The sequence below is a fragment of the Lepus europaeus genome, chromosome 14 (genome assembly GCF_033115175.1).
Source record: "Lepus europaeus isolate LE1 chromosome 14, mLepTim1.pri, whole genome shotgun sequence".
Taxonomy (NCBI): Eukaryota; Metazoa; Chordata; class Mammalia; order Lagomorpha; family Leporidae; genus Lepus; species Lepus europaeus.
The window spans coordinates 27,291,636-27,363,724 of record NC_084840.1 but is presented as its reverse complement, the minus strand read 5'-3'; the positions used below and the strand labels follow the sequence as shown (position 1 = coordinate 27,363,724).

The 72,089-nt window shown below is 46.0% G+C and overlaps 1 pseudogene; it reads left to right on the top strand.

Moving 5' to 3' along the window:
* The first annotated feature begins 28,132 nt into the window (after positions 1-28,132).
* On the top strand, positions 28,133-66,247 carry LOC133773392 (5-azacytidine-induced protein 2-like; annotated as a pseudogene).
* Positions 66,248-72,089: the final 5,842 nt, after the last annotated feature.

Sequence of the window (72,089 nt, the reverse complement as noted above, 5' to 3'; positions counted from 1 at the left end):
GTCAGAAGAGGGTCCCCCACCATGACCCCCACTGTCCATTTCTTCCACATCCTTGCTCCCCTCCCCTCCCCTCCTGCGGCACACTGCTGGCACCTTCACCCTGTTGGCCACCTGTTCTTATGGAAGAGAAGAGGCGAGTCAAGACAGTCGAGACATTCCCCAAAAAAGCCCCCTCCCAAGACTCCCTGACGAGCCTCACTGCCGCCCGTTCTCCTCTAACACTCATCCGAGAGAACCAGATTGCTGCTGCTACTGCTGCTGCTGAAATTAATGGAATCTGGCAGGAGAACCTTTTGTTTTTCCAATCCTGGATTTTGCCAAGCAAACACAGGAATCTTGTTGAAAATGGCTGTTGTTGTGGAGTTGATTTCGGGGCAATACAGAAGCTGCCACCACACCTCCCTCAAACCATGCACACTGCACTCTCACCGCAGTGAATCCTCTCCCAGTCAGAGATGCCAGGGTTTTCTTTTTTAATACGAATAAAACGTGAAGCAGGGATCTTCTTAGGATCCCTGCCATAGGCAACAGCCCAGTGCCAACTTCCCTTCTCTCCAAGGGCAGCAGCTCCAATCCGACATTTTGTGACTTAGAGATGCGGATGACAGGTTCAGAGGACTGGAGCCAGAGAACCTGGAGAAAATCCCATGGTTAAAGAAGGAGCTTTGTCCTCATATCGCCATGCCTATCAATCTGAGGTTCTACTGCCCAAACGGGCAGCCCTACAGGCAGTAGGGATACATGGATAGAGACAAACATGGGTTGCATCAAAAGTACACACTTATTTCCCAGGTGAAGAAAGAATCCTTTCTCCACACGCCTTGAATAGGTCAAAACTGTCACAATCTCCTCCCCTCGCTTTCTCCCTGGTTTCATCCCTCCAACTGAGCTGAAAGGGGGATTGGGTTACAATCACAGACTTGAAAGGCAGCGTTTGTGCCTCCAGCTCACTCCGCCACAATCTGTCCCCACCCCATTGTTTTAGGGCAGAACAAGTGGGAATCTGCAGCGTTCGCCCCTACAGAGGCTTTTGTTGAAACAGAAACTTTGGCCTAAAAGGGACTGAATTAAGTAGGAATGTGAACTGAACACCGCATTTGTTTTCCACTGGTATCATTCGAGAAGAAAGGAAGAAGGCAGAGAAGGGGAAACGGGAAACCCTGGGTGCCACTTTTGACACCAATCAGCTCACAAGTGGCTTTGGGCATGTGTTTTCACTTTGGATCCTCTAAGATGAACCTAGCCCTCACTGAGCTCTGCTTTCTCTAAATTCCTAAGTACAGCCACACAAGTTAATAGTCCATTAAACACTGCTCCACGCACTGCCTCATGTGGCAACCCAGAGCATCCCAATGAGACAGTAAGAGCCCCCAAGGAGACCATCTCTTCTATTTCTCTTGAACATCCCACTGGTCCTTACTTTGCAGGGATTCCCTAAATGTTGATGGAAGGAAGAAAGCAAAGCAGAGAGAAGGAGGAGTTAAGAGAGGGATGAAAAAGACAGGAGTATTTGTTGACTAGTAAAATGAAAACAATGGTAATTATCCACTCCCTGAGCAAGGCCAAGATTATAGTCCGCACTATCAGAGTCCTATCCAGGTTCTCCTTACTAGGTCTGTCCCAGCCCCTAGCTGCTGTGAATACTGGCCCTCAGTTTCCCTCCTGTTCAAGAGACTGCTTTCAATAGAACAGCAACCACCTCACCCCCAGTGTATACTCCTACCCCAAAGGCAGGCCACAGTCACTAACATAAGTCTACAGAAGGAAGCCCCCTGTGGGGCCAACACTATAGCACAATTTATGCTCCAGAGCTCACTGTGGGCAAAGGCTGAGGCCAACTCAACAACAGCTAAGACCACATCTTTGCTTAGCATCTTCCAAGCTCTACCTGCCTCTTTGCTCCTTGTCTCCTAGGGAGACATAAGCATGTGCTATAATCGGGATGTCAGTTAGGTTGACCCTCTCAGCCAAAGGTCCAAGTGTTGAAGTCTTGGTTCCCTAGGGAGACACTATTGGGAGGTGGTGGACTCTCTAGGAGGTGGGACCTTGTGGGAGGTCCTCAGGTCACTGGGAGTGTGCCCTCAAAATGTGGTTCTCAAAAAACAGTAGTTATAAAAGCCCAAGTTTGGACCCAACACTATTTCCTTGTTCACCATGTAATCTTTTCTTCACATGCTCTCTGCCACTGCCATCTGCCACCCTTGCCAAATGCCAGGTTAATGGGGCTGCCCAATCTTGACTTGAACCTCCGAAAGTTTTGAACCTCCAAAATAAACCTTTTCTGTGTCTTAAGTGAGTTGCTTCAGGCACTTTGTTGTAGTAACAGAAACCTAATATTTCATGTGTACTCAAATCTTTGCTGCAAATTCTGCTTCAAGGGAATTTAAGACATGGAGGTTCTATTAGGAGAGAATGGAAGAGATCACTCTTCTATAGTTTAGTTTTGTCTTGAGAGGAAGAGTAGGACTACCTCATACCAATTCATTCCTAAATTAAGTCACTTTGTGTGCAATGGTATCTGTCAGAATGATACAACAGCTCCTTTTTTCCCCACACTGTAATTTAGATATCTTTTTTTTTTTATTTGACAGGTAGAGTTATAGACAGAGAGAGACAGAAAGAAAGGTCTTCCTTCCACTGGTTCACTCCCCTATTGGCCGCTACGGCCTGAGTTACACCGATCCGAAGCCAGGAGCCAGGTGCTTCCTCCCAGTCTCCCATGCGGGTGCAGGGACCCAAGCACTTGGGCCATCCTCCACTCCCGGGCCACAGCAGAGAGCTGGACTGGAAGAGGAGCAACCAGGACTAGTACCCAGCACCCCAACCGAGACTAGAACCCGGGGTGCCGGCACCGCAGGCAGAGGATTAGCCAAGTGAGCCATGGCACCAGCCATAATTTAGATATCTTATAAAAGTAGGCTGGCATCTCCATCGTGATTGATGTGTTTATGGAACCAACTAGAGAACATATTATTAAGAAAAGGGAGGAAGACACAACCAAGGATTAACTAGGATAAACCTTAAGTGGGTTTTCAGGTTATGAGGACCTATACCTATCTTATCAAGGTTGTATGCAAAAAAAGGATGGCACACTCAAATTAGGATAATTTTATGAAGATCTAACTTACAAACTATTTAAAAATTATCAGCAAGACCCAAGAAAACCACAAGATATCAGTATAATCCCCAGGGTTTTTTTTTTATCTTTTATTTAATGAATATAAATTTCCAAAGTACAGCTTATGGATTACAATGGCTTCCCTCCCATAACTTCCCTCCCACCCGCAACCCTCCCCTTTCCCGCTCCCTCTCCCCTTTCATTCACATCAAGATTCATTTTCAATTCTCTTTATATACAGAAAATCAGTTTAGTATATATAAAGATTTCAACAGTTTGCCCTCACATAGCAACACAAAGTGAAAAAATACTGTTGGAGTACTAGTTATAGCATTAAATATCAGTGTACAGCACATTAATGACAGAGATCCTACATGATATTTTTTTAAAAAATTGATTAATTTTCTATGTAATTTCCAATTTAACACCAAGTTTTTTTTTTCATTTTCAATTATCTTTATATACAGAAGATCGATTCAGTATATACTAAGTAAAGATTTCATCAGTTTGCACCCACACGTAAACACAAAGTGTAAAAATACTGTTTTAGTACTAGTTATAGCATCACTTCACATTGGACAACACATTAAGGACAGATCCCACATGGGACGTAAGTACACAGTGACTCTTGATGTTGATTTAACAATTTGACACTCTTGTTTATGGCGTCAGTAATCTCCCTAGGCTCTAGTCATGGTTTGCCGAGGCTATGGAAGCCTTTAGGGTTCGCCGACTTCGATCTTATTCCGACAGGGTCATAGTCAAAGTGGAAGTTCTCTCCTCCCTTCAGAGAAAGGTACCTCCTACCTTGATGGCCCCATTCTTTCCACTGGGATCACACTCACTGAGATCCTTCATTTAGATCTTCTTCTTCTTCTTTTTTTTTTTTCCAGAGTGTCTTGGCTTTCCATGCCTAAAATACTCTCCTAGGCTCTTCAGCCAGACCCAAATGCCTTAAGGGCATCCAAATGCCCCAGGGTTATTAACAGAGGGACTGTAGCTATCTGTAGGCCTGAAGGGACAAGAAGAGAGAGTGGCTATGATGACAAAGGAGATTCATACATACAGTCAGACTGAGACACCTCTTCAGGGGCACAGTCGGGGGGGAAAGTATCCAGACCTCACTCTCTTCCCCAGAATATCCAAATCTTACTCACTTGCGTCCCTCTGTTTCCTACCAGTACTCCCCAGTGAGAAACCAAGACCAAAAGATAACTCTCCTGCAGGAGAGAGCAGAACATCTCTGGAGGAACAAACAGAAAATGGCCAGCCTTTTTTATTTAATTTATATTTTTGAAAAATTTTTATGATCTGTTCTCAAATGCAGAGTGATTTCAAGTCCATTTCATTCTTTTTCTAATAGGTAAATGTTTTTTTTTTAAAGATTTTATCATTTATTTGAAAGGCAAGATGATGGAAAAGACTCACAGAGAGAAAGAGAGAGAGAGAGAGAGAGAGAGAGAGAGAGAGAATCTTGTATCTACTGGTTCACTCCTCAAATGGCCACAACAACCAGGCCTGGGCCAGGAAAAACCCAGGAGCTAGGAACTCCATCCTGATCTCCCAAGGGTAGCAGGTATCCCGGCATCTGGACCATCTTCTTTTTTTTTTTTTTTTTTTTGACAGGCAGAGTGGATAGTGTGAGAGAGAGAGAGACAGAGAGAAAGGTCTTCCTTTTTGCCGTTGGTTCACCCTCCAATGGCGCTGGACCATCTTCTACTGCCTTCCCAAGTATATTAGCAGGGAGCTGTATTAGAAGCAGAGTAGCGAGGCCTTAAACAGCACTCCATATGGAATGCTGGCATCAAAGTAGCAGATTAACCCATTGCACCACAATGCCAATTTTTAACTCTTTAGACAACTATAGAGAGTCTTATGAATTTATTGGGAAGAAATTATTTAATAAATTTAGTCTCATGCATTCACTAGTTCATTCAACATCATATGTATTTGCCATGTACAATACTAGGAGCTGAGGATATAAAAATAAGCAATACAGGCCGGCGCCATGGCTCAATAGGCTAATCATCTGCCTGTGGCGCTGGCACCCCGGGTTCTAGTCCCAGTCGGGGCGCCAGATTCTGTCCCGGTTGCCCCTCTTCCAGGTCAGCTCTCTGCTATGGCCCGGGAGTGCAGTGGAGGATGGCCCAAGTGCTTGGGCCCTGCACCCGCATGGGAGACCAGGAGAAGCACCTGGCTCCTGGCTTCAGATCAGCGCAATGCGCCAGCTGCAGCACGCCGGCCGCAGCGGCCATTGCAGGGTGAACCAACGGCAAAGGAAGACCTTTCTCTCTGTCTCTCTGTCTCTACTGTCCACTCTGCCTGTCAAAAAAAAAAAAAATAGCAATACAGATGCCTCTCTTAACTTATTGTAACTTAGAGTTTTCCTCCTCCCATCAGCCTACAACGTCAGTATCTGAGAAAAATTTGATCCTCAGTTCTCACTAGTCCCACTGCCATTTTAGGACTTTGAGTATCCATTAGTATTCTAGACAGGATGTCGTAATCTTTGCAAAATGGGTAAACTAAAGGTGCTGGATACAGCCTAATGCAGCACCTATTTTATCAAAACAGGGCAAGGAGGAGATCTAGGAGTTATCTCCTGGGAGGGATATAGAGGAACCACCAGGTTGTGGTGAGGCTGAGAACACCAAGTAACCAATGTGAGTGTTAGCTCCTGGCACCCACAAGCTGGTGATGCCTGGGATGCCTGGGTAACCATGGGTACTTCATCTATATCCCCTGCTAAACTCTTAGCACCTTAAGGCTGCCTGGCATATGTGTGTTACAAGAGTAAATAGTGGCCCTGGGCCCAATCCCATCACAGGATTTAAGGTACAGAGCAATGTGTGTGACCCAGCTCCTGGTTCCTTGAGAGGCATTCCATCAACACTCATTCAATTTACAAAACCCACTATCTTAGTTTGCTGTTACTATAATTAAATGCCTGAGGCTGGGTACCGTATCTATAAAAGAAGTATATCTGACTCGGCCGGCACTGCGGCTTACTAGGCTAATCCTCCACCTGCAGCACCGGCACCCCGGGTTCTAGTCCCAGTTGGGGCACCGGATTCTGTCCCAGTTGCTCCTCTTCCAGTCCAGCTCTCTGCTGTGGCCCAGGAAGGCAGTGGAGGATGGCCCAGGTCCTTGGGCCCTGCACCCATATGGAGATCAGGAGGAAGCACCTGGCTGCTGGCTTCAGATTGGCGCAGCGCACGGGTCGCAACGCGCCAGCCGTAGCGGCCACTTAGGGGGTGAACCAACAGAAGGGAGACCTTTCTCTGTCTCTCTCTCTGTCTAACTCTGCTTGTCAAAAAAAAAAAAAAAGTATATCTCACTCATAGTTCTGGAGGTTCAAGGCCATGGCGCCAGCACTGCCTCAGCTCTAGTGAGGATCTCATAGCAGGTGGCAGGACCTTCCACAGAGGAGTGCAAGAGGGGGAGGTTACCTGGTGACATAGGAAGCCAGAATGAGACACTAGACTCATTGGGGTCCCCTAAGAAATATGTGAATCTCTCCTAGGGGAATGCCACCAGTGACCTAAAGACCTCCCACTTGGTCCAAGTCTCAAAGTTCCCCTCACCTCTTAACAATGCTACTCTGTTGGGGAGTGAACCAATGGAAGGAAGACCTTTCTCTCTGTCTCTCTCTCTCTCACTGTCTATAACTCTACCTGTTAAACACACACACACAAAAAAAATTGCTACTCTGAGAACCAAGCTTCAAGCATGAACCCTTAGAAACACTTGGGAGACTGGCCGGCGCCGCGGCTCACTAGGCTAATCCTCCGCCTTGTGGCGCCAGCACACCGGGTTCTAGTCCCGGTCGGGGCGCCGGTTCTGTCCCGGCTGCCCCTCTTCCAGGCCAGCTCTCTGCTGTGGCTAGGGAGTGCAGTGGAGGATGGCCCAAGTGCTTGGGCCCTGCACCCCATGGGAGACCAGGAGAAGCACCTGGCTCCTGGCTTCAGATCAGCGCGGTGCGCTGGCCGCAACGCGCTACCGTGGCGGCCATTGGAGGGTGAACCAACGGTAAAAGGAAGACCTTTCTCTCTGTCTCTCTCTCACTGTCCACTTTGCCTGTCAAAAATTTTAAAAAAAATAAAAAATAAATAAATAAAAGAAACACTTGGGAGACATACTCAAGCCACATCCAAATATGGTTTAAGCAACACCTCCTCAGGAAACAAAACAGACAGGAAAAAAAAAAAAAGCTCTGGGACAGAGAAAAGAGACCAAGCTGCTCTACAACAAAGGCAAGGACCCAGGGAAGCAGAGGATCTGAACAGCAGGTGGTGCTGAACAGCAAATGGGACGTTCCTCGGAGCTGACTCAGCACAACACAGCTCCGACTAGATTGGGAAAACAGCTATGGTCACTGGAAGGGGTCGTGGTCTTTGTGGCAGATAGACCTGTCTTGCAGGGCTTGCAGGGCTGGCTCTGCCTCATGGCAGGCATTGGATGCTGGGTAAAACCACTTAACCCCTCAGGGCCTCAGTCTTCAGATTTGAAAAGATGAGTCCAACACTACTCACTAAACAGTCCGTGTGAATGTACCTGGCCCAGTGCCTTCTGTGTCACAGGTGCTCAGTACATAGGAGCTCCCATAAGCAGAAGGCAACAAAAAACAGCCAAGAAGGAAGTCTGGAAAATTCTCACAGTTGCAAGACCAGATACCAGGCTCTGGACCCAACCCTCAGCCCAGCCCCTACTTCAAGCAGTCTTTTCGGTTCTTATTTTAATTTGTTCATTAGAATAATAATTAAAAGTAAGAAACATAGATGTTGGCCAGTGCTGTGGTGCAGTGTGTTAAAGCCCCAGCCTGCAGTGCTAGCATCCCATACAGGTACTGGTTCTAGTCCCACCTGCTCTTCTTCTGATCCAGCTCTCTGCTGTGGCCTGGGAAAGCAGTACAAGATGGTCCAAGTCCTTGGGCCCCTGCATCCATGTGGGAGACTCAGAAGAAGCTCCTGGCTCCTGGCTTCGGATCGGCGCAGCTCCAGCTGTTGTTGCCATTTGGGGAGTGAACCAGTGGAATGGAAGACACCCCCCCCCCCCCGGCTCTGCCTCTCTCTGTAGCTCTGCCTTTCAAATAAATAAAATAATTCTTAAAAAAAAAAAAAGAAACATAGATGTTTCCAACAATATAAACATCAAAAAAACAAGGCATTTGGTGTCAAGACACCTGAGTTCCAGTTCCAAAGCTGATGCTGATGAGTATGATCTTGGGTGAGTCACTTAACCACTCTGTGCTTCAGTTTTCTCATCTCTGAAATGGGTGGGGAGGGGTGTGTTAGGTAAGGAAGAGAAGTAAGGGAATCAATAAAGGGAAATGACCCATAGATCTCTGAGACCAAAAATTATATGTCACCACAGCATCAGTGAATAAAGAGATGGGCAAACATTTGTGCATTCAGTCCTTCCTTTGAAGTAATCAAAAAATCACTATGAACTGACTTAAAGCTCAGGAGAGGTTTACATTTTTCATTTCACTGCCATCTGCTGCCTATGGGCAGACCCAATACATGTGGTCGCTGTGGTTCAGTAGCTTCTTTTTGGTATTTCTTCTACCTCAAGGCAGTCTCCCTCCCACCCTCCCTTGTTCCTGCGGCTGACCTCCAGTGCCCTGGAGTAGCCAGCCTCTGCAGAGGAACGAGAAGACATAAGGATTTAAACACCAGCACCACCACAGACCGGAGGGTTCTGGTTACACGTCCCAGCTCCTCTGTTTTCTATGAATTTCTCAGCTGAGCCTGCTGATCCCCTAAGTACTTCAGTGCCCAGCCCTCCCTGGCCATGCCTGTAATTGGAAGAACACAATGCACATGCCTAAACTACAATCTCTTCGCTAAAAATACCCTGCATTCCTGAGTGACAACAAAAGCTCTCTCTTCAAATCCATGGACAGCCAAGCTAAAAACAGTAACCAGCAGCTTCAAATGGCACAGGCAGCAAAGGCAGAGGGGCCTGAGACAGCAGGCCATGCTACGCCATCTGCCATCTTGGCCCGCCCTGGCTCCCCTCTTCCCAGCAGCCACGGACACCTTAGTGCCATGCAGAGTCAGGCTCCTCTGGCCATGAGCACAGGACAGTCAGCTCCTTGCATTAAAAGAGCAGGATTGTCTGAGGGGGAGGTGAGGGCTGACCGCCTCGTGCATCTATGGGTCCGCAACACTGTCTGGCTCCAGGTCCCTGATGTCTTCTGGGGAAGAGATAACAGGGAGAGGGGGAAGCTGTCAGAGCAGCTGGGGACAGCCAGGCAGCCCAGAGCCAGAGCCATTGGGAAGTTTAAGAAGTTGTGGAGGTGAACGTTTGTCTTCTTCGCCAAAGCGTGACCCATCTAGGCGAGGAAAAAATGCTGGATTTACCCAAAGTGCAACAGCTGAGCCTCGCATCTTCCAGGGAGATGTGCAGGATCAGCTCCACTGGACTCCTGTCCTCCTAGCGCAGCCTCCCAGGTCAGCTCCTCCAGGAAGTCCCCCAGCCCAGCCCTTCCCCATGACGGAGTACCTCGCCTGTGTGGACACACAGCCTGACCACAGTGTATTATAATTGCCTTCTTGCTTTTTGCCCCTATGAAGTGGGATTTCTTGAAGGCAGGGACAATAACTTTCACAAAATTTTCTACAGAAAACAACCAGCACTCCGTGCATGCTCAATACTCAGTAACGTTTCTTGAAATGATAAAGCACTAGTCAAACTTGTCCTTGCACATGCAAGGATCTTCAAAAACCTCATAGAAAATGTGTATTATGAGCAAAATATGATGGATTTGAAATTTTTCACCAAAATAAACTCATCTTTTAATTCCATGTCCCATTAATTTTTTTGAAGCACCCTCATCTTGGTAGCTAAACGGTTCTATTAACTTGAATTGTTTTGTCTGTGCCTTGGACTAGAATTTCACTGAGGACAGGCATCTGTCTTTTCTTTAATTCAGAGCCATATAGAGCCTTAAAGGACTCGATCATTTTGGTTAAGATTCCATGCACTGATTTGTAAATTATCCTAGAGATGCTCCATGTTTATTAACTTAATGTAGAGGTAGAATAGTACAGGGATCACTCATTTCATGTGAAGGCTAGTTTGTCAAAGAATTGGAATGGATTATACACACACAGAGTTTCACAAAAATAATTTAAAAATGTGAATGAACAAAATAGGATGAAGTCAAGGATGCATTATAATAAAATGGTACCCTACCATGTATACTTTTAGAAACGGATTGTAATTTGATTCTGGTTTTTTTTCCCCCAAGGAAAAAAAGAAAACATGAATAATTCCACAAACTACAACGTCCAAAGGAAGTCCTTGAAATCCAGGGCCACACACCTGCATCTTGGGTCACCATCCAGCTGGGGAAGAAATGCGAGTGTCTCAGCACAAGCCACTCCCACTAATGAATGCACAGGTCCAAGTGCATGTCCTTGTCAACGTGAGATAGGCGGTGCCATGCTTCTGTTTGAAGCATAGCAGGTTACTACAAAAAAAAGTTCAGTCACCCACTGACCTGAAGAGAGAGCCAGAAATGAAAGTGAGAGCTGATGAAAGTTGCTGGGCACTCCCGTCCATTTTGTCATTGTAGCCCATCCGTACATGCCCTCTGGCCCAGCACTGCCCATGCCTTGCTTCCCCGTGGCCTGAGCAGATTCCCTCCAGCAGAAACACAGAGGAAGCTCTGTTGGGGTGAGAACTGGCCTGGTGTAAAAGCTTCTTCCCCAGAGTCTGTGTTCCAAGACAGGAGAGCCTTTCCAGCCCTGGCCCTGCCCCTTTGACTCCTAGCTTCCCGTGAGCAGCCCCTGCCTAGCTCTGTGAAGTTCAAGTGGTTCTGAAATGCTTTTCTGGTTTCTTCTCTGCTGCTCTGGCCTCCAGAATTTCAGATCGTCTGCTGGCCTGCCTGGATTCTGATTGCCCTTACTCAGTGAGTGGGTGAGCGTTCCTGACTCCTGAGTCGGCCTCAGCACCTCTCAGCCCCAGATGTCCTGTCCTCCCAGGACTATCGTTGGTGCCAACAGGCTGCCTCAGTGGCAAACTAGAAATAACACTGTTCTACAGGCTGAAATGCAGCACAGAAACTTTACCCAAGGTTGAGCAATTTCTTCAGTCCTCAGAACCACTGGGGATTGAACAGTTCCTATGAGAGTCCTTTGGAGATTTGGAGGGAGAAGAATTTTGAAAAGAAAGACAAGTAGGAGCTGGTATTTGGAGCATCCTGCTGTACCTGCATCCTATTTGGGAGTGCCTGGTTTGCCTCCCTCCCAACTTCCTACTGATGCATACCCTGCAAAGTAGATGATGATTCGAGTACTTGTGTCCCTGCTACACACATGGGAGATCTGGGTTGAGTTCTTTAGCATAGCCCAGCCCTTGCCATTGCAGGCATTTGGGAAGTGAACCAGCAGATGCAAGATCTCTGTCTCTTGGTGTCTCTCTGCCTTTCAAATAAATTAAAAATTTAAAAATATTTTTTAAAATGAAAGGCGAATAGGAAAAAACAACAAAAAAAGAGAGTGAGAAAGAGGGAAAAGGAGGACAAAGAGTAAGGGTACTGTCTTCTGCCAAACACTAAGTAATGTCAGAATGGGATCAGCAATGGGCTGCCTGGGGCACTGTACCCACAGTCCACTCCTGTTATCTCTTTCTCTCCTCACAACATTACCAAAAGTTAGATGGCATCTCCATTTTATGGCTAGAGAAAAGGACCAGAGAGGCCAGAAACTCCCTAGATGCTAGTGGTAGAAGCAGGATTCAAAACTGCCTTTCTCAGACTACAGAGTTCAAGATCAGAGTGCCCACCTCCCTAGGGTCCTTTTGCATGCTCTTCCCATCCCACCCAGGGCCTGGCTCTTTAGATCCTTCCTCCAAGCCCTGGCCAATGCAACCTGCCCACTATGAAAGATCTCCCACCACCCACCTCCATGGAGTCTTGTCTCCTCTGGAATGCCAGTCCTGAATGGGCTCGAACCTCCCTCCTATGTAATTCTCACAACTGTAAATGGAGCCTCTTCACTGCCTTGCAAGGGTTTCTTTGTTCCTACTCTGCAATATTTTTTTACTGCTTGTTGCTATTGTTGCCATGTGGCATGTGTGTCCCCGAAGCCCACGGTGCAAGCCCAGTCTGCAAGCTCCCTAGGGACAAGGGTCCTTTCCAGAGAACTGCTGGGTCCACTCATGCTTGTGCTGATGATTCGATCTTTAGGAAGTCTGCAGGCCGGGTATGCAACCAGAGCTAGCTTGAAATCAGCCATGCCAAGGCAGCATTTACACCGCAGAAATTGGCAACAGCTACAAAGCAAGACAATCCCCCTGCAAGGCTGGCTGTTACACACTCAGCAGCATAGCCCTGCTTCTCTTGTTCCCTAGCTCATACCCTGCCACTTTCTTGCACCATAATATGTGTTTCTCTGTGAATGCCCTCATGCAATGTAAGCAGGCAGGCGTGGGGCACTATCAGAAGTGTTAGTGATTAGTGAAACTTTGGAAATCCTGGCATGTACTAAAATCTCTACCAATCTGATCACATTTAATTCTCTACAGTGTATAACTTTGAGGCTGGGTAATGTAATACCCTGCCCAAAGATACTGGGAAATCACCTATCAGAGGCCAAACTCAACCCCACATCTGTAAGGCTCCAAAGCTGGAGTTCTCTCTACTTCACCATATTTCCTAGACTACAGACATGAATCATTTCATGTTCTGAGTTCCAGATTCCCCAACATTCATCCCTGGTCAATAGCAGCCAGGGCAAGAGCAGCTGTAACTGTGGCAGGAGATGAGTGGGAAGACAGGCACAGCTGCTCGGCTGGTGGGCTGGGAGGAAGACCGCCATTTCTAGAAGCCCCCACTAGGCCCTCTGTTGAGTGCCACTACGCTGACAGTGTCCTGACATCAGCCAGACAGGCAGCTGCATGGCTTGCTTCTGTGTGTGTGTGTGTTCTAGAACTGGGAGGACCGGGGGAAAACCCCTCTTCTGCCAACACACAGGCACAGGAATAAATAATTAAAACCAAAATGTGCCAGATTCACTAATGGGTAGAGAAAGTAGCAACAAACCACAGAGGAAACTGCTTATAGAAGAGCACCCATGAGCACCCAGCACAGCCACCTCTAGGGTAGTTGCCCATGCCGCTTAGGAACCACAGTCTTCTCCAGACATGTCCCATCTCCAGCTGGCCCTGCAGGCTGCAAATTTGTGCAGACAAAGGAGGAAGCTGAGGCCCAGGACAGCAAAGCCATCACACATATCTAGGAGTAGGGCAACGCACCAGAAGAGAGCAGACAAGAGAGTGTCTTAGTATCCTTTTCATGAAACAAGTTTTTCTTGGTGCTTCTCAAATTCCACCCATCCCCTTCCCTTTCACAAGCAAACTTCCTGAAGCCACAGAGCACCAGGCAGAGTGAGCCAGGGAGCAAGACAGGCAGCATTCTGAAGGCAGCATTGTGGCACAGTGAATTATGCCACCATCTGTGACACTGGCATCCCATATTGGAGCACTGGTTTGAGTCCACTCTGATCTGCTTCTGATCAACTTCCTGATGATGCACCTGGGAAAGCAACAGAAGATGACTCAAGTATCTGGGTCCCTGCCACCCATGTGGGAGGCCAGGATGGAGTTCCAGGCTCCAGGCTTTGGTCTGGCCCAGGCCTGGTCACTGTGGCCATTTAGAGAGTGAATCAGCAGACGAAAGGTCTCTCCATATCTCAATCTCTTTCTCTCTCCCAGTCCCCCTTCAAATTAAGAAATCTAGAAAGAAGAAAGAAAAAGAAAGAAAGAGAAAAAGAAAAAGGAAGGAAGGAGAAGAGAATAAAGAAAAGAAAAAAGAAGAGAAGAGAAAAGAAAAGAGAAAAAAAAAACCCAGCCAGAATTCCAGGAGGACATGGTCCTCACATTGCCAATTCCTGTGGTGTAAATCCTATCATGGCTGATTTCAAACTACCAAGGGTCCCATCCCTGGCTGACAACCTTTCCAAAGGTCTAACTCAACAGCATCAGCAGGAGCCAGGTCCAGCAGACCACTGGAAAGACACTTGTCCCCACAGAGCTTACAGACTGGGTTTGTAGCTGGGCTTTGGGAGCACACATGATAAGTGGCATCAACAACAACCAACAAAGTAGCCCCTACCTGGTCAGGGCTTCAGACTCTGCATTTGGTGAGCTTTCCAGGAGGTGACCATCCACCCAGCCGACCCTACACCCCCTTCACCATCCTCAGCCTCACAGCCCCATGCCCATCTCCATCATCTCTGTTTTCTGCCGTGCTCTGCACTGCAGGCCCTCTCACTTTCTCAGAGACCGATCAACCTCCCCCTCTCTGCAAACTGCTTCCCATCAGCATCAGAGCAGGTCTCGCTCTCTTCCTTTTTTATTAGCCAAGTTTCTCGACTCTTTGTCTCATATCCAAAATCCCATCTGCCTCCTCGCTGTTACACGCAAACTTCCTGAAGCCATTATCTGTTGTGTGTCTTCCTCATCTCCCATTAACTCCTGCTTTCCCTACCTTCTGGCTCTTGCCCCTACCATTCCTCTGAAAGCTCAGGGGAAAGGTTAGCAAGACTTTGTGCAGATCTGACCATCTCATAGACCTTAGCCTCATCCCAGGATCCAATAGCAAAAAGTATAAACAAATGCTTATGTAATCAGAGTGGAAAGTGGCAATTATCCAAACCCTTCCAGAAGGGATACCAGTCAAGTCACAAAGGATGGTTGACCTTTTCATGCCTGTAAGCAGCAGCATGCAGGATGTTGATAAATCGAGAATGAAATGGAAAAGTGCATAAAAGCCAGGGGAGGAATTTGGGGTTGGGAATAGGGAGAGGAAAGAGTGCAGGGTTAAAATCTATTGGTCTAGGTAAGTGGAGAAAGAAAGAAAGAGATTCACGGTGGAGGGGCCATGAAAATGCCTTTAGAAAACTGGTTTTGGCCCTCAAGAGATATTTAAGGGGGTGACTGTGAAGTATGCAGTGTCAGCCCCCATGAAACCTTCAGTTTACTGAATGCATTAGTATGAGTGGGTTGAGGGAGGGGAAGCTCCAAGAGAAAAATAAGGGGACAGCTGACATCTGGGTTACACCAGCTACAGCAGGGAGGAATGACAAGTGAATTCAGCAAAAATGTTTTATTTCCACATCTATTGTCAAGTCTAATTATTGGTTGAAATTAGAGGTTCTGCCCTGATCATGGCCATGAATAAATAAAAATATGTTCAAATTTCAGCAGATGTCGTTGAATTTCACATATCTTTCCCTGCCCAGAAATGGAAAGAAAGATCCAGCCAGTCCTTTCAAGCACTGACATCGACACTTAAGGTGCAGAGACTTGCTCTAGGAATGATCCATCTGAACAAATACACGTAAGGCCGATTAGAACTCCTGAATTCTCCTCCGGGCTGTGGAAGACGCACACACTGGTATTGCAGCTACACCTGGAGAGATCGTGTCAGTTTATTTTATTTATTTATTTTTTTTTTTTTTGACAGGCAGAGTGGACAGTGAGAGAGAGACAGAGAGAAAGGTCTTCTTTTTGCCGTTGGTTCACTCTCCAATGGCCGCTGCGGCCGGCGCATCATGCTGATCCGAAGCCAGGAGCCAGGTGCTTCTCCTGGTCTCCCATGGGGTGCAGGGCCCAAGCACTTGGGCCATCCTCCACTGCACTCCCTAGCCACAGCAGAGAGCTGGCCTGGAAGAGGGGCAACCGGGACAGGATCGGTGCCCCGACCGGGACTAGAACCCGGTGTGCCGGCGCCGCAAGGCGGAGGATTAGCCTAGTGAGCCAGGGCGCCGGCAGTTTATTTAAGCAGTTTTATACATGTGCAATACTCACACAGTCAAACATTTAATCACAGATAGCAAGAGCCAGGGACTACAAGTGGCACTGAGATAAATACAAAGATGAGTAAAGCATAGTCTTTGCCCTTAAGAAGTTCGTTAGTTAGTGCCCAGCAACATTTGGGAGGCAGTAATTCCATGTGTGACAAACTAATGTTGACATTTAAGTCAGGAATGGGGACATTACTCAGTTCCTTTTTCTACAATTCTCCCGAGGGCTTTGCTTGACAAGAACTGTGCCCCGTCCCTGAACCTCTTCCTTCCATCTCTGTTTCCCCTGTGTCTGTCTGGTCTTCCTGCCGCCACACTGTGCCAGCCTCCATGATTTGATATTGGGCTGTAGGTACCGGGTTAATATTTCTCCTGCCTTCCCCACCACTCTTACCTTCCAGCAGCTGTGCCCACGCGATGCTGCCTGCCTGGTGCTGGTGGTGAGTCTGAGCAGACCACTGACTCTGCTGATGAAATTGCTTGAAAATATAGACCCATTGGCCGGCGCTGCGGCTCACTAGGCTAATCCTCCGCCTTGCGGCGCCGGCACACCGGGTTCTAGTCCCGGTTGCCCCTCTTCCAGGCCAGCTCTCTGCTGTGGCCAGGGAGTGCAGTGGAGGATGGCCCAAGTTCTTGGGCCCTGCACCCCATGGGAGACCAGGATAAGCACCTGGCTCCTGCCATCGGATCAGCGCGGTGCGCCGGCCGCAGCGCGCTACCGCGGCGGCCATTGGAGGGTGAACCAACGGCAAAAGGAAGACCTTTCTCTCTGTCTCTCTCTCACTGTCCACTCTGCCTGTCAAAAAAAAAAAAAAGAAAGAAAAAAGAAAATATAGACCCATTGGCTCAACAGAACCAAACTCCTAGCTACATCATAGGTGGGACTTTCTCTATACCCCTGCCTGCTTACCAGTCCACCAAAAGACACACTTCCTTTGTGGCCAGGCCCTGCTAAGGCTTTAGAATCAGAAGAATTCACAAGGTTCAGGAACCAAATTGCTGGAAGTGACTATGAGAGATCATGCAGGGGCCAGTGCTGTGGCACAGTGGGTTAACGCCCTGGCCTGAAGCGCCGGCGTCCCATATGAGCGCCGGTTCTAGTCCTGGCTGCTCCTCTTCCAATCCAGCTCTCTGCTATGGCCTGGGAAAGCAGAGGAAGATGGCCCAAGTCCTTGGGCTCCCTGCACCCATGTGAGAGACCTGGAAGAAGCTCCTGGCTCCTGGCTTTGGATCGGCACAGCTCCGGCCGTTGCAGCCATCTGGGGAGTGAACCAGTAGATAGAAGACCTCGCTCTCTGTCTCTACTTCTCTCTGTAACTCTCTCAAATAAATAAAATAAATCTTTAAAAAAGAGATAGAGAGATCATGCAACCCAGCTTCCCACCTTCAGCTACATTCTTGGAAGTGGGCCTCCTTTTCAGTGGAAAGATAAGACTCTTCCTTGTCAGGAATGATCATAAATAAAACAAAGCAAAAGTATTTACCAAGAATATGAATACTATTTATGCTAACATTGGGTATATATTTGCTGGTGGGCACTGTGCTACAGTTTATCATTTAATCCTCATAATGATGTCATAAAGTAAGTATAATTCTACCCATTGCACAGATTCAAGAATTGAAGCACCAGAAGAGTAAGGCCAAAGATGTGCGGCTAGTAAATTAGCAGAGCTAAGACTTGATCTAGGTCCAGAGCATTTTTATCACTGGAATTCCTCTGCTAGTCCTACCAGACAGGCCTGGGCTATATCCACCCACACCCTGGTACCACAATTATTCTATTGTATCAACCAAGTCAGGAGGTAGTCACTGGAGGTCTGACACATTGAGACACATGTTCCACATGCATGGACTCCCACATTCTTGGTGTATTTTGTTCATTTATCAGGGTTTGATCAGTGCACCAAAAAGTAGTACCAGCCTCACGTGCCTAGCACTGCAAGGAAACTCACCCCTGGTACAGCTGCTGTCCAGAGCCATGTTCTCATCCCACGTCTCACTCATCAACACCCACGTGCACAGCTCTTGCATGGCCGTTTGGCTTTCTGTGTACCTAACTGTGCCGATCCAGCTTCCACCAAGAGGTTTTTGGGTTGCCCAAGAACAAAGACCATGCTTCTGCCTTTCTCTGTCTCTCATTATTACTCTCAGCTGATACACAGGTGCTGCAGACACGAGGCTGAATCTGTGTGTGAATCTAAATCCCTGTGGATTCAGGAGTTGAGTATGGACACGCAGTAACACCAATTAGATGAAGAAAAACATAAATCCCTAGAGTGATGGATGGATGGATTTGCTCAAAATGTGCTCTTAAATCTTCTTTGTCCTCTGTATCAATTTGTCTGAGCAACACTGAATCATGGTCCTTCACCCCCATACACACTACAAACCCTTTCACCTTCCCAGTGCACACTGTGTTTTGGTTGCAAAAATAAAGATCAAGGTCAATGCAGCTTTGCTCTGAGCCTATGCTTCCCAGGAGGACAGGAAGCAACATTTCTAAGCAAAATGTTGAGTCCTCAAAACATGAGGTCCATAGATTCTTTGCAAAGTACTTGTTTATGTCGAGAAAATTCCAGTCCAATGACAAACCAGATGGGTAGATGCACCAAATATTGAAGACAGGCCTCAAGGCAAAGCAGACAAGTGCTCTCTCTGGTGTACACTAAACTCAGGAGTGATCCTCCAGCCATTACGAGCAGAGAAATGTCCCACCAGAGTTTTCCAAATAGCAAACTCTTAGTCCGATGATTGTTTCTATCATTTGCCATATTTTCTGTCCAAAAGCCTCTCTAGCTCCTACATGGTTAGCAGCTTTTATAGCCCAAGATAAGTGTCCATCCCTTTTAATTTTCATTGTTGCATCTGTTTTGCCATTTCTCTGCAGCAGGTTGTATTACAACGGAAGGATTAATGAGGAAATGGATGCAAACATTTTTATTTCAAATAGCAGCTCCCAGACAAGATCTGGAAAACGGAATCAAGCCATATGATTGTAAAAGGAAAAAACCCTCCGCCATCCAACTATTGGGCATTTTGCCATTATTTGTGAATAGCGTGTAAATACAAACAACTTAACTGGGGTGGGGGAGAGATGTACATTTTTTCATTTGTGTCTGGCTAATCATTTTTTTTATTATTAATTTGGTCCCTTTTATTTCACATAAATGTCATCTCAAGCACCAAACATCAACAAATAAGATCGTTTATCTTGCTGGGGAAAGCAAAACATTGCATTGCCATTCAGAGAAGGCAGCTGACGTCCCTGCCGCACCACTAATAAAGAAGGCCTTCAGAACGAAAAATAATCATTTTCTATTACTTTCCACCATGCCTCGTCCATAAACAGAGGGCCGCTGGTAATTACATTTAGCGAAGAAGCATGCTCTGTGTATTATAATTTCCTGAGATGAACAAAAAAAACCAAAGAACACCCCAGATTGGGGGCTGAGATGAAGAGTAGGAGAAAAACCTAGGTTGCCCTTCCTCAAGGTTCCTGCACTTGCTCTCGAGGGAGAGAGGAGGGGGAAGGAAAGCCAGGGCTTGCATGAGATTCTCTTTCTTCTCTTCTTTGCCTTCGTGAAAAGACAAGGAAAGGAGCCATGGATTTCCAGGAGGCAGCAGAGACGCACAGGGTGGGCAGGGAAGTGGAGCCCGGCTGCAGGGATGCCACAGGGACCACCAGCTGCCGCCTCCAGGCACAGACACAGGCCTGAGACACGCGAGACAGCCGCGTCCACACACGTGTGCACGCGAGCCTCTAGCCACACGGGGAGGGCGGCGGCATGGCCGCGCTGATAAATCCGCCGCAAGCCCGCAGACTCCACACTTCCCTGTCGCCGAAGCATTTGGCTGGCCTGCCCGCGCCGCCTGCTCTGCCAAGCAAGGCAGTGACTCCACAGGAGAACCGTCCTGTCGATCTCTGCAGGAATATAAGACCTTTTTTTTCCAAGTAAAATGTTCCCCAACTCTGCAAGGGAGGTTGGCAGTACATCTCCAACTCTGGCCTGTCTTTTTAATACCCCTACAATAGCTCGGTTGGACTGAGACCAGCTGTTGGTACATTACCATTTGTAAATGCTTAAAACAGCTACTCCTTGTTTTCTTGGCAACATTGACTGTGGAAAAAAAAAAAAAAAAAAAAAGCGAGCTCCAGCCACTTCCATTCAAACATTAAGAACCAGGGGCTGCCAGCTTTGGCAGTCACCAGCCATTGTTTGCACAGCGCTCTTCACCAAGTTTCTCGTCACCCCTCTATCCTGCCACACTCCCCTCAATATGCAAAGAAGGAAGAAAATCAGCCAAGAGGGCCCCAGTCCCCTTCATCCTAACTCACACTCACACTGACCATATAGTTGGTCTTCAACTGAATGGAGAGGCACCCACGTGACCTCATGGTTTGCGCCTTGTCTGGTCTCTGTTTGCACCCACCCCCCCGCTCCCCTGCCCAGGCTGCTTATCGTGTTCCCCGCCTCAGCTGAAGCGAGGCTGAAGATCAGCATCATCCTGGGGACCGTGGGATTCTCCCAGGCTGGCCCCTCCCCCTTTCTTGCTCTGTGATTGTAGGCAGTAAGGATGCTGCCTCTCCCAGCAGGATTTTCCCAAGCTGGAAAGACAATGTGGGGGTAATGAGAAGGTATCATCAGGTCACTGCCTGCAGGTGGGGCCCCTCTGAAGAAAGGCTCTGGTTCTTGGTGTCCACCTTTCACTTTTCACAAGCCCCCTTGGGTTGTCATCAGCAGGAACAGTGCGGTTCCCAAACTCAACGCTTGGCTCCTCGAAATAGGACAGACTACGAATGGCAGAGAGAACATGTGAGGCTCTTCCCTGCCCCGCGTGCCCACTAGACCCTCACTGCTGGCAGGAGTGGCTTCCAAGGCCACATGTCCATCCGGTGACCGTGCTTCCACACGCCTCAAGCAGAGCAGCCCAGGAGAACAGGCGCTGATGTGCCCAGCGCTGCCACGGCGGGGACAATAGGCTTCATGTGCCATGTCCCCGCTCCCGTGCCCTTCTGTTCAATGGTCTCCCCCACCAAGGGCAGTGGTGGCTGCAGCTGTCCTTACTCCTGTAGTGGGGTTTTGGGCACACGAGGGAGAGGTCTGTCGGCATCACAGGCCCTCTTGGAGATGACTGAATCGAAGGAGCCAAATGTCACAGCAAGGTTGAAATTCAGCACATAGCTCCAAGAGGAAGGAGAAGGCCCAATATTGGGCCTAACAGGAACAACAGTTGGTGGGGGCAACTTGGCCTGATATTACAACATCCCAGTCCTCTGTTACAGAAAGGCAATACAGCCAGTTCCTCACATGGAGGGCGGGGACCTGGAATGGAGAACGGAGACCAGCAGATAACCCAGAAAGCTTAGACATGTGCTTAAGGAAAGGAGCACACAGGCAGAGCAACAGGCAATGAGCCCAGGCTCTGCCACTGGCCAGCTCAGCTACCAGAAACATCCACGTCATGGCTGAGGCCCTAAACTGTGCCATGTAAGAATCCAGGAGCTGTATTTCTGCCTAGGTCCCTTCAGGGCTACAACGGTGTGTTACGGCCCTCCTACTTCTCTTTACCTTCAGTCAATATGAATTCAAGTACGCTTTACTCTAAAGACAGCCAATGTACAGAAATTCAAGCAGTGAGTTTGAAGCTTCCTTGCAAAAGCAAACTCTCATTAATACATTTGATATCAGATGCATGAAAATCAATGTATGCCAAACTTTTCAGGAAAAGATTAAAGTTCTTTGAACTGAAACGTCCAACTTCTAGGCCTAGCACCCTGCCTGGCACACAGTAAGCTCACTGTGGATAATGCTTGTTGAATGGTACAAATTTGGTGTGTAAAGTGGGATTCTGCAGGAACACAGCACAGGTGACTTAAAAAAAAACCAAAGTGGTGGCGGAGCATGGGGAGATATGTTCATACGTGAGATTAAAATTGCAATTAATAAAACGGTTTAGGGGCCAGCACTGTGGCTCACTTGGTTAATCTCCTGCCTGCAGCGCCGGCATCCCCTATGCACGCCAGGTTCTAGTCCCGGTTGCTCCTCTTCCAGTCCAGCTCTGTGCTGTGGCCCAGGAAGGCAGTGGAGGATGGCCCAAGTGCTTGGGCTCCTGCACTCACATTGGAGACCAGGAGGAAGCACCTGGCACCTGGCTTTGGATTAGCGCCGGCCGTAGTGGCCATTTGGGGGTGAACCAACGGAAGGAAGGCCTTTCTCTCTGTCTCTCTCTCACTGTCTAACTCTATCTGTTAAATAAAAAAAAAAAAAACCCTAAACCTATGGATGTTACTAATCTTTACATTATACTTATTGTTACTAAGACAGAATGTGCCCACAATGTCCTCAAACATTAGTACATCTGGAATACTGGATACAGCAAAGTCCACCAACCTTACTAACACAAAACCACATTAAAGCTTCGCCTGGGATTCCTCCAGCCATGTGCCCTCAACTTCACAGACCACAAACACTGAGAGCAACATCTAATCTTTGTGACTTTCTTTACCACATGCCAAACATTGTGCTAATATTTATATTTGTATATCACTCAACCTCCCCATTCTTAGCTCAGGTTACTGCAACATGGATGACTTAAGCAACAGGTATTTATTTCTCACAGTTCTGGAGATTCGTAAGTCCAAGATCAAAGTGACATTGATTCATCACCATACACAGCCATACTGGGGGTTTGGGATGAATCAGGGAGGACATAAACATCCCAGCTCAAATACCCTCCAATAATTCTTTGTGGTGGGTCTAGAGTTTAATGATAAGGAAACAGAATGCATGCCCTGGGTCCCACAGATAGCACATGGGCAGTCATCCCAAGGGTTTATTTTGCATGGAAGGACCTCCTGCAGCCACAGTGGATCCAGAACTCTTCAGGAACCCCTCAGAGCCTGAGCAATCTATGATTGGGCGGGGGAGAGGCAAATAAAGGGTTACGAGGGCTCCAAGAAACCACTCTCCTACCTCAGACCATCGGGAAGCTTGCACAAGAAGCCATCAAAACCTGTTTTAATCATGAAAATATCTTCTCACGTGGCAGTTCAGCATTCATGTAGAGAACATCTACTAAATGTCCAGCATATTTTTGGTGCTGGACATGGACAGTGAACAAGCTAGACCTGGTCCTGACTCTCAGGAGACTTATAGTATAGTTGAGAGTTACAGAAAAATGGGCAGGAAGGGGTGGGTGAGGGGGAGCAGTGCTCAGTGGGACACTGTGGCTGTAACAGGATACTGGAGACAAAATAAGTTATATAGAATAAAGGTTTATTCTGATTCATGGCTGTGGAGGCTGGGAAGCTCAAGAGCTTGGCGACGGCATCTGCCCAGCTTCTGGTGAGGGCCTCCTGCTGCTTCAACCCATGCAGGGGAGTAGAAGGGCAAACAGCAGTTTGTGAAAAAGACAACGTGAAGGGCAGCCTTGCTTCATAACAGCCTGCCCTCATGGCAGCTGCTGCAGTCCCAGGAGAATGAAGCCAGCCCTGGGAACCTTAAGAACCTCCTACAGGCCCCATTTCCCAGTGCCACCACAATGGCAATCAAATCTCAACATGAGTTTCAGAGGTGCCAAACTATTCAAACAATAGCACCTAGCAGCCCTAGAACAGGAGACTACTCATTCCACAGCAAGAGGCTTTGCTTTTGTACCAAAAAGCCTAAATACTAATCCAACACATGAAGATAAACAAAATGGTCAATCCAGCTGTTTGGTCATTATCCCAGCAGAGGTTGAGAGGTTGAGGCAGTGTCCTGCCTTGCTCCCAAACAGCCAAACTTCAATCCATGTTGCTGCACTCTCATTGACCATCCCCAGCGGCAGAGCCCACGTCAGGCACTGGGCAAGTATTTAGGGAGATTGCAGAGAGAGGCCCCCTGGCAGGACGATCGCTCTGATGGGTAGCCAGCAAAGCACCGACAAAGGCCTTTGCCACTGGATCCTTTTGAGGGCTGAACTCTGAGGTGACACCAAACTCACACCTAAGGCTTGACCTTGACTTGGCCTGCTGAAGGTCAGCAACCCTTTCTACCTTCCCAGCCTGAGCTGGAGAGGTGAGAGCAAAAGACAGAAGGTTTTATTATACCACCCGTACCACGCCTGCCAAGTTCTCGCCACAACCGCTTCAAAAAAAAAAAAGATGGAGTGAAAGGGAATTGGAAAAATGGAACCCCCTACATCCCAGAAATATTACTTTCATGAGCTGTATGAATTATTTAACAGACAGCTGAAAAGACCAAACTCAACAGAAGAATACAAAAACCAGCTCGTGGTACAGACACCTTCCTGAAGCCCATGACAATGAAATGCATTTTATGCCACAGATCAACATGCCAGAGAAGGAGGCTTCAGAGACAGATGCCCACCGGGATCATTAGCCCCTTATCTCTCAACCCTTTGCCACCAGCATCCAGATCCCTGAGCCGGAGCAGCCTGGGGGACAAAAGCTGAAAAGTGTGTATATTGTAAGTGTTGGTTAAACAACCCCACCGTATTCTTATTTGCTGGAGGTTTTAGGGAGCAGATGTAGGACTGGCAGGGCTTGGAGCTGGCGATATTGTTCTAGCTCACTCGGAGCCAACAGGGCAGGAAAAAAAAAAAAAAAGCCACACACACAAGCACAAAAAACCCGCGTTTGGTGTGCATGCCTGGGTGTGCACACTCGCCTCTGTGCCATCCCTTCGTCCAAGGTTTCTTGGAGTGAGGCTGACCGATGCAAAATCAGGCTTGGGGCCCAGCCAAGAGAAATACAACTTCTCCCAGAAGCTGCTCAAGGTGTCTCTCCAAGCTCGAGGCTCGCAGCGAGTCTCCCCGCCTCCAGGCGCAAGGGGGCTGGGGCGGCCACTAGCCCACTGCAGGCTTGGTGCTATCAGTTGCTAGAGAAAGGGCAAACAAATGGGGAAGCAACCATAAAGGCGGCCAGCAGCAGTGAGGCAGCGCTGCAGCTGCCAGGCAATAACTTAGATAGTTACAGCTGCCATCACCTAGTTCATGCAAGCTTTTTAATATCTTTTGGCAGCTCTCAGTGTCACAGCACAAAGGGAGAGTTGGCACTTCCCAGCACACTTTGTTTGACATAACTGTAGGCAGGACCCAGCTGATACCTTCAGTAATGTGGATGAGTTTGCTCTTAAGGTGCATTTTAGCAGATCAAATGGGAGGCTTCTCCCCACCACCACCTCTCTCTCCCCCCTCCTGCTACCCACCCCTTTCACATGCAGGGCACACAACACCCCTAAATCACATGTTGGGAACCAGATCAGATTAATGGCAGGACTCAGCAGGTGCAACATAAGGTTGGCCCCATAAGCACCCAGCTAAGGAGAAGAGAAAAGCAATGCATAGGAGATGGGAGCAAAGAAAAGAAGGCAGAGAAGAAAAGAAAAATAGATCATGTGCTCCAAGAACTCTTCCCCAGCCTCAGCAGGAAACTCAGTCCCCACTTCCCACCCCATGCTTACAGAATTTTAAATAAATCACAATATCACTGTTTGTTTGTTTCCTGTTCTCCACTCTTTAAAGTTATTCAGTGCCTGCCCACGCAGTACCCTCCCTGGTCCCATAGGAACCCAGCTTGCTCCAGGGATCTCCCCTCATGGCTGTGACTCTTCCAAGGGCCAGTCGCTAACTAAGAAAGCAGTCGCAGAAGCATGGGGAGTTGTCATGACAATTTCCTGTGATCCTGCTGCCAAGCCAGGCATCCGTGTTTGGTGGATCCAGGAGCCTTGCTGGGGCTGGAAACAGTCTTCCCTTGGACCCCCTAGCATAGACGGGCATGAAGAGAACATGTGGGCAGAGAGGGAGCAGAAGACGAGGGCCAGGACAAGAAAGGGAGGAGGAAAGTAAATACTCTGCCCACAGTGAGCTGCAGGTGCTACAGACACTCAGACCAGGCGGAGAATTCCCATCCTCTGGGCTTCACACCCAGTCTTTCCACCCCATGGCACATTTCCTACACAGGTCTCTCCAAGTAGTGGCTCTGGCAGCCAGTGGCATACTCCAGAGGAAGCAGCCAGGAAGACACACAGAGAAAGGAGCCCCAGGGAATTATCAAAGACCATGCTGGGTTGCCATTTGTTCATGTAATTCATGTGGTAGAATGTGCTACAAAGTACTTGAAGTTGGGTGACTTCAACAAAAGAAATGTACTGTCTCCCAGTTCTGGAGGCTAGAAGCCCAGGATCAAGGGATCAGCAGAGTTGCTTCCTTCTGAAGACTGTTCTAGAACTCTCCCTTAGCATCTTCCCAGTGTTTACTGGAAGCTCCCAGTCTTCTTTGGCTTGTATATGCATCACTCTACTCTGTGCCTTCATCTTCACATGGGCTTCTCTCCATGTGTTTGTCTGTCTCCAAATGTCCCCTTTTGATAGACACCTGGCATATCAGACTAAGGTCCTATTCTATTCCAATATGACTTCATCTGAACTAATTGCATCTGCAATGGCCCTATTTCCAAATAAGATCACATGCTGTACTGGGATTAAGACTCTGACACAGCTATTTGAGAGGACACAATCCAACCTAAAAAGTTGGGTATCTACTGTGCACCAGGCACTGTGTGGCATACTTTCAAGTATTACTTCTAACCCTTTAATAGTTCTGAAAGGTGGGTGTTATTATCCTCATTTTATGGAGAATGAATGCAGGCCTCAGATCAGGTCAAGGGTCTTGCCTGAAGTTAGACAATAACAGGACCATCTGAAAGCAACAACCTTTGCTGAGAACCTAGGAGTTGACCACTGCCACAGTTCTCCACTAGGACCCTATACAGGTGATTCTCTCTGCCTCACTTGGTTCCATCAGATTCCCACATGTTGTCTCCTGAGAGAACCCGGCGGGAGCCCTGTGAGTGTGGAGCCTTGGATGGACGTGGCAGACAGGTTGTGGTGGCTGCAGCCTGACTCTTTTGTGCACATGCTGCCCTTGCTTGGCAAGATGCTTCACTTCTCCCGAGCTCTAAAGAAGACAAAATATTTCGTCATCATGCATTCATTCAGTACTCACTTTCTATTTATTAAGTAGAAAGATAATGGTAAAGCAGTACCTGTTACATAGCTGGAGCTCAATAAACATCAATCTCTTCTTTCCTCTTTCAATATGCTTCCAAAATTTCTTTCCTTACTATCACTGCTGTCTGCTTAGGGACCATAAGCTCACTGTTTTATCAATCTGAACAAAACACCAATGCAATGCAGCAGGCCACTGCTAGGGGCCTGTGCTGTGGTTTGAAAAGGAGTCGGGTCCCCAGACTCATGCAGACATTGACACCCCATAGCTGGATGTAATAGTCAATGGGTTAAAGGTGGAGACTTGGTTGAATCCTGGCATGTGGGAGGCGAGCCTGCTGGGTGTTCTTTAGGTCACTGTGGACATGCCCTCAGAAGGCAGTTCTTGCAAGGGGGTTGACTAGATAAGCCGAGCATGCCCCCGGGTCTCTCTCTGCTTCCTGTGATCACTCCTCTGCACCTGCCCCACCATGGCCAGCCTCCACCAGATGCCAGACCAGTGAGGCCACCCGATTTCGGACTCTCAGCCTCCCAACTGTACGTGGAAATAAGCCTTCTTCCCTCCTAAGTTGCTCCTCTCGGGTCTTTTAGTTAAAACAATTAAAAGCAGATAAACACAACCTGCTTAGTGCCACAATAAATCATGCCAGGCACTGTTCCAGCCTACGTACTTAATCAACGCAACCAATCCTGCCAGCAGTCCCTTACGGAGGAAGCACTCTATCCCCCACTGCAAAGATGAGGAAACTGAGAACAAAAGGCAATAATCACGTAATTCCTTGAACAAAGCCAATGACTTCAGACTTCTGGTTTGTTTTCCTAACCACAGTTCTACTTACTCAGAGGGAGAGTGGAATTAGGATAAAAACACAGTTGTAGTTGTCTTGTAGGAACTGCAGTTTTATTAGCTGGGAACAGAGCACCCTGGTTCACCTGAGATGGCAACATCTTAGTTACCTGACCGGAGGGCCTCAGAGCTGCCCCACCAGCAGCTGGGACCACAGCACTTCTAAGGGGGGCGAACCCTTGTTCCTGCTGCGCTATTGGCTTCATGCTTTACTCCCACACACTTCTTCCCTGCATAGTAGAAAGAGGTCAGTGTCGACAAAGCCAAGCTTTAGAACTAAAGAACAGATCACTATCCTGCAAGGCCAAGCTTAGAACATAAACATTCAAGATTTGCCGAGATGGCCCCAAGCTTGGAGGTGAGGCCTCACCATGGAGGTAAACATCACACTCAGGGACCCGACTCTTATCCTCCTAAATGAAGCAAAAACATTTGAATTTCCTATTGCCCTACTCCCAATCAGAAACGTAGCTTCTCCTAGCCCTTTTGGGCTGGATGATTCCAGCAGTTTCCAAAACAAAATTAAATACAGCCCAGCTTGAGAAGTGTTCCACCTCCTGGTGTCACGGCATTTAGTATTATTATTCACTTATTATTATTCAAAACAAATAAGAGTGATAAAACATCAGCTGGAGCCACTCCAGGACAGAAGGAACTGGAATATCTAATAAAAACCACAGTATTCCACAAATAGAAAGCACCAGAAAATGCAGGCAAACAAGAGCAGAGGACATTCTGCACCTCCCCCACCCAGGCACAGATCACCTGAAATAACAGAGCAGGTTCCAAACACCCAGGGAAAGTGACACTGAGTGCCATCAACCCAAAGCTCAGAGAGGTACAATGCATAGAAAGCACCCAGCACAGAGTGGGGGCGTCACTTCTAGTTTCCTAGCGACACTCAATGATGCTTCCTCCCAGTCACCTAAACTCACTCCAACTAAGTAAGGAGAAAATGTGATCACCTTCAGGAACTCTCTGCTCTCCACTGGAAAATAGCCAATGACCCCTCCATTCAGGAAAGCTCACTCTTCCACAAAGGGCCTTGAAAGCCACATTTCCACCCCAGCAAATATTTAACTCCAATTGGGAAAAACCATGGGATATTGCGAAACACCAGTACTCTGAGAATGACCTTCCCAGATCAATCTTCTCAGAGGAGAATGGCAGCTTAGTGGTTGGGCGACTCTTGTTGGGTCCCCGAGGCAAGGTGGTTATGAATTTCACACAGGTGGAGGGGCTGGCCTTTGCACAGACAGGTGCCCTGAGCACAAGCCCTTTGCCTTGCTCCTCTTCTCCTGTCCCCATCCCTGGATCCTCCTGCATGAACTCCGGCAGCCCCATCGGAAGACAACCTCATTCCTCAGATGCCTAACTTTGGGAGCACTGACCTCTTAGATGGTCCAATTCACAACCCTATCTCCAGCAGGAAAATAGGCAGGAACAAGGGGGACCTGAAGGCACAGGGGACCACCACTCCTAACTTCCTATCCACCCTCCTCCACACTGTTCAACCACCAACTCCCACCACCAGTTTTTGCTATTTTGAAAGATTCATTGATTTGAAAGGCAGAGAGAAAAAGAAAAAATAATCTTCTATCTACTGGTTCATTCCCCAAATGATTGCAATGGTAGGGACTGGGTCAGGCTGAAGCCAGGAGCCAGGAGTACTTGGGCTATGCTCTGCCCCTTTCCCAAGTGCACTGGCAGCAAGCTGGATGGGGATCTCAACAACCAGAACTTCAACCAGCACTCAAACAAGATGCCAGAGTTGCAGGCAGTGACATAACTACTGCACCACCACACTAGCCTCAGCACCACCATTTTGGACTTGAGGAAGGAGAGAAGTGAAGCAGAATAGAGAGTGAGATTCAAAACAGTTGGCATCAATTTTGAAATGGGGTTGGGGACTGTGCCACCAAATCCTACCTTTTCATTTGCAATAATGCACCAGCTCCTTGCACAGAATCAGGGAAATTTATCCTGATCATAGCATTGCTAATAACATGAAATATTGTTTTAAAAATAAAAACAATCTAAAAATCTAACTGTGAATTTGCTAAATAAATCTAAATAACTGAATACAATGCAAAAGGCTGCTGACAGTGACTGAAATGCTGATGATCTAACAGTTGGTTAAAAACAGGATGCATTTACATACAGTTTAATCTCAGCTATATAAATACAGAAAATCTATACAGTACTAGATATTGTTTTGTCTATCAGGATTCCCTTCCCCCCACCCCTTCCAACTTTTCTGGAAACTTTACACACACACACACACACAAACTGTCATAAGATGAGCCACGATACACAATGTGATTGGCCCCTGGCCACCATTGATTGGCCCAGGGTGGACATCTGACCCAAGCCAGGGCCATTCTCTCCTTCCCCAGTCATTCTGAAATTGGAACTGAGGGACTCTTTCTCTTTCCAGCAGCAGACACAGCAGAATTGAAGGCCTAGGAGCTGCAGATGCAGGCCCATGTGTCCTGCTCTGTGGGCCAGAGACCCTGCCCGGAAGCTGATCTACAGAAAGAAGAGGGGGAGTAAAATGCAAAGAGGAAAAAACAAAAGCCAGAGAGAGAACAGCCTGAGAGCAGGCAGAGCCCCCTGTCCTGCTGTCCCTGAGGCCTGGCTACATGGCAGCCCTTGGGGTCCATGAGACAGAGAAGCCCAAGTACTCACAATCTTACCTGAGCTCTTGGAATTGGCTCTTGGTCTCCTGTACCCAAAAGAATACCAAGCAATAGGTGCTCCCTCAAATGCCCAGTTACGTATGCACTCTCCTACACACCTCAAAACGTTATTAGGGTAGGGGTATCCAAATACATGTGATTTTTTTTCTGCTTTTCAGAATTTCCCAAATCTTCTATTAGTGACATCGTTATCATCTGGTGTTCAGTGTCTCCAAATCCACTCCCTTATTCATGTACATACAATATACAGACTTTGTACAAGATTAAAGGAAAGGCTTTAGTCACCTGCAAACATATGTGTATACATATGTGTATGTACGCATAGTCCTAGCAGTAGTAGCCATAGTAGTAAGCAAATCTTCATATTAGACATGGAAACAAAAATCCGGGAAAGCATGTGTTGCTCTTCCAATTGTCCCCTTTTACCTCAGGAGTCTATTCAGGGTCCAGGACCAAGGCCTCGCTCCTTAATACCTCTGGATCTTTGCTGTGGGCTCCGCCCTGCCTTGGCCTGGCCTTCAGGCCACAGCTCTCATTCCAGATACTCTGGGATCTCCACTGATTCGTACCGGGATGATCGATCAGCCATTTGCACATGTGAACAGAAGGGGATGGCAGGAAACCTTCTCTCACCTTTCCACAAGGTGTGATCACCTCTCCTGGCCTTTCCTTCCTCCCCAGTGAAGCTTTGAAATGCTCTAGTCTTTGGAAGCGCAGAGCAAACCCTCTTTTGTAAGGGAAAACCAGAAAACTTGGCTAGCACACCCCCTAGTGGTGGCCTAATGAATCCCCTCAATTACTAGAGGCACAACCCCTGGGGCTTCTCAAAGTGTGTTCCATTGAATCCCATTTCTGTAGGAAAATAGTAGAGAAGAAAAGTATTTGATACTTCAGTCAGCTTTGAAAACACTGGGATGAATAAAATCAATCAGTTTGCTTTACGGGAACACTACTCCAAGACCTTAGCGTGGTAATGAACATTGTGACTTTTCAAGAGAAGACTTCAGCATGCAATGGAGCCCAGACTTATTTGATCAAACTTCTGTGAAATAGGAGAGCTACCATTTATTGAGAATGTACTACCAATGTAGCATGCCCATTTATCGACACATAAAGAGGTCAAATAACTTATGGTAGTTAGGTTTCTATGACACCTACATCTATGACACTCAACCATTGCAAGATCCTAGCTTTATGTTTGTCCCAGAAATTACTCTGTAGCCTCCATGTGTAAATGTTACTCTTCTTGTTCCCTCTCTTACCAGTATTACCAGCCATGCAGGACTACAGATTCCCCCTCTAAACAGGAACAGCACAGGCCAACAGAGGATATAAAAGGTCCCCTCACCACCCTTGGAAGGCTTCCGGTTTGGGTGATGAGAGAGTCAATGTCACAATGCCAAAAACATTGAAATTCCTACCAAAAGGGACATGATAGGGTGCCATTTCTGGTACCCAGATACATATTTTCTAGTAATACAATGGAAAGTACAATGGCTTAATTTTTTATTTCTTCTAAGAGAAACTTAATTTCTTTTGAGACTTATATACTGGTTGGTCTGGTTTTAAAAGCAATAGGGTATTCTACATGGCTATCTGTTCAAATATGGTGATAATTCCCACTTCACAGGATTTTAATGTCAAATATAAGTATATAATATGTTTATAAGCTTAACTCTGATAGTCTATGTTGTGTTTTATTTTTTGAATTCTGATTTTTCTTTGATTTCAAATAACAGAAACCCAAAGGAAATTTATTGATTCACATAAATGAATGCAGGGGCTAAAAGTAAATCATCAATAAACCTGAATGCATGGTATTAGTATTTTTAGAAGAAGAAAATAGAATATAATGCTAGAGAATATCTTAGTCCCTTGTCTTGGTTGATATAGAGTGACACTACATATAATTACACGGATATCAGGAGTTTGGGATGGATCCCCACTTCCAACACTGGTGCTTCAGCTACCCTTGTTGAATATCTGTGTAAAGATTTGATTTTTCTGTATGTAAAAACAGCCAGGCTACTCCTCCTTTTCCACTTCAATGGAAGCTGGAAGAAGATATAAAGCTTTCAAAGGATTTTTTTCTTAGAGGATTAATATTGTGATGTATTTTTTTTGCTATTAATGTTCATGGAGATGGCATTTTATTTGGCAAAGGGTTTTCCAAGTATTTATTTGTTTTATAAATTTATCATTTAAAACTCCATAATTAGCCTGGCAAAACATACACTTTCAATATTACAACCACATTTTAAAGCAAGTCAAGTCACAGGAGGAGTGGAAAATATATATAGACATACATATTTAAATTCACATTGTGTGTGTGTGTGTGTGTTTGCAAGACACATATAAATGGCAAATAAGGAAATTTTTTAAAAAAAGACAGATAGATGGTCCCAGATTTTAATACCACCCCCAAGGTAGAACAGGTGGTGAAAATATAATAAAACATGTTGCAAGGAACTTGTCATGAATTTTAAAAACAAAAACGCCTACAGACCAAATAAACTGCTCTGACACTCAGCTAAATCTGAAGTTCCCAAACTATTTTAAATGACAAAGCAGAAGTTCCCCAGAGAGAGAGTCCAACAAAAATGGTTTGAGGGCAATTGCTGCCGAACTACGCAGAAAAGAGCTCAGATAGACAGGCACACACCCAACCTGCTCTTCTGTGCCACCTGGGCTACAGGCAGAAGCACCCAGCCCATCGGGGCCAGGCTATGTGTGCACAGGACCAGGGAGCCCCTGGCAAAGACCTCTGGAGGTCACCTGCACCCACATGCCTGCATGCTCAGTGGTTTCTCAATAAAGCTGAAGGCAAACACACGGGACATCTGCCTAGAAGCTGGGCTTGTGCTTGTCAACAGCCATGGCCAGGTGCCCTGTGTGAAGGCTGACTGGAGACCTTATCCCAGGTGTACATGCAGACACCCCCTTTCTCAACAGTATCCACCTTCGTCAACCCCAAACATCCACTCATCACAACTTTCTCAACAGTGCCCACCTTCGTCAACCCCAAACATCCACTCATCACAACAACTTGCCTGTTCTTCATTACTTTCTTTTCAAGATTTATTTGAAAGGGAAGGGAAAGAGGAGACACACATGCAGAGAGAGAGAGAGAGAGAGAGAGAGAGAGAGAGAGAGAGAGAGATCTGCTAGTTCACTCTCCAAATGCCTTCAAATGGCTGCAGCTAAGCCAGGTCAAACCCAGGAGCCAAGAAATCCATCCAAGGATGTGGGCCATTTTCCACTTCCTTCCCAGGTGCATTAGCAGGAAGCTAGATTAGAAGCAGAGCAACCAGGACTCAAAACAACGCTCCACTATGGGATGCCAGCATTGCAGCACTGTGCCACAATGCAAGTCCCCTGTCCTTTTATTTTGAGTCAACAATGTGTGAAGCGCTTGCACGTCACTGCTTTTCTCTCTCTCTCTCTCTCTCTCTCTCTCTCTCTCTCTCTCTCTGTGTGTGTGTGTGTGTGTCTCCTTTACCACTGAAAGCTAGGGGCTGTGCTGAGCCAACAGAGTGAGTCCATTTTGTAATAAGAAGGAGGTAAAAGGATGTGCCCCAGACAAAAGAGCTGGAATGATACAAGATTCCCAACCCCTTATCTCCACTGTATCTACTAGAACATGTTCATTAAGATTATCCAGGGGCAAGGGACAGGAAGGGCTGGGTGCTCTGGTCCCAAGCCCTGGCTCACAGGTACAAACGCCTGAAGTGGCCAGGCAGGTGAGTGCTGACAGTGAACCTGAAAGTCTGGGCCACACTCAGGGCAGGCGGCTGCCTCATGGCACTGGACATTGCTGTCCTGCAGAAGGACCAGGTAAAGCTGAGATCTGAATCTTTAGGTGAGTGATCCTTATTTTTAAAAGATCTGTTTGCTTGTCAACCACCAGGAGAGCTACTCTCAAACAAAACAACAAGGAAAACAACAAAAAACTGGGGAGAAAATGGGACGCTTATGCACTCTTGGTGGAAAAGTAAAATGGTGCAGACTCTATGGAAAAACTGCATGGCAGTTCCTCAAAATATTCAACACAGAATTACCACACAATCTAGCAATTCCACTTCTGGATCTGCACTTAGAAGAAGAGCAGGGAACTGAATAGACAGCTACACACCCATGTTCATAGAAGCCTTATTTACAACAGCCCAAAAGTGGAAGCAATCCAAGTGTCCATTGACAGGAGAATGCACAAAGTATGGCAAATTCATACAATGGAATATTTAACTCAGTCTTAAAGAGGAAGGAAATTCTGACCCATGCTCCAACATGGGTGAACCCTGAAGACGTTATGCTAAGTGAAATAAGCCAGACACAAAAAGATAAATATTTTGTGTTTCCACCTGAGATATCTGGAGTAGTCAAAGTCACAGAGACAAAGTAGAATGGTGGCTGCCTGGGGCTAGAGGTAGTAGGGAAAGGGAACAGCTGTTTAACAGGTGTAGTTTCAGTTTTGCAAGAAGAAAAAGTTCTGCAGATTGTCTATACGACAGTGTTTAACATTACTGATTTATCCATTTTAAAATGGTTAAGGCAACTCAAGTTTTTGTTACATGTATTTTACCTCAATTAAAATTAAAAACAGAGGCAAATGTTGTGGCACAGTCAGTTAAGATTGTGCTTCAGACACCTGCACCCCATGTTGGAGTGCCTAGAGTCAAATCCCTCCTCCAGGGGCCAGCACTGCGGGTTGAACAGATGGTTGTAAGTGTGATACCAGCATTGCATATCAGAGTCCTGGTTCAAGTCCTGGTTGCTCCACTTCTGATCCAGTTCCCTGCTAATGCAGACAATGACCCAATTACTTGGGTCCCTCCACCCATGTAGCAGATCCAGATGGAGTTTTTGGCTCCTGGCTTCAACCTGGCCCAACCTTAGCTGTTGCAGGCATTTGGGAAATGAACTAGCAGACAGAAGATCTCGATCTCTCTATCTCTAAATCTCTATCTCTATCTTTTATCTGTATCTCTGTGTGTGTGTTTGTGTGTGTGTGTGTGACTCCACCTTTCAAATGAATAAATATACATTGGACTAATAGCAACAATGTATGAATCCAACAAACTATCTACAACTGCTTCAGACTGCAAAGCACAAATTTGAAATCTTGGACCTCTTCAGGTACCCAAAGCCTGTGTCCCCTTTCAACACCAAATACCAAGACATAATCCACTAAGAACAGGCCAGGCCAGACTAGAGTTATAAATTGAGCCAGCAAACTTGAGTTTGAATCCTGGCTCTGGTTCTTGCTAGTAGTGTGACATTGATCTCCCTGAACCTTGGTGCTCTTGTCTATTGAATGGGCTAACTCCTTCCTGGTTTCCTCACCTCTCCCAGGGCTCTGGCTCAGTGAGAGTGAGTTGGCCTTCACTGGCTTTCTATAATGCATTCAACCCCCATAGCCCTTCCATTCAAAACTATTAGCTCTTTCCCATACTGTACAGTGATCATTTGTTGCCCCATGAAACTAGAGGGCTCCTCATAGATTAGGCTTGGCCATCTTCATACTCCCCAGAGTGTACAAGCATATAATAGGTGCTCAATAAATCTGACTGAATCAAGCAATTGACCAACCAGTCAGTTGAGCACTGTGTAGGTACCAGATACTCTACTAGGAACTAGGAGACCAAAAGTATCAACACACACACACACACACACACAACAGTGAGAGAAAACAGATAAGGTCAAAAATGGCCTATTTCAAGTGACAGCCTTAGGGTCTCAACTACCCTTCAGAAGGCAGTAACAGGGAGAAGACCTATCTCCCTGTCTTTCACGGCCTTGCTGAACTTTTTTTGACCTTTGTCACTGTGGTTTGAATGTCCCCTCTGAAGCCATGTGGAGACTGGAGCCTCAGATTCATATGTTGACAGTATTTGTGGGTAGAGCCAATAGGAGGTAACTGGAACTAGACAAAGTCACCAGGCTAGGATCCCCATGATGGACGGATGGTTACAAGAAGAACAAGCGAGACCTGAGCTGCTGCCGGCGCATCTTCCTGCTTCTGCAGCCAGGAGGTCAGAGGTTCAAGCATCACCATCCGCCCCCCAGTCCTGGGCCCTCAAGTCTCCCTCTGTGGCTACAAATATATGCCAAATCTCTAATCTGGCTTGGCCTTGGGTGCTCCCTCCCCATCCTGCTGGCCTCACCAGCTGCCTAAGGGAGCACAACAGAGAAGAGATTTGGCAATTATCCAGTTAATTTGATCAGTGGAGACAGCCAGAAAGTTAATTGGGACAAAAATGTTCAGATCAGCTGTGTAGATGGATCAAATTCCACTTCCCCGACACCATGCGGGTTCAACCCTAAAGAATGGGTTACACTGAGAAACACATCTCAGTACCCAGGAGGCACCTGCCTCCAGCAGAGCTGTGAGCATGGCTACGTTTCTCTGTGACACCTCCTCTATCCCTGTTCAGTGCCTTTGCCATACCCACTAGGAATCTGACCCCTTAGGGCTGGGGCCTTGAGTAGTTCTTAGGGGCTTCTGCATTCTTGTGTCCATCCGCTACTCAGAGCATCTGAAATTCGTTAAGTAGAGACTTCCAATATTTGAAAACGCCTTCAAAAATGAAAGGCATGTTACATGTGAATGTAACAATATGATATCAATAGCTAACAAGGCAAGTACAGGAAGATAAGGAAAAGGAGGTTCCACTCACAGGCTTATGCTAACCCATCTGAGATGGCACATTATACCCACCCCTCACCTCCTGGAACCCACTCTTATCAGGTCTGTTTAGGCCACCCCCTTTCCCAGAGGATGATGGGCCCACTCCTCAGCAGGGTGAGAGAAAACTTTTTTTTTTTTTTTTGACAGGCAGAGTGGACAGTGAGAGAGAGAGATAGACAGAAAGGTCTTCCTTTTTGCCGTTGGTTCACCCTCCAATGGCCGCCGCGGTAGGCGCACTGCGGCCAGCGCACCGTGCTGATCCGATGGCAGGAGCCAGGTGCTTCTCCTGGTCTCCCATGGGGTGCAGGGCCCAAGAACTTGGGCCATCCTCCACTGCACTCCCTGGCCACAGCAGAGAGCTGGCCTGGAAGAGGGGCAACCGGGACAGGATCGGTGCCCCGACCGGGACTAGAACCTGGTGTGCCGGCGCCGCAAGGCGGAGGATTAGCCTATTGAGCCGCGGCGCCGGCCGAGAGAAAACTTTTATAATCCATTCCCAGACCAACCAAGATCAAGTTTCACTAAATAAGAACCAAAAAAAAAAAAAAAAAAAAAAAAACTCAGAAACCTAAAGGGCTTAGTCTCTAACACGAAATAAGCTCAGAAACAGGCCACAGCTGTCTTGCCTTTGCCAGGGTGGGCCCCAGGGTTATTTTCTGCTATGATGCAGGCCTCAGGCAGAGAGCACCCCCACAGCAAAGCAGTTATTGCGGGTCTGTGCTCAGCCTGACCAGCCCTCTTTCACAGTACACAGCTAAAAGTGGGAAGGAAGAAACAGGAAGCCAACTTTCTGAAATTTTCTTGCCATGTCCTCGAGCTACAGTTTCAGTCAACTTGTGATTCAAGGCCCCAGTTACAACGGACAACAATGCAGTCAAGTGCACTAATGGAAGTGGGTGTATGGCACAGCAGTTAAGACACAGCTTGGTACAACAGCATTCCATATCCCAAGTTCTAGCTCCACTCCTAATTCTAGCTTCCTGCTAATGGCTTAGGTTGTTGTAACACTGCCACCATGTCAGAGATCCAGATTAAGTTCCTAACTCTTGGGCCGGCGCCGTGGCTCACTTGGTTGATCCTCCGCCTGAGGCAATGGCATCCCGTATGGGTGCCAGGTTCTAGTCCCGGTCGCTTCTCTTCCAGTCCAGCTCTCTGCTGTGGCCTGGGAGTGGAGTGGAGGATGGCCCAGGTCCTTGGACCCTGCACCCGCATGGGAGACCAGGAGAAGCACCTGGCTCCTGGCTTTGGATCAGCACAGCACAGGCCATAGTGGCCATTTGGGGAGTAAACCAACGGAAGGAAGACCTTTCTCTCTGTCTCTCCCTCTCACTGTCTATAACTCTACCTGTCAAAAAGTTTTTAAAAATTAAAAAAAAAAGTTCCTAACTCTTTGCTGGCCCAGCCTCAGCTGTTTCGAACATCTGGGGAATGAATCAGTGTTTGGGAGATCCTTTGCTCTCTGTCTTTCTTTCTCTCCACCTTTCATACAAGTAAATGCACTAACAATGCATGACAAGGGTCATCAACTTTCCAGTTTCCACCTCATCCTCTCGGTCAAGATCAAATTTTAAAGATGTTTCTTGCAGCAACTCCCTTCCAAGTATCACATTTTCTATCACTCAGGATGAGGTTCAGCTATGTTGATGAGAAGCCACAACATGTATTTATCCTCACATAAAAAAGCTCACCATTTAGCAGAACTGAGGCTCCAAAAGTCATCAAAGACGTAACTGCTTTCTGCCTGTCTGCTCCAACAGCATATCCTGTAGCATAAAACTCCTACCATTAAGGTCCCTTAAGATATAAGATGGTCCTTGGAAATCACATGATCAAGCCTAGCTGCAAGGGATGCTGGAACATGTGTTCTTTGACCACAGGACAATGCTGCTATCAATACAATCAGGATCTGTTATTAAGGGGAAAAGGGGAATTAGGTTGGAGGCGGCTACCCACTGCCTCTGAAATAATTTATTCATTTGCATTTCAGGATCCCTACATGTTATTTACATTTGTAACCCCACTGTGTCTAGCACAATGCCTCTCATGGATTAAGAGATCAAAAATGTGCCACTCCTAAGTTTAGAAATAAAAGCAACTGTAGAGACTTTTCCATTAGGACCCTAACTTACACAGACAATCAATGCTAATTTTCAACTAATCACTGAAATCCGTTCTATTAGATTCCCCTGGCTTACACGGAATGGCGGTTATGTCCTAATAAACCCATCAAAATTTGATAAAATGAATCAAGGAATGCTTACATTTTTAAAGATGTTTCTTGTCTCATCTTGTCTCCTTAAATCAGCTGGGGTTTCAATCAAGATCTTTAAAACCATAATAGTCCAAGTGTGGCCTAAGAAGCACTGCCTATCTGCAACCTGCACATTAATGATGCCACTAAGCACAGCGTTTAGTTCAAAGGACATTTTGTTCACAGCAAGATGTTCTCAGTGCAGGCAACAATGCTTTCATTTGCATGCTGGCCTGAGCCCCTCACCTTTTCATAGACCAGTAAAAAATGAGTAGTACTGATTCAGCAGCTGTGCTTTCAACCACGGCAGAACTTGTAGCCGGCTTTGCCAACAGGTGTGGTTGATTTTCCCTCACAGTTAGCATTCTTGTTGAAATAAAACCTACCCAAAGATTGAAAAACATATAATCACATTTCAAAAAGACTGTGGCATTAAATGGAAAGGAGCCAAATCAGTCAAAGCATTTGTATTGATCCTTACTCCATCAGTCAAGATAGGGTAGGGAAGATTTAATAGCATACAAGAAAAAGACACAAAGGTCTTAGTCGACATCAGCTCATTGACAATATTGTGATGTGATCACCCAAAGGGCACATGCCACCTTAGGCTGCACTAACAGACCCACTGAATCTAGAAGAAAGGAGGTGACAATCCTACCTTACTCTGTGTTAGCCAGAACACATATGGAAGATTACACCCAATTGCGGGTACACCATTTAGGAGAGATGTTGAGGAACTAGAACTTATATAGAGGAGAGCTACTTGAATGGTGAAAAGATTGAAAAACAACACTATGTAGAAACAGTTAAAGGAGCTATTGCTATTTACCCTGGTGAGGAGACTTGGAAGCCAAGACCTCTGGCTACAATTCAGAGAGCTGTCATGTGAGGAAGAGATGAATCTTGTGGAAGATGCTAAGGCATTGAATCAGAACCAAGAGAAGAAAGACACAAAAAGATGGATTTTGAATCAGTATCAATACGTACAGAATTTCTGACAATCAGAACTCCATGAAGATGGAGCAGGCTGTCTTGCAAAGTCATGAACTCAGTCACCAGAGGGATTAAAATTCAGGCTGGACAACTGCAGAAGGGTCGGGTAGGGAGGGCTTGAGGCCAGATGCCAGCTGCACTAAAACAAAAAGGTCCACAGCCACACCTTACATGGGTATATAGCTTTGTAGTTTAAAGTTCACAAGAGCTCTTTCCCATTCATTGTCTACACTGAGTCCCCCAGCAACTTGGGGCAGGCAGAGCAAATTACAGATGAGCAAATTTCATCCAGTCAAACCAAGTCAAGACCTACCCAAGGTTGCCTGACCCCTAATCCACCCCTCCATGGGGGAATAACCATGAGAAACCTCCCCTCTAAAGAGAGGCTGGCAAGCCAGGAAAAAGCCTGACAAGAGGACAGTTGAATAGGAGCACACTGGCTCCTGTTGGCTCATTGACTTTCTCCATGTATTGCTCCCATTCTAAGAGATTCAACTACAAGTTCATTTCCTATGTTAGGAACCAAGGCTCTAGACAGATGTCTGCAAACCACAACCCATGAGCCAAATCAGGCCTGCCACCTGTTTACATAAATAAAGTTTTATTGGAACACGGTCTCATCCATTCATTTCATATTGTCTATAGTTGTTTTCCTGCTATAGAGGCAGAGCTCAGTAAATGCAACACAGAGCACATGGCCAGCAAAGCCAAAAGTATTTACTACTACTTTACAGCAAAAGTACGCAGGCCTCTGTTCCAGGACACCAGTGCAGAGTAAGGATACTAGCTTGTCCCTCAATTGTAATTGCCCTTCAATTATAATGGTCAACAAAAATCAGAAATATCCTGCAAGACTGTGAATTCCATCAGGAAGCAAAATTCTTTTCACGTGTTTCCTAAGGCAAGACAAAGTTCTGAGAGTTTTTATCTTTTGTCTGTTGGGTTTTGATATATCAATGCCCTAGGGAACCGCTATTATGACTATCATAAATGCATATTAAAAAATCAATTGTCCCATCACTGTGTCTACTCTTAATAAGTACACAATAAACTACAGCAGAGTTATGGAAAAGAGCAATGTAATTCTATGAATCAACATTAGGGCCTAATTAGCCACTAAGCCCAAGCTGATAACAGCTTATCCTACCTTTCAACCCAAAGCAAGCTCAGGTAGAAGAGAGAAAGAGCAAAAAACGAAAAGAGAATAGTTAATTATGATAAACTGGTTTCCTTGGTAACTCTGTTTATAACCACAATGATGTTGCCATGTTTTTAATGATAAATGCAAAGCCTTGATGTGAGATTATATAATGCAGACTGCCTCGATGCTGGTTCTACTCTAATAAAGGTGAACTCAGATGAAAATTAGGAATTTTGTGAGGCCAGAAAAATTTGAAAAGCTTTCTTTAACCCTGAGCCCAAACAACTTAATATTAATTTATTTTCTGAACTTAAGGATATGAAAGCAGGGGCCAGAGCTGTGGCATAGTAGGTTAAGACTCCACCTGCAGGGGCCAGTGCTGTGGCATAGCTGGTAAAGCCACCATCTGCAGTGACGGCATCCCATATGGGTGCCAGTTCATATGGGCCGGCATCCTATATGGGTGCAGCCCAGCTGCTCCACTTCCAAACCAGACCTCTGCTATGGCCTGGGAAAGCAGTAGAAGATGGCCCAAGTGCTTAGGCCCCTGCACCCACATGGGAGACCAGGAAGAAGCTCCTGGCTCCTGGCTTTGGATCAGTGCAGCTCTGGCCATTGCAGCCAATTGAGGAGTGATCCAGCAGATGGAAGACCTCTCTCTTCTCTCTCTCTCTCTCTGCCTCCTCTTCTCTCTGAGCAACTCTTTCAAATAAATAAATAAACCTTTAAAAAAAGACTGTGCCCACAGTGCCAGCATCCCAGATGGGCACCTGCATAGGAAATCTGGAAGAAGCTACAGGCTCCTGAGCTACTGGATCAGCTCAGCTCCAGCTGTTGTGGCCATTTGGAGAGTGAACCAGTGGATGGAAGACCTTTCTCTCTGCCTTTCCCTCTCATGTTTGTAACTCTGCCACTCAAATAAACAAATAAATCTTTTTTTTTTTTTGACAGGCAGAGTGGACAGTGAGAGAGAGACAGAGAGAAAGGTCTTCCTTTTGCCGTTGGTTCACCCTCCAATGGCCGCTGCGGTAGGCGCGCTGCGGCCGGAGCACCGTGCTGTTCCGATGGCAGGAGCCAGGTGCTTCTCCTGGTCTCCCATGGGGTGCAGGGCCCAAGTACTTGGGCCATCCTCCACTGCACTCCCTGGCCACAGCAGAGAGCTGGCCTGGAAGAGGGGCAACCGGGACAGAATCCGGCGCTCCGACTGGGACTAGAACCCGGTGTGCCGGCGCCGCAAGGCGGAGGATTAGCCTAGTGAGCCGCGGCGCCGGCCAGTCTCCCAAGTGTTTCTAAGGGTTCATGCTTGAAGCTTGGTTCTCAGAGTAGCATTTTTTTGTTGTTGTTGTTTAACAGGTATTCAAACTGGCACTCAAATGCAATGCCAGCACTGTGCCACAGTGCTGGCCACTAGCACAATTTCTTAATAGTACACACCTTGCCCACCTTGTCAGTGCCATGGTATTGACCTGAGATGCAAGTACTCAGAGGTCCAGACCTGCCTTTGCCTATGCCCATTTGAGCACTGAGACCAGCCCAAGGTTCACCTGTTGTTCACTGGTGGTGGCAGTATCATCCAAGTGTCTTTACTTACCCAAGTGGTATCTGTTTCTGACAGTGGCACAAAGGACGGAGGCGAGGATGAGTATTAAGCTGGGTGAGGCTCTGAACAATAGTTAGCATTAATCATAGGGAGGCCTGATAGTCTAACCCAGCTGGACTAGACTCAGGTTAATAGTCACCTTTAGGGTCTACTTTCTTGCCCAGTGTCAGAAAGTGTAGAATAGCTTCTAAGCCTCCCTTTCTAGGTTGTCTTTCCCATCACTTCTGTTTCATCTAATTTCTTAAGAAAAAAAGACTTTCTCTCTCCCTGCCTCTCATAACTTTTGGAGCCCTGAGAGAGTATTCCCAGAGCCTCAGTCTCAGCACTAGCACTCTTCTCATAATATATGAAATCTGGAAGATAAATGTCACAGTGAACATACTTTTCATCAATTGCATGTCTCAACTAAGAATTCACACTTATTGCTTGACATGCAGCTATCATTATTGCTTGACATGCAGCTTTCATATTTTAAAACAGTTATTTCAGAGTAACAGTATAGAATGTTGAAGAAAACTTCAGCCACTCTGTACCATGCCCACATGCACTCTCTTTTGCTCATCAATGAACACACTGTTCATTCTTCTTGAACCTACAGTAGAAGGGAGACATGGGGGGGGGGGGGAAACTGATGTCAACTACTACAGTTATTTCAACAAATTTGGAGCTAATACTTTTTAAAATTTTTATTTATTTTCTTTTATTTGACAGGTAGGGAGACAGAGATCTCCCATCTGCTGGTTTACTCCTCACATGTGTGCAACAGCCAGGGCTGAGCCAGGCTGAAACTACGAGCTAAGAATTCAACCCATGTCCCCCTTTGGATGGTAGGAGTCCAAGGACTTACGCTGTCACCTGCTACCTCCCATGGTATGCAACAGCAGAAAGCTGGGATCACGAGCAGAGGTAGGACAGAAACCCAAGTCCTCCCACATACGATGCAGGAGTCCCAAGCACTCTTAACTGTGGCATCAGGTACCCATCTCGGAAGATGATTCCTGACTTTCTTCCTTCCTGCACATTACTCTCTCCCGGAAACCCTATCTCCCAGCCCACAAGGGGAAAACACCGGTCTCCACTCAACAACAACAACAAAAATCCTGAAGTGCCATACCACTGATTCCACCCTTCCATCTTGCAATAGTATTTGACATGAATGAACAGAGTGCTTCCCACACCAGTATCTACACTGCTCCATAAGAAGATGGAGCAGATACTTAAATCACATCTGCATGCATGAGAGGACTCACAAAAGGGGTACCTCTTTTGGCTAAGATTAAGTGTGGAGCACTCTGCCACTGTCAGAGTTCTGGAAGCCATCGCCGGGGGGTTTACGAGAGCCCTTTGTGACACTTTCTAGGTACGGGGACTTCAGACATGCTGTGATCCCTTTGCTCGGCACCACGCACTCACAATGCACACTCACATGTCACGATGGGACCATTCGACTCTAGGCACACCGTGACACCATTTGTGAATGACAAAACCTACCAGAAAACTCCTTCATTTACACCGCACTATCTAAAATCCTACAGAATCTCTCTGTATTTTTAGCCAGTTGTTACTTTTCAAGACAGAGAATTATACAGATCCTCTCTCTGCCAGACAAATCACACCTTCTTTTCGTTGGCTCCAAAGCTCCCCTCATTAGATTCCAAAACTTGCTATGTCAATATTTCAGCATTTGTTTAACAAATCTCTACTTGACCAATTAAAACCCTTGTGTTTTTATAGACTTCATCCATGCCTCCATGCAGCATCTCGCATTTCATGTTGACAAAATCCTCAACTTCTAAATTCATCCCATATGTCTCTACTACAATCTGGCCAGAACTTTAAAAATGTTCAGGATTTGGCTGTGGAAGTCTACTTCTAAGAACTGATCTTAAGAAAATTAACAGAGATTCCCAAAAGGATTAATGTAGACAACATTTCATTGCAGTATTAAAGTGCTCTTCATAAATATAAATATGTACTTAATTAAACATAATGTAAACATAAGTTTAATCAAATAGTATAGGAGCAGTTTAATACATTTTGGCAGACCCATCAATTGCTGTTATAGTCACTAGCATGTTTCAAAAATATTTAGGACAAGAAAACACAGATCTGGCCGGCGCCGTGGCTTAACAGGCTAATCCTCCACCTTGCGGCGCCGGCACACCGGGTTCTAGTCCCGGTCGGGGCACCGATCCTGTCCCGGTTGCCCCTCTTCCAGGCCAGCTCTCTGCTGTGGCCAGGGAGTGCAGTGGAGGATGGCCCAAGTTCTTGGGCCCTGCACCCCATGGGAGACCAGGAGAAGCACCTGGCTCCTGCCATCGGAACAGTGCGGTGTGCCGGCCACAGCGTGCCTACCGCGGCGGCCATTGGAGGGTGAACCAGCGGCAAAAAGGAAGACCTTTCTCTCTGTCTCCCTCTACTGTCCACTCTGCCTGTCAAAAAAAAAAAAAAAGAAAAGAAAAGAAAGAAAGAAAACATAGATCTAATAGGATGCAAAACATGTACCCAATAGGATACAAATTTTGTTTTTTTAAGATTTATTTTAGGAGCTGGCACAGTGGCATAATGGGTAAAGTTGCCACCTGCAGTGCTGGCATCCTATATGGGTGGCAGTTCAGATCTGGCTGCTCCACTTCCAAACCAGCTCTCTACTATGGCCTGGGAAGGCAATGGAAGATGGCCCAAGCCCTTGGCCCCTGCACCTGTGTGGGATACCGGGAAGAAGCTCCTGGCTCCTAGCTTTGGATCCACCCAGCTCCGGCCACTGCGACCATTTGGGGAGCGAACCAGTAGATGGAAGACCTCTCTCTCTGCCTCTGCCTCTCTGTAACTCTGCCTTCCAAATAAATTTAGACTTTTTAAAAAATTATTTATTTGAAAGGGAGAGTTAGAGAGAGAGAGAGAAAGAGAAAGAGAGATCTTCCAACCACTGGTTCAGTCCCCAAGTGGCCACAATGGCAGGGATTGGACCAGGCCAAAGCCAGGAACCAAGAATTTCTTCCAGGTCTCCCACTTGAGCACAAGGTTCCAAACACATGGGCCATCCTCAGCTGCTCTCCCAGGTGCATAAGCAGGGAGCTGGATGGGAAGTGGAGCAGCCAGGACTTGAACCATTCGCCATATGGGATGACAGAATTGCAGGCAGAAGCTTAACCTATTACGCCACAACACCCTCCCCAGAAACAAAATTTTATGTATGTGTATGTGACTATGTTAATATACATACATATATGCTTTACACACATTTATTTGGCACCAATTTATATACATACATGTGTGTGTGTTAGTATACATTGAAAAGACTGAAAAAATACCAAAAATGTTAACTATCTATCACCTCAGGATGACAAGCTAATATATAATTTTATTTTATTTTTGCCTTGAATATTTCCCAAATTTTCTGTGAAGAATATTACTCTTACACCCTGAGATTAAAGGTGTTTTTTAAAACCATTCCAACTCTTTAATTAATTCAGCTGCCCTGTCCTGGACTTTCTCCAGCTCCATTATGTCATTCTTGAGATGCAATAGCCAATATGGCACAGGGTTTGTCCAGGTGTCCACTTTTGGGAAATCTGACTTCTAACACTCTCCGAAGTCTCAGAGTCAGTGTCTCCCTCTCTCTCTTTCTCTCTCTCTCTCTCTCCCCCCACCCCCAAAATCTACCCCAGAAGTGTCCATCCTATCTACCAGATCCCTTACCTGTTCTTTGGCTGATGAAAGAAAATTCTGTATATGTGCACCCAGAACCAAACACCACCTGGCCACACATGCATGTGATGAAAAGAACGAACCAGGTCAATTCCAACAGTAAAGCTGTAAGACTGATCCCTAGTTTGCTTTCCAGCCACATGTGACCTGAGAGACACAGGACTTTAATTAGGGAGAGAGAGACAGCTCGCTGAGCCATAATGTCATCCCCACGCTGCTGCAAGGGAGAAGGATCCAGAAGCAAGGTTTCAGCCGGGCAGAATGACTTCCTCAGGGGTCCAAATCCACGTCTTCTAAACGGATCAGTTCCCAAGCCCCTGGGGACTTGGCCAGAGTATTCAGACTACGCAGAGGTCAGCTAGGAGTTGAGAGAGATGTGGGGAGGGGCAGGATACAGTCATACAATATGCAAATACGAAAACAGTCTAATGAACAGCAATCGATGTGTACATTTACCATAATGAGAGTCTCTGGGAACAGAAACATCTAAACCTCCCCCCCCTTTATCTGCAGCTCATGGCCCTGTCAAGTTCAGCTGTCATTTTGAGCTCCTTTTAGCTAACTCTAAGCACTTTGGCTGCAATCGTCAGGAGGCCTATTTTCCAAGTTTGGTTGTTTTTTTTTTTTTTTTTTTTAATACTTAAATAAAACACGGTTTTGTTTCCCATGTGGAATCAACTTCAGGGTTTACAAAGTTTAGGTTCAAACAAGAAAGAACTATGAACTACGTGGGAGATGTCCCTCTTGTTCAGGAACCTCTTGCCGATCCATGATCCTTCTAAGGGTCTGATGAACCTTAGCACTTAATTCAGGCTGAGCTCCACCTGTACCATGTATGGGGCGCTGCAAAGCATCCAGTTTCTAGGGAAACCTGGAGTAGGGGCTGCGAGGATGTCCCCTAAGCATCTGGACCATGTCCCAAGGTACCGTTCAGGCTGTGCCCAATCTCTCAGTCATCCCAGTGGTGATGTGGTACCCTCTTCCAATCGAACCTCAGCAATGACCAGAGGAATGGGGTATCAGCAAGGGAGCAGAGACACAAGAAGAAAGAAGGAAACTAACTTACAGTGTCCTTTCAAAGGGTCGCGTTGTGACACAGCAGGTTAAGCCGCACCCTGCACTGCCACAGTCCCACACGGGCGCTGGTTCGAGTCCCGGCTGTTCCATTTCTGATCCAGCTCTGTGCTAATGCACCAGGAAAAGCAGCAAAGGATGGCCCAAGTGCTTGGGTCCCTGCCACCCATGTAGGAGATCCAGAAGAAGCTCCTGGCTCCTGGCTTCGGCCTGGCCCAGCCCCAGCTGTTGCAGCCGTTTAGTAGGTGGACTGGTTCACTGTAGCTCTGCCTTTCCAATAAATAAATTTTTTAAATAAAAAGTTCTGTCAAGCATATTATTTAGAGTTATGTTCAAAGTGTGTGTATGGCTTCTCCGGCTGCGGCGGCTGCGGCTGCAGCGGCGGCGCCGGCAGAGGAGGTGGCTCGACCGCTCCTCCCGCCTCATGGGCCCCACCTGCCCCAGCTCGCCTCTCGTTCCAGAAGCTCCAGTGCTCCAGCCCGAGTGCCGGGCCGGTCGGGCCTTGGGCGGCCTAAGCAAAAGAAACAGAGTCCCTGTGCGGGGCACCTACCGAAGCTGCTGCGCCGGGGACGCGGCGTCCGCTAGGGACCGGAAGTCTGTGGTGACCCCTGCCGACCCGGTTCTCAAACGCTGGGGAACCGGAACCCGGCGGGCCTGGGGGTGGCCCTGCTGCCATGACTCGGGGTCTCTGTATATTCAGGAGATGAATCTGTGGCTTCACGTTTTGCCCTCGTCACTGCATACGAAGATACCAAAAAACGACTTAAAGATTCAGAGAACTTTCTTAAAGAATAAGGTTTTTGGAAGAAAAGCTTGTAGGGGCTGGATCCCATGAAGAAACAAGTTCTGTGGGAGGAGAACGAGTACATAACACCTATCACGCATATCAAGAGGTTTGCATTGATAGAGATCATTTAAATTAGGTAAAATGAATAGACAAGTCGGAATGTCTGAAAGTATTGAATGAACAACCACAGTCTAAAGAAGCAGATCTCGTCCAGCTAAGAACAGAAGTGGAAACCCTGCAGGTGATGAGGAATTTAAATTCTCCTTCCTCACACCGGGAGGTGGAGAAGTTGAACTGTGACCTGAAGATCCATGGTTTGGAAAAAGAGCTGGAATTGATGAGGAAAGAATGTGGTAATCTCAGAACAGAACAAGAGGCCAAGCAAACGGGTCCATCTGAGGAAGACAACTTGAAGAACTGCCCGCTCCAAAGAGTACGCATTTCGGGGCCTGTGCCATGGCTTACTTGGTTAATGCTCCGCCTGCAGTGCTGGCATCCCATACGGGTGCCGGGTTCTAGTCCCAGTTGCTCCTCTTCCAGTCCAGCTCTGCTGTGGCCCAGGAGGGCAGTGGAGGATGGCCCAAGTGCTTGCGGAATGAACCAATGGAAGGAAGACCTTCCTCTCTCTCTCTCTCTCTCTCTCTCTGTCTCTCTCTCTCTCTGTCTATAACTCTACCTGTCAAATAAATAAATAAAGAGTAAAGCATTTCAAGTGATTATATGCAGCACGTATACTGGGAACTGAAGAGACAAATGTCTACATCTGGTGACTCAAGTACACGCCGACCTACTAAGAAAACTGAAAACCCCACCTGCAATCAAGAAAGCCTCCGCCCCAGCAGCCTACACGGAAAACCTTGGGAAAGACAAAAAGCACAAAACTCCACTTGACAGATTTTCCTGCATCCTACAAAAGACATGCCCCTCTCTCACCAAATGGCAAGGCTGTCTGTCATACTACATCTTCCCCTTTTCCAGGAGATATGAAGATTTTATTAGAGAAAGCAGTTCTCCAAGCATGGACAGATAATGAGAGATGCTTTCCTAATGATGGTACAAACTTTCAGGAACACAACCCTTACAGCAGAAATTCTCTACAAGATAATTTTTGGGTATTTCCAAACCCTCCTAACTCAAGTGAGACAGCATTTGGGGAAACAAAAATGAAAACTTTGCCTTTACCCAAGCTGCCATCTCTGCACTACTTGGATCAACATAACCAAAACTGCCTTTATAAGAATTAATTCTGGGCTGGCGCCGCGACTCACTTGGCTAATCCTCCACCTGCGGCGCCGGCATTCTGGGTTCTAGTCCCGGTTGGGGGGCCAGATTCTGTCCCGATTGCTCCTCTTCCAGTCCAGCACTGTTGTGGCCTGGGAAGACAGTGAAGGATGGCCCAAGTGCTTGGGCCCTGCACCCACATGGGAGACCAGGAGGAAGCACCTGGCTCCTGGCTTCAGATCGCTGCAGCGTGCAGCCATTTGGGGGTTGAACCAACGGAAAAGGAAGACCTTTCTCTCTGTCTCTCTCAATGTCTAACTCTGCCTGTCAAAAAAAAAAAAAAAAAAAAAAGAATTAATTCTGAAGAGATTCCTGATTTTATCATGAGGATGTTGTAACTCTCCTCTCTCAGTAGCTCTCCCAAGAAATTATTTAACAAACTGAAAGTGGATTTTGATGAAATTCTGCAGAGTTCTTCAGTGTATACAATTGAATACACTGATGATATTATGTACTTGATTTTCTGGTATGAAAGAAGAGTACCCTCCAGCTCCATATTCAAAAAATCAGATATATGCTACTATACTAATAAGTATACAGACTTAAGGTATATTTCAAAAGGCAATTCTACTGTTGATAACAACTGCAAAATTTTGCCCCTCAAAGTAGACATGGTTTTACAAAGTGTGTGAAATGCCTAAATCACCATTCATGAAAGTAAAAAGCCATTAATACAAAAGAAAAAGCATGTATGTTGTATCAGACTGTAAATAGGCTCAAATGGCAATGTGAGGAGGTTGCTGTTGTTTGACTTTATAATGCAGATATGAAAAACATAATAGAATACAAGTTTCTAGGTTACTACATCTCTATAACAGCTGGTGTTTCAAAAGTGTAAGATTTCAAATGACAGTTGTAGTTACAATGTTACTCATTGATAAAATTTTAGAATTGCAATTTTAAGACTTGAAGTAATTTGATCATAGTGGCCAATTTTTTGCATTTTTGTTTCTTTTAAGAAATGTTTTAATTTCTCTTTTAATTTCTTCATTGACCATTGGTCATGCAAGAGAATGTTGTTTTGTGAAATCTATGTGTGCTCATTGCATTCTTCTTTATACTTTTCTATATTATTTGAAATATTTTTAACAAAAGGTCAAAAAAGGGATTTTTTTGTTGTCGATTTCTAGTTTTGTTCTATTATAGTCAGAAAAGATACATACTGTGACTTGGATTTTTTTGAACTTTTTAAGACTTATTTTGTGGCCTAACTTGTGGTCTGTCCTGGATAATGTTTCATGTGTTGATGGGAAGAATCTGTATTCTACAGATTTTGGATGAAATATTCTGTAAATGTCTACAACTGTTTGGTAAATAGTACAGTTTAACTCCAATATTTCTTTGTTAATTTTTTTGGTCTGGATGATCTGTACATCAATAAAAGTGGAATGTTGATATCCCCTGTTATTGTATTAAACTTTCTCTCTCCTTTTAGAGCTAATAATGTTTGCTTTACGTAAGTGGGTGCTCCAGCTCTGAGTGAATATGTATATTTACATTTGTCATGTGCCCTCGTTGAATTATCATTTAAAGTGACTTTGTCTCTTTTTATAATGTTTTTAATTAAAACCTATTTTGTCTGATACAAGTATAACTATGGTTTCCATTTGCATGGTATATCTTTCTCCAGCCCTTCACTCTCTGTGTGTCTCTACTAGTGAAGTTTCTTATGGCAGCATGCTGTTGATTTTTTTTCCTTCCATCAAGCTAATTATATATTTTAATTGTGTAATTTGAATTGTTTCACTCAAGGGTGTTATTGATAAGTAAAGACATGCTCTTGTCATTCAGTTAATTTTTTTCTATTGTTTTATGTATCCTTTGTTACTTTCTTCCTGTCTTGGTGTTCATCATTGTGGTTTAGTGATTTTGTGTCTTGACAGGGTTTGATTCTCTTTTGCATATCTGCTCTATTGTTGAGTTTTGTATTTAGGCATGTTTTCATGGTGGTCACTATCATCCTTTTGCTTCTACTTCAGGACACCTTAAAAATTTCATGTATGGTCAGTCTATTGGCGATGAATTTCCAGTTTTTGCTTTTTATGGCAAGTGTTTATTTCTCCTTCATTTCTGAAGGATAGCTTTGCTAGTATAGAATGATTGTTTGATTTTTTTTTTTCTTTTAGGGCTTGAATACACCATCCCATTTTCTCGTGGCCTGCAAAGTTTCTGCTGAGAAGTCTGCCATTAGACTAATTGGAATAAGGGACTTGATATTTTTCTCTTACTGTTTTTAGAATTCTCTTTTTATCTTGTCCAAGTGGCCTACCCTGCTGGGGTCATGAGATTGTACCACCAGCTGTGATGCAGCTTTCTCAGCTGGGGCAAGTTTGCTTGCAGCTCTTATCACAGTGCACCTGGCTATGGGTGGGGATAACCATCAGGTTGGCAGGTCATGTGAAGCTATGGCCACCCCAGTGGGCCCAGAGGGGCACCCATCAGAGTCTGAGAGTTGCATGGGTAACTTCACAGTGCTTCTGATGCTGACCTGCTCAGGGAATTCTTCCCAACTATTTCAAGACTAGGGGTAAGCAGGTGTCTAAGATCTGAGTATCTGCTTCTCAGAGCCTCTGTGGGCCACGCTTCTGCTCAAATGTTTCTTGGAGCCACAGGAAGTTGGGCAGAGCCACCTTGTCTCTCAGAAAAGGCTGCTCAGCTGCTTCTTGGGGCACTGGGTGGATGGTGAAACCACTCAGCTACTTCCCTTCTTGGCCTCTGGACCAAGTTGCTCAGGGCAGCTGCTCAGCTATATTCTGAGGCAGAGGCACAGGAAATAGACAGGTGAGGCCTTCTACCTGGTTTAATGGGCTAAGCAGGTGGAGCAACGAGGTGCAACTTTCTGGCTGCTTCATAGAATCCTGAATGGGTGAGATTTCAAGATGGCTCCATGCTACAAAGGCCTGAGAGAGGGAGGGCATGACATGTACTGGACCCTCCCTCTGAGGCAATGCATTAGGGTAGTAACCTGAAAGCTCCCAAAATTGGGCTCCAGGTCTGTGAGGGATGCAGAATTCTCTAGCAATAAATACCTCAGGTAGCTGTGGGGACTTCCAGGGGCTTCCTATTTACCCTAGCCATGGTGAGTAAAGTCCCTCTTGTTCCAAGGTTGATCTTGAGAGACTGAATAGTAGATGCTGTGTGCATCTTTTCCTTCTTTATAAAGCCATCCTGTATCTCCATGGTCCGCATCTCTGCCATATCCCCACTCATATGACACTCTGATTCTCTACCTCAAATTCTCCAGTGAAATAGTAGAGTGTTTTACCCCTTGTTTTGGTCCTTTACGCAGAGGACCAAACCCACGAAGAGATAACTTGAGTCCTTAGTGTAGCCTACCAGACCATTCATTTTTGACTCTCACCTTCCTTCCTCACCATCCCTCTCCCTCTCCAGCTCCACTAACCTTCCAGAATAGGCCAACCATTTTCTCGCCTCAAGGACTTTGTAGTTGTGTTCCTGAGGTAGCTTGAGTAACAGTCCACACAAATGGCTATGTCCTATCACAATAACCACCAATATGTCACATTACACAGCAAAGGGGACTTTGCAGATGAGATTAAATCACATCTACATTTTCTCCCCACCATTTCCTATTGAAAGGCCGGAGTAATTACATTTTGAAAAAGTGTTGTATATAAAGAGAATTGAAAATGAATCATGATGTGATTGGAAGGGGAGAGGAAGCGGGAAAGGGGAGGGTTGTGGGTGGGAGGGAAGTTTTGGGAGGGGGAAGCCATTGTAACCCATAAGCTGTACTTTGGAAATTTATATTCATTAAATAAAAGTTTAATTTAAAAAAAAAAAAGTGCCTCCCTCCCAACTTCCCGTAAAAGCAGCGTGACTCAGGGGAAACCGAAACTTACAACAGAACAGCTCGTTAGCCTTCACAATATAAGGAAATTCCCTGGGTCCGAACCAATCAGGAACAACCACGTTAGATCAGGAAATACCAGAGGTGACCCTAGCCAATCCACTGTTACCCTGCACGCCTCGATGACGTAACCCCACTTTAAAAGAGGCTCCTGAGCACGGCTCTGGGCCTTCCTCTGCCCTCCGCTTGTACTTCTGAAATACACCTTGCTTTTGCATTTTGGTGTGTTCAAGTCTCTGGCAGCACTTGGGGATCCAACGATCTGGGCACAACACTATCTCCTGTATTACTGAGAAATATTTCTTTCTTTCTTTCTTTTTCTTCTGGTGATTTGAAAACTAGACTTTGTTTACATTATTTTAACTACCAATACATTTTAACATGCAAAAAGAACTATATATTTTCCAAATTCTAAAGCTGTTTGACGTCTATAGTTGCATCTAAAATAAAGCAAAAAATGTATCTCTTCTGAAAACCAATAACAAACTTTCTTGTCATGCATTTTGTAAAATACAGAAAATCTGTTTTTACAATTATTAGTATCAATCAATATAAAATTTACGAATTCTCCCATCTCTGAAAAATGTCTTTACTGAGACTTCAGACTTGAATGATAGTTTGGCTAGGTATAGAAATATAGATTCAAAACCTTTTTTTTTTTTTTTACAAGTTTAAAGGTGGGTCTGATATTGTGGCCTAGTGAGTAAAGCTACCACCTGTGACACTGGCATCCCATACAGGTGCTGATTCAAATCCTGGCTACTCTACTTCCCATCCAGCTGCCTGCTAATGCACATGGGAAAGCAGCAGAAGATGGGCCAAATTCTTAGGCCCATACACCCATGTGGTAGACCTGGAAGAAGTTCCTGGATCCTGGCTTTGGTCTGGGCCAGTCCTGGACATTGCAGTGATTTGGGGAATGAGCCAGAAAATGAAAGATTTCTGTGTGTGTGTGTGTGTGTGTAACCCAGTCTTTCAAATAAATAAATTAAATCTTTTTTAAAAAATAGCTGAGGCTAGTGCCGCAGCTCAATAGGCTAATCCTCCGCCTGCAGCGCCGGCACACTGGGTTCTAGTCCCAGTCAGAGCGCCGGATTCTGTCCCAGTTGTCCCTCTTCCGGTCCAGGTCTCTGCTGTGGCCTGGGAGTGCAGTGGAGGATGGCCCATGTTCTTGGGCCCTGCACCTGCATGGGAGACCCAGGAGAAGCACCTAGCTCCTGGCTTTGGATCAGTGTGGTGCGCCGTCCACAGCGCAGAGGCCACAGCAGCCATTGGAGGGTGAACCAACGGTAAAGGAAGACCTTTCTCCCTGTCTCTCTCTCTCACTGTCCACTCTGCCTATCAAAAAAAGAAAAAAAAAGTTGAAAGTTCTTTTTCTTTTTTTTAAAATTTTATTTATTTTGCTTGAAAGTCAGAGTTACACAGAGAGAAGGAGAGGCAGAGAGAGAGAGGTCTTCCATCCACTGGTTCACTCCCCAGTTGGCCACAACGGCCAGAGCTGCAGGGGCCCAAGGGCTTGGGCCATCTTCTACTGCTTTCCCAGGCCACAGCAGAGAGCTGGATCAGAAATGGAGCAGCCGGGTTTCAAATGGGTGCCCATATGGGATGCCAGCACTGTAGGCAGCAGCTTTACCTGCTATACCACAGCGCCAGCCCTTGAAAGTTATTTTTCAATTTTCTTTTTTTTAATAAAGATTTATTTATTATTTTGAAAGTCAGAGTTACACAGAGAGAAGGAGATGCGGAGAGAGAAAGAGAGAGAGAGATGTCTTCTAACCATTGGTTCACTCCCCAGTTGGCCACAATGGCTGGAGCTGCACCAATCTGAAACCAGGAGCCAGGAGCTTCTTCCGGGTCTCCCACACAAGTACAGGGGCCTAAGGGCTTGGGCCATCTTCTACTGCTTTCCCAGGCCATAGTAGAGAGCTGGATCAGAAGTGGAGTAGCAGGGTCTTGAACTGTTGCCCATATGGGATGCCGGCACTGCAGGTGGCAGCTTTACCCTCTTCGCCACAGCACCGGCCCCTATTTTTTAACTTTAATCTAGCAACTAGCATTATGATGACAGCAGCAAGGCAATCTAATTATTTTTCTTTTTTTTTTTCAAAGATTTATTTATTTGAAAGAGTTACATAGAGCGAGAAGGAGAGAGAGAGGGAGAGGGAGAGGGAGAGGGAGAGGGAGAGGGAGAGGGAGAGGGAGAGGGAGAGGGAGAGGGAGAGGGAGAGGGAGAGGTCTTCCATCTGCTGGTTCACTCCCCAGATGGCTGCAACAGCCAGAACTGTGCTAATCCGAAGCCAGAAGCCAGTAACTTCTTCCGGGTCTCCCACGTGGATGCGGGGGCTCAAGGACTTGGGCCATCTTCTACTGCTTTCCCAGGCCATAGTAGAGAGCTAGATCAGAAGTCAAGCAGCCGGGTATTGAACTGATGCCCATATGGGATGCCAGTGCTTCAGGCCAGGGCTTTAACCCGCTGCACCACAGCACTGGCCCCAATCTAATTATAATATTTCTCTCTCAGAAAGTTTTTATTTCTGGTTATTTGTTCATTTATCTGTTTTCTTTATGAAACTTTTATTGAATAGGAATTTTATCTCCTGACTCGAACTTCTTGCCTTTTAACTTTTCATGTGTACCTATTGCTTTTTGCTTTTTAAACAGAGATGTTTTTCAATTTTATCTTTCAGAAATTTTGCTGCAATTCTCATTTCAGTATTCATACTTTTCTAATTCCAAAGACTTTCTGATTGCTACATTATTTCTATTTTCTCTGGGATCATCTCTATTGAATCGTCTCTTTTGTATTTTATAATTTCCCCCAAATATTCAGAGATCATTTTCTCTCAATTGTAATTAAAAATGAAGGACTTATTTATATTTTTGAGTGAATGATGATTAATATACATGATTGTGGGGGGCGGCACTATGGCGTGGTGGATGGAGCCACCACCTGTGGTGCCGGCATCCCATATGGGTGCTGGTTTGAGACCTGGCTGCTCCATTTCCGATCCAGCTCTCTGCAGTGGCCTGGGAGGGTAGTGGAGGATGGCCCAAGTCCTTGGGCCCCTGCACCCTCACTGGAGACCTGGAAGTAGCTCTTGGCTCCTAGTTTCAGAACAGTACAGCTCCAACCATTACAGACAATTGGGGAGTGAACCAGCAGATGGAAGACCTCTATCTCTCTCTCTCTTGCTCTCCTTCTCTGTGTAACTCTGACTTTCAAGTAAATAAATAAACCTTTAAAATATATATATGTATATATACATATACATATATGTATATATATACATATACATATATGTATATATATACACATACATGATTGGTACAACTTTCTTCTGATATTGTGGAAGTCTCCAGATTAAAATACTGACTGCAAGGTATGGAATCTGTGAAAAAACTGATTTATTTTAAGGTAGATGCATGAGAGTACAGAAACAGACTAGTGCATAACCCATTCCAAATTAATCAAGGCTTCCCTCAAGAACAAAGAGCTGCACTGAGAGCCTTTTCTTGTTCCACATAGATCATTCACATCTCTTAAGAGAACAGTACAAAACGCTACTGCTACTTATCACTGTAGAGGAATATATTTTTTTGTATTGGAAGAATTGAAAACAATTCATATTGGTCAATATGCAAGATAACATTTCACCAATAAAAACTCATGTATGACTTCCAAGTAATTAGTAGCATGGGACAGGTAGGGATGGCAACTTTAGGTATGGTGGCACTGTCATATCAAGCAAGGAGCTTCCCTCTTAAACTCCTCTGAACATGCAACATTCATCTGGATGACCAGGTGAATCATGAATAAGACTCCAATATTACATTCACATCCCACATAAGCATAAAATGCCATATGAAAAACTGATTATGCTGAAAATAATGAAAGGCAGTAAGCAATGAGCAGCCTGGGAGAGGCTCTACTTGGCTAGGAGAAGAAATCAGACATGAATGTGTTCTGACATCTGAAGCAAGAGGCAAACTTCTTGATATAATCAAGTATTTCCCTGTGCTGACACTGAGCTAAGCACTCTCTCCAAGTTATCGTATTTAATATTTGCAATAGCCCCATGAAATAGGTATGATAATTACCAGCACCTTACATTGAAAATAAAAAATATATCATAAAGACAAGGAATTCGGGCCATGAAACCAAGTATAGAAGTCCAAGTACAACAAGCTCCTCCACTTATCAGCCACGAGACCTATGTCAAATCTACTTCACATCCATGAACCTCAATTTGCTCATTCATAAAACAAGGTCAATATTAGCATGCATCACGGTGATGATTAAAGTAATACAAGCAAAGCCCTTAAAACTGTACCTGTAACATACTAACTGGTCAATAAATACTAATGCTTGTATTATTGTTAAAAGGGCTAAGTAACTTGCCAGTGATAAAGACCTTAGTTGTCTTGGATTCCTGCTCCATGCTCTTACTCATCACTCTATGTGACCTCCTCACATATATAGCAAAAGCCTACAATGTAAAATACCAGGAGTGCTCAGAAGTGTACCTGGAGCCCAAACATTTCATTAGCTACCTGTTTACTGGGCATTCAATAGGTAAGACAACACCTGAAGACTTTGTTTCCTGTTAAAATATAAACACACTTCATCTGACTTCACCCAACACTTGAAATCATCAGGCAGTCACCTGAGTGTGAATGAGCTTCAGATTCTTTCATAAAAATATTCTTAACTGGGATGGTGGTTTAGGTAGCTTGATGGATACCTGAGAAGTTAAAAGACGCATGCTGAGAGAAGCAAAGAGAAGGGCAAGACCTTCAAAGACAAATTTTGGTGAGTTAAATCAGATGGGATGTGACAATTTTATATTTTCTCCCCATCATAATCCTGGAAGGCAAGGATTACTGTTATCCCCATTTGACATGATGAAGAAACTGAGGCCCAGTGACGACAGTGGCCTTCCTGAAGTGGTTGAACTAACTGATGAGGGGCCAGGCCAGGACCAGAGCCCAGGTCTCTGCACCCCACTCCTTGATTCTGCCCATGGCCCTGCCCTACACCGCTCCAGTACCTACTGAGTTTGGCCCTAGTGTATTGCTCCTCACAACCACACAGATGGAGTCAGGCAGGGCCAAATGGTCCTCACATCCCACATTTCTGTCCACTCACTGGAAGCTCCTATAGCAGGCCCAGATTTGTTAAAAGAGAGGAAAAAGGAAGAAAGGTCATTGTTCCCAACCATTTGCAAGAATATCAGAGTTAAAAATGGAAGATTTGTCATTTGCATGGTGAAGGGAGGAGGGGGAGAGGAAGCATTGTTAGGTGTTGGTAATGTAAAAACATAAGTATGCTGTTATTTATGTAATTAGTTATTGCTTTCATTATGGGTGCAGTCTTAATGGTTATAGTATTTATGTATAATTACCTTAATATTCACTGAAATTTCCAAGTAGCTCCCTAATTAACTGTCTCAAATATATAATTACATTGCATCTTTACGCAAGACTTGCCTAATTAATGTAGTTACACCACTTCTTTTGTGAATGTGCATTATTAAATGCTCTTTGCATCATTCTTCTGACTTCTTGTAATTCACGCTTTACAAAAATTAAGACCCCGAATTAGAAACCTTCATAAGCAGCCCAATTCTGCAGCAAAGCAGAGGCTCAGAGCTACACAGAAAAAAAAAAAATCTAGGACTTGCTAAGCCTCATTATGAGTTTCTCGTTACACAATCTTCCTACTTGGAGGTGAGAGAAGCCCAGAGCCACAAGGCTCATTAGAACAAGCAGCCTCAGAGTGACGCTCCCGGGTCTCAACTTTCTTCATCTAATGCAGGCTATTGTACTCAGAAGTAACCTGCTCTCATCAGGGGAGGTCATCACTTATCCTGGGAACTCCACAGGACAGTAAGCTCAATCGTCTTCCAACTCGCCTGAGGCGACCTGTCTGAGCCTTGACTTCCCAATCTTTAAAATAGACACAATAACAATTGCCTGTCTCCTTAGAACGTTCTACAAGAATCAAATAAGGTGATGGACATGGAAGAGATCTAAAGTGTGTAAAGAATGCACTGTGGGGGCAAGGGATCACTTCAGGAACTACTTTATCTTGCGAGCATAGTGATCTGCCTGAATGTATGGCTTATTCAGTGCTGCCAAGAAAACCACCTGAATCTCAGTGGCTTAAAACAACCATGTGGTTTAGCTCATGACAGTGTGGATTGACAAGCTAAGCCATGTGACCCCTCTGGTCTGAACCAGACTCAACTGGTCTCGACTAGGCTCAATCCCATGCCTGAGACCACAGCTGGGATAGACAAGATCTCTCTTCATGGGGCCTCTCTTCCCCTACGAGGATAGCCTTAGCGTGACCACTGATGGAAGCATTTGCAGCCCACAGTCAAAAACTTCAAGGCTTCTCAATCAGGATTTGCACAGGATCACTTCCACCCCATACTCTCGGTTAAAACATCTCGCAGGAACAGCCCAGATTCAATGGCTGGGACACTAGACATCCTATCTTGAGGAGAAGGTTGTGCCACTCTTTACATTTTAACACACTGACCTTATCTCCAATCTGTATCTTTGGAGAAGAAAATAATTCCTCACTTAGTCAATGATCAAGGGTTTCTTGAACACCTGATATGTACTTAGTATTTAGTTGATTCTAAAGGGGATCCAGAAGAAATTTGAAACACAGCTCACTCCAACAAACACAGCTCACTCCTGTAAAGAGCCAGACACATGATAGGTATTGTTATCCCCTCCACATCACATAAAGACTCCGGCCCTTAGGACTTGAACTCTCCTTAGTTGGGTACTCCATCATTAAGAGGCCTTTCTCCTATCAGTAGATATGCATTGAGTAGCATCTCTGGGCTCAACAGTCTCTTATAACATCCAGAAGTATTTAATAAATCCTGGCACCTGGCACAACATAGGAAATTTGGTTCATACTTGCTGACTCATAAATTTCATTTTACTTTCATTTTACCTTTGCCTAGCTCTGGGATGTTGACCAAATCAATTCACCATTTTGGACCATACGATACATGATGGACAATGAGAAGTTTGGACTAGATCAGTCATTTTCAAGCTCAAGTTTGAAGAGGTCCTGAAAATACTGTGTTGAGTTTTATTATTTAAAAGTAAACTTTAAGCTATTTGTAAATCAATGGGAAAAACACTCTCATATGTATCATGTTTCAAATATTAGCAGAGTAGATACTATCAATGCTCTAACTTAATTCTTCTGATTTTTTTTAAACTTTTATTTAATGAATATAAATTTCCAGTGTACAGCTTATGGATTACAATGGCTTCCCCCTCCTATAACTTCCCTCCCACCCGCAACCCTCCCCTCTCCCGCTCCCTCTCCTCTTCCATTTGCATCAAGATTCATTTTCAATTCTCTTTATATATACAAGATCAATTTAGTATAAAGATTTCAACAGTTTGCACCCACATAGAAACACAAAGTGAAACATACTGTTTGAGTACTGGTTATAGCATTAAATCAAAATGTACAGCACATTAAGGACAGAGATCCCACATCAGGAGCAAGTGCACAGTGGCTCCTGTTGTTGACCCAACAAATTGACACTCTAGTTTATGGCGCCAGTAACCACCCTAGGCTGTCGTCATGAGTTGCCAAGGCTATGGAAGCCTTCCAAGTTTGCCGACTCTGATCATATTTAGACAAGGTCATAAAAGACAGAGTGAGGATAGTAACCAATGATCCTAAGAGTGGCATTTACTGGGTTTGAACAATTATACAGCATTAAGTGGGGAAGAGGACCATCAGTACACACAGGTTGGGAGTAGAGCCATTGGTGGTAGAGTAGAGGTTATGATTACAAAGGAATGAGGCCCAAGTACGCTAGACAGGGTCTAGAACAAAGGACAGAGTCATTATTAGAGGAGCTAAGAAAGGTGCTGTCTAAGCTACAAATAAGTTTTCTGATTGAGAGGCAAATAGAACCTGATAGAAGGGGCTTGATAATAATCTGGTGGGCTTTAGGCCTTGTAAGTTAAGAGGCCCTCTTCTGATTTTTTTAAAGGAGGTAGGCATTTGGCCTTGTGGTTAAGCTGCTGGAGTGGAAGGTTCACATCCCACATTGGGGTAACTGAGTTTGAGTCCCAGCTCTGCTCTCTACTCCAGCTTCCTGCTAATGCACACCTTGGGAGGTGCAGAGGATGGCTCAAGTGGTTGGGTCCCTGCCACCCACATGGGAGACCTGGATTGTATTCCTGGCTACTGGCTTAAATCTGAACTAGGCTCAACTGTTGTGAGCATCTAGGGAGCAAACCAGCAGATGGGCGCTCTCTGTCCACTTCTCTCCCTGGCCCCCTATGTGTATGTGTGGGTCTGTCTTTGCAGTTGTTTCTTGCCTCTCAAATAATTTCAAATAATAAAATTATAACTGATGAGATTAGTTTTAACAATATATTGCTTTTATGTCTTACATATTGAGGTCCCATAAAAGATTTATTATGAAAAACACACGGATTTTAAAAATGTAGAAAACTACACCAACTGATTATCTCTACAGCCCTTTTATACTCTTACGTTGTCTCTAATTCTATAGCTGAATATTGAACAAATCCCTGCCTTCAATGGGAATGCAGTCTTTTGGGGAAGCAAAAAGCAAAATATGATGAAAAAGAGCCTAAGACGATTGTGGTAGTTGTAACTTGATATCGTCTCCGTCCTTTTCCACAGTGTGATCTGTGAACATGGTTGTACAGAATTAAAACCTACATCTCGCAATCTCTCTTGCATCTTGGTGTGGCCACCTGACCAGGTTTGGAAGTTGTACCACATGTGTATACGTGCACCGACATACGAAAGTCCCCAGTGAGTGCACTTAAGAAGCGGCTTGTTTTCCTTCTGTCCTGTTCACCTCCCTGCTGGCTAGAAGGATATAGAACATGGCTGGAGCTCGTGTAGCCACTTTGGACCAGGAGTTAGAAGTTACACGTAAAGGATGGTAGAGCAGTAACAGACACTTGGCCCCTGCTGATGGTGGACCACCTACCTGGACTTCCACATAGAAATAAATTTCAGTATGATTTAAACCACTGTTACTCAAGGGTTCTTGCCACTCACAGCCAAAATTAACGCTAACTAGCACAACAACTCATCATTATGTATTTAACTTCTCTAAGGAACTCTAAGCCTCCTGCCATCCTATCCTCTTTCAGCTATGACATTTGATCCTTAGTTGTATTTTCTATTGATGCCATCAGTAGTTCAGAAGAATAAAAAAAAAAAAACTTTCAGGGACAGGCATTTAGCCTACTTTTTAAGACACCTTTTTAGATACACACATCTCTTACTGGAGTACTTGATTGGACACTCAGCTCCTTAATCTAACTTCCTGCTGAGTCAGCTTTCATGGCTCAAGTCACTGGGCTCCTGCCACTCATGTGATGCCTGGAGTGTGTTCCTTGCTCCTTGCTTTGGCCAGACCCAGTCCTCATGCTTGGAGACATTTGGGGTATGAACGAGCAGACAGGAGGGATCTCTCTCTCTCTCTCTGCCTTTTAAATAAATATTCAATGGCTGTCAAAGCTTGTTCTTCCTCCTGTGTACTCCTTGAGCCTACTTATTATCACACAGGATAATAATTCCTGTTGGGGCCAGCGCTGTGGCGTACTGGGTAAAGCTGCTGCCTGCAGTGCTGACAACGCATAGGGGCACCAGTTCTAGTCCTGGCTTCTCCACTTCCCAACCAGCTCTCTGCTATGGGGTGGGAAAGCAGTGGAATTGGCCCAAGTCCTTGGGCCCCTGCATCCATGTGGGAGACCTGGAGGACGCTCCTGGCACCTGGCTTCGGATCAGTGCAGCTCTGGCTATTGTGGTCATCTGGGGAGTGAACCAGCGGATAGAATACCTCTCTCTCTCTCTCTCTCTCTCTTTCTCTCTCTCTGCCTCTCTTAACTCTGACTTTCAAGTAAATAAATAAATCTTTAAAATAAGTTTCTAACAGAATATTTGTAGGGAAAGGCTTTTTTCTTAATAGAAAAAAAGGTGATTGATTGATTTATTTGAAAGGCAGAGTGACAGAGAAAGAGAGGAAGAGACAAAGCAAGAGAGAAAGAGATCTTCTATTCACTGATTTATTCCCGAAATGGCTGCTACAACAGCCAGGACTGGGCTAGGCCAAAGCCAGGAACCAGAAACTCCATCCTGGCCTCCTACACAAGTGGCAAGACTCATGTCCTTAGGCAATTTTCCAGTGCTCTCCCAGGCACATAAGCAGGAAGCTAGATCAGAAGCAGAGCAGCCAGGTCTCAGACCAGCACGCTGGTATGGAATGGCCAGCTTTGTAGGCTGTGGCTTAACCTGCTGTGCCACAATGCTGGCCCCAGGGAGAGGTGTTTGATTCAAGCCTCTACATCACAGAGTTTCCCATTATTTCCAAGCGAGATATGATCTCTGTCACAGCAGTACCCAATAGAATTGGCAGACATCCACCATATCCTATCAGATTCAAATAAACTCCAGATGGGCTCAGCTCTGACCGTTGTGGCCATCTTGGGAGTGAACCAACAGATGGAAGACTTCTCTCTCTGCCCCCGCCTCTCTGTAACTCTGCCTTCCAAATAAATAAATGAATCTTTAAAACAAGCAAACAAAAGACTAGTATAGGAGAAAAACTTAATAAAGTATACCCAATTTTGACAAAATTGAGAACCACCTGTGTGCCCTTAGGCAGAGTAATCAACATCTCTGTGCCTTGGTTCCCTGAACCATAAATGAAGAGTATAGAGTCTACCTCATGGGGTTGCTGTGAAAACTGAGTCAATTCATGTGAAGCATCATGAACAGCAGTTTGACTTCAGTAATTGATACCTCGCTTATTATCATCCTCTGGAGCTGCAAGAGTTTTGCAGCCACTTATTCTGTGGAGTCCAGGAAGATCCAGTCTTGCTGTCGAAGTTCTCCAGGGAGTGCGTCCTACTTATTTACTTTGAAAAACCCAGCCCTTCCAGGGCCAGCATTTACCGTAGCAGTTAGGCCATCTGCGTCCCACATCAGAGAACCGCGGTTCAGTTCCTGGCTCTGGTCCTGCCTCCCACTACCTGCTAAAGCAGAACTTGGGGGGCAATCATGATGGCCCAAGTAAATGGGTTCATGCCATGGGAGATACGGCTAGTGTTCCCAGTTCTCAGCTCCTGGCTTCCGCCAAGGCCCGCCCCAGCCATTGCACATAGTTTGAAAAGGAATCAGCAGATGAGAGCTCTGTGTGTCTCTGCCTCTCAAATAAATAAAATTTTTCAAAAAGCCTGTCCTTCTTGTTGTCAAAATGACCCTGACCTGCAGCATGCCGCATCATAGGGACAAAGGAGCTCAGTGACATTCCCACAACTGCATCATAGCTGAAGCGGCAGAAAACCAAGTAACCAAAACAGACCCCCAAAGCTGACTGCGAATACCTCACAAAACAATGCAACTGTACAGCTGTATGAACTGCTGAAACTGGTTATCCATGAGAACAGCTTATGTTTCCTGTGTATACGGACAGTAGCAGACAGGGCTGTATCCACGCCACAGGAAACAATCACCACCCAGGTAAATCCTTAACACAGGTGATCTGAGTTTTCCCTGAATTCATAACATACTTCCGACCAAATTCAGCTTTTCAATTAAAATATAGATAGACAGATATAGAAATAGCCACGCAGTGAACCACCACGTGGAACACAGTCACAAGTATGGCAAGAAACGTGCAGGAGCCGTTGGCTAGCTCTTTCTTGCTGTAGACACCTAACAGTCTATACCCATTCACGGCAGAAATGTTAGAACAGCTTTCCCTTTAAATGTGTAACTGTCAGCCTAAGCAGCTCCTAAAATTGTGTGAAAGAAAGAAGTAGATCTGAGAAATAGTTTGGAAGGCTGACTCAGTGAGACTTCCCCAGCGATTGGACGTGGGGACAGGGAAGGACCCAGTTGGAGCTCCAATGCCCTGACTTGTACCTCACCGCTCTTCCAGCTGTGCCACGGGGCCCCTTGGAGACCTCGAGTTCCTTTTCAACCCAGTAATGTTTCCTCCACCCAGTCCACGAGTGCTGGGGAATCCACTGGGGGCTTGTATCCTTTTTGTATCCTTTTTTGTCAACTGCGATGCATCAATAGTCATGCCTGGCTCCTTCCTGCGGTGGATATGAAAAAGCGGTGTAAAAAGAGGAAGTTGTCTTGCCAGCACCATCTGAGGTCAGCCTTCCAGACTGCAGTGGGCAGAAAGACGATGCTGCCCCGTGTGTGCAAGAGTCCACAGCCCGGCTGTGCCACCGCCATAGCACCAGCAGAAGAGCCGACTAAACGGTTTCGAAGAAACAGTTTATCTGTCTGCAGGATCTGGCCCACACAGGATTAGCTAATGAGACTCTTCCTATAGGCTTTACTCAGGCCAAATTCCCGGGCACTGCTGGCCGTCCTGGTGCCAGGGATCTATTAGAGTCCCCATCGGAGCAGCATATGTCTTCTCCAGCATTTCTTTTATTCGGGGGATACTCACAGGCATGGCCTCTGCTGCCATCTGATTGGCTCGCTGTATGGATAGTGTTTTCAAAATGACAGCTAGTGGAGAAAAGGTATTCAAGGAGGACTGGGAACTCTCATACCTAAAACTCTATCTCCAGGGAAGGTCTGGTGCTTAATACATTTAATTCAACCAAAGACGAGCGGCTGCTGCTGTGTGCCCAGGGGGAGTAGCACGACATGGAGGAATTGTGAATATTGAAACTGAATTTACCCAACTCCATTTGTTTGACGCTGTCTCTGAAACACTGGGATGGTCCATTATCCAATCTGGGACACATGTATGGAATTTTTTTTTTCCAATATAGGATTTTTCCACTGTCTTTTTTTTTTTTTAAGATCTTGTGATGCCCAGATAGTTACCAAAATAACCAGTAGCTGCAACATCTGGGAGCCCAGACAGACACAGGAAAAATACAGCAGAAGGGGAAGAACCATGAAAACAGGAAACATGGAGGGGAGGGTACAAAGATGTCAAAACAAAGGCAGCCTGGGCAGGCAGCGAGGGAAGAGGCCAACAGAGAGGCCACGAGTTCAGCAACCACATGAGCTCCTCAGGAGTCCTCCGAGGGCTGTGGGGGACACTGTCCCATGCCCACACGAAGGGGCCACAGCCTTCTCACCTCTGCTATACACAAAAAGCTGTGGGCTCCTTAAAAACGAAATAATAGCAGCACCACCAACTTCCCTATACAGGCAGCTACCCCTGCCTGTCTGGGCCCACCAGCCCCCCAACACGAGCAGACAAGGGACAGCAGGCAACACGGAGAGGCTACGGTACAAAGGCCTTGTTCCACCCACGCCCAGCCTCATCAGAGGCCTCTGCGTGCCCTCGCTCATCTCCTCCACCCCTGTCTCCCTGCACTGGCGAAGGGCCAGGCCCACTATACATATTCAGTTAATAACTGGCCAGTCTGAATTGACTCCATCACCCAATATTCTTACCACATCACTCCCAGTTTTCAGTTCCAGCTACAGAAAAGCACCCACCCACAGCCAAGAGGGGCAGCACTGGGAGGCCTCTCCTGCACAGAATGGGTGCCCAGACAACGTTGTTAGTTCACTTACAGACACGCAGAACTTCAAGCGTTTGGATGGGAACCTAGAGTTCGTCAAGTTCAACCTTCTTCTTGGACACAAATCCACCACGTATCATTGAATCATTAGGAAGGGAAGCTTTAGCACTCGCCAGTGCCAGGGCATTAGCTGCCAAAAGGGACCCTTGATCACCTCCTACCATGGACAACACAATGACAACCACCACCATCACCCTCCTCCCTCTCTCTTCCTTCTTCCTTGTGCTAGGATAAAATGCCACCTTCTTATTCTGCGTTCGCAGCAGTCTCCCTGGGTGGGGAACTGCTCAGCCAAGATCTGATCTCCTCTTTCTTGAGCAATCACTCCTGAGAGTAGCTGCCAATGCCATGAAAATTCACCTATGTCAAAATGAAAGCATTTGAACCTAAACTAGACATTGGAAGCATGGAGTCCTCACCATTCATCTTCTCAAGCAGAGAGAGGGGAGAGGAAAGTGGATGGTGCCCTATTCCCATGAGCTGGTGGAAATCTCCTTCTCCACCCTCCAAGCCGGTTACCATCCTATCTGAGTGAAATGGGAAGGGGTGGGGCAGGTGCTGTGACGTAGTGGGTAAAGCCACTGCCTGCAGTGCTGGCATCCCATATGGGCGCTGGTTCGAGTCCCAGCTACTCCACTTCTGATCCAACTCTCTGCTATGGCTTGGGAAAGCAGTAGAAGATGGCCCAAGTGGGAGACCTGGAGGAATCTCCTGGCTTCAGATTGGCGCAGCTCCGGCCATTGTGGCCATCTGGGGAGTGAACTAGCGGATGGAAGACCTCCTTCTCTCTCTGTGTAATACTGACTTTCAAGTAAATAAATAAACCTTAAAAAAAAAAAAAAAAAGAAGAAGAAGAAAGAAAGCAATGGGAAAGGGCCCGGGGCATTTCCCTATTGTTCAGTGGGACACCAACTGACCCTTAACACTACCAACATCCCTACCGCTCAGGCCAAGAAGAGTGAGGTCATTATTTATCATCTCCTGGATCAATAAGTCTATGACAACCCTAATCACGCATGATGACATGACGCTCTACCAGGGCGGTCCGTCTCTGAGAACTTCAGGTCTAAGCCACAGACCTCCAGCACCTCTCATTTGCTGTAAGTTCATTGCTTATGGGTTTGTCTGCCCTACTGCACTCCCGCAGGACATGATTTACTGATTTACTCCATGTTCAGTAACAAACGCAAATGTAGCCTAAAGAAACATTAAGCTGAGACATAGAGAAGCCAGTTGGCTCCTGGGGCTTCCAGGCAGAGAGTCAGTGGGTTAACTTGGAGGTGATAGGAAATGAAGCATTTGCAGACTAAAATCCCAAATCCATAGCAGCACAGAGGGATGAGGGGGGAGGGGGTAGGGGGGAGGGGGGGTTGTCTCTGCCGTATCCCATGGGAATCTTTTTCTGCGGCCTGTTTAAAGTGATGGCTAAGGAACTGTGCTGGACACAATACCCAGTGGGAACGAGCTGCTACCTCTCGGGTGCCCCACGGGAGGCCCTCAGCCGGGCTGGCGGAGAGGTCTGCGGCGGGAGCTCTTCCGCACAAAGCGACCTCCCTCTTGAACCCTTCTCACTTCAGGTTTCTTTGAGAGGGTGCCAAGGTTTCACTTGCTGGCTCGGAGAGCGGCTCCTTCCTATGTGAAAGACGAGGCAGGAGGAGCTTTTGTCGCCTGTGTGCCTGGGAGGGGCTGGGGGTCCAACGGTGAGACCCCAATAGAGGAAGGACCTCGGACAGCTGTCTGCCAAGGCACAGAAGAATGTCTTTCTTACTTTAGGAGAAAGAAAACAAACAAACAAACAAAAAGATCTAAGGAAAGGGGAAAGAAAGGTAACCATGGAGCTTGTTCCAAGGAGGCTAAGACAGCTATCTTTGCCAGCCGGGGAGTGGGAAAGTTCAGCTTTGTTCTGATGAAGGGATACAAGGCTTATTTGGACCAGAAAAAAAAAATCAACTGAATAATCAGATGCCTCTGGACTGGCTACAGAAGGCTCTATCTGGTGGCGTCCATTCTGCCTGCTGGCTTCCTGCAGAGATGAGAGCCTCCCCCAAGTCCACTGCCATGCTCCAAGAGTTGAGTTCTTGGCATGGAGCTGGGGCCCTCGCGATAAGGGATTAGATGGTCTGGGGCCTGCTTTGGCCGTCTCCTTGCCAGCTCCTCACGGAATTAAAATGCCCAGAGCCGAGCTGCTCACCCGGGATCTAGCCTCCATTCCACTCCCCACTCCCAGCAAATCTGTGACTCCATGGGTCCTGCGCAGTTGGGCCTCTCCAAGCTTCCAGGTAGAAAGAAGTCATTCCAACTAAAAGATGGGGAAAAGGATAATAAGTCCAGGAAAAAATTAATTCCCATTTGTTTCTGTCATGAAAAGTCAAGAAAAAGAACTTTAAAAAAATTGTTTTTAATGATGCAAGGAAAGGAAGTGACACTTCTTGGCCTCCCAGAAGGAGGGCTCAGGCAGTACCATGCCCCGATTAGGGGGCTCAGGGCTGGGAGAGGGGACTCTCAGCAGCCAACCTTGGTCTGCATAATAGACCCTTTAAAAGATTTTTCTTTGTGGCTCCATTGGTTTATTCTGCACCTAGAAAAAGCAGTTAATCCATGGCCATTCACTTAATAGAGACCTTAATAGTGAAACTGGCATTTCACTTCATGGTTCCATCATTGTGTCCAGCTGCAGTGCCTCTAATGTTTGCCACAGGGCTGTAAAGAACATAGGAGAGTACATCTGGCCAAATGGAGCCAACTAACCTTTGCTATTCAGAATGTCTCTCCTGGGGCCAGTGCTGTGGCACAGCAAGTAAAGCTACTTCCTGTGATGCCGGCATCCCATATGGGTGCTATTTGAGACCAGGCTGCTCTGCTTCTGATCCAGCTCCCTACTAATGCACCTGGGAGAGCAGAAGAGGATGGCACAAGTGCTTGGGCACCTGCACCCACATGAGAGACCCAGAGGAAGCTCCTGGCTTCAGCGTGGCCCAGGCCTGGCCATCACAAGCATTTGGGGAGTGAACCAGCTGATGGAAGATCTCTTTCTGTCGCTCTCTCTCTCTCTCTCTCTCTCTCTCTCTGTAACTCTACCTTTCAAATAAATCTTCAGAAAAAAAAAAGTCTCTCCTTTCTTCTCTCCCTATTCTCTCTTCTTCCCTCCTCTCCACTTTTCTCACACACTTAGAATCCCCCTGGTTCCCACCCATACCCAAAGGACTACACCGAACTATAAAGATGGCTGAGTCCCAGTTCATACTAAGTTGACACACAGAGGTGATTTCAGGAAAAGTAATGTCTTTTCTTTCTAAGTCGCTACCTCATCTTCCCACCCAATGTGTGCCAACCTTAAAAAGTGGATCAAAGTATCTTTGCGACCTAGAATATCAGTGGCCTATATTTTTGCCGCCAGCAAATTTTGTTACTGCCACATAGCACAATAAAACACACTAAGTTGAGTAACTTTGTGGAGTACATGGTTAATGAAATTGACTGCTGGGCATTCCTTTTCAGTACTAATTTGAATAAATTAATTGCATGCCTGCTGAAGGTGGAGCCAGGTCTAGACACAGAGGATACAAGGCTGAAGCAGGTAGACATTACTTCTCATGATCTCATGAAACTCACCTTGTCATAGAGATGGTGGCTAATACACATGTATTGAAACACTAAATAGACACATGATGTAAATCCAGGTGACAGTAAGGAAATAAGATAGAGATGGAGTGGAAGGCTAAGACTAACTAAACCTTGGAAGGTAGAGCAGGCCCCTTTGAGGCCATGGTACTGATACTGAGACCCAACTGAGGAGAGGACCAAGGCTTGGAAGGATCTGCCGAAGGGATGGTCAGGCAGAAAGGAACAGCAAGAGCAAAGGCCAGGGCAGGGCAGTGGGGGAGGTCTGAAAAAGTGGATCAATCAGCTCGGCCAATTTTTTTGTTTGTTTTAAGATTTTATTTATTTATTTGAAAGGCAGTTACAGAGAGAGGGAGAAACAGAGAGAAAGAGAATCTTCCATCGGCTGGTTCACTCCCCCAAATGGCTGTGATGACCAGGCTGAAGCCAGGAGTCCAGAACTCCATCCAGGTCTCCCATGTGGGTGCATGGACCCAAACATTTTGGTCATCTTCTGCTGTTTTCCCAGATGCATTAGCAGGGAGCTGGATCAGAGGTGGAGCAGCTGGGACTAAAACAAGTACCCATATGAGATGCCGGCATCACAGTCACTTAACCCACTACACCACAGCACTGGCCCTGTAGCCAGTTACTTTTTAACAGTGCCACAAAAGCCTCTTCCCTGTCAGAACACTTTTTTTTAGGCATAAATTCATCATAATAATTTCTTTCCCAACTTCTGCCCTGCCAGGGCTCTTGTGCTGTGCTGGCCCCCATCTGCATCCAACACCCCCTACTACAGGCACACAGCACCAGCAATGCAGAGACTCCACAGAGAAAATGAAACTCCTTCTTCAAGACCTGAAGACCACCCACAAGTCAGGCACATGACCAAGAACCTGAGCAGAATGTGTGAGCCGGAGGCCAGAGGCTGAAGGGACATGCCAGAGTGTAAGAGCAAGGAGAAGGAAACACTTGTGAGGCTGTTCTGTAGGATTTTGT